The 69,096-nt window shown below is 42.4% G+C and overlaps 6 protein-coding genes and 1 pseudogene across 13 annotated transcripts; 6 read left to right on the top strand and 1 right to left on the bottom strand.

The window, feature by feature from the left end:
• Window positions 1–1,653: 1,653 nt before the first annotated feature.
• Window positions 1,654–3,662, top strand: LOC137103920 (tripartite motif-containing protein 16-like). Its single transcript, XM_067484679.1, has one exon. It carries the CDS (start codon window positions 1,695–1,697, stop codon window positions 3,366–3,368), a length of 1,674 nt encoding a protein of 557 aa, XP_067340780.1. The 5' UTR covers window positions 1,654–1,694; the 3' UTR covers window positions 3,369–3,662.
• Window positions 3,663–11,615: 7,953 nt separating this feature from the next.
• LOC137103921 (tripartite motif-containing protein 16-like) lies at window positions 11,616–13,836 on the top strand (annotated as a pseudogene).
• A 2,741-nt stretch (window positions 13,837–16,577) lies between these two features.
• Window positions 16,578–24,536, bottom strand: actr1b (actin related protein 1B). The gene is made up of 11 exons (XM_067484682.1): window positions 24,326–24,536; window positions 22,127–22,191; window positions 21,363–21,438; window positions 20,858–20,983; window positions 20,619–20,743; window positions 19,995–20,211; window positions 19,827–19,919; window positions 19,562–19,736; window positions 19,317–19,378; window positions 19,183–19,223; window positions 16,578–18,562 (listed from the first exon to the last, which is right to left on the bottom strand). The coding sequence occupies exons 1-11, from the start codon at window positions 24,371–24,373 to the stop codon at window positions 18,460–18,462; spliced, it is 1,131 nt and encodes a 376-aa protein (XP_067340783.1). The 5' UTR covers window positions 24,374–24,536; the 3' UTR covers window positions 16,578–18,459.
• Window positions 24,537–25,395: 859 nt separating this feature from the next.
• Window positions 25,396–30,659, top strand: marchf5l (membrane-associated ring finger (C3HC4) 5, like). Its single transcript, XM_067484683.1, has 7 exons — window positions 25,396–25,532; window positions 26,126–26,213; window positions 27,339–27,541; window positions 27,905–28,035; window positions 28,130–28,301; window positions 28,534–28,700; window positions 28,968–30,659. Exons 2-7 carry the CDS (start codon window positions 26,185–26,187, stop codon window positions 29,127–29,129), a joined length of 864 nt encoding a protein of 287 aa, XP_067340784.1. The 5' UTR covers window positions 25,396–25,532; window positions 26,126–26,184; the 3' UTR covers window positions 29,130–30,659.
• A 1,022-nt stretch (window positions 30,660–31,681) lies between these two features.
• Window positions 31,682–37,886, top strand: kctd9b (potassium channel tetramerization domain containing 9b). Of its 3 annotated transcripts, none has more exons than XR_010911620.1 (12): window positions 31,682–31,847; window positions 32,023–32,144; window positions 32,242–32,285; window positions 32,613–32,745; window positions 33,290–33,348; window positions 33,456–33,584; window positions 33,662–33,729; window positions 33,849–33,944; window positions 34,283–34,432; window positions 34,963–35,076; window positions 35,153–35,286; window positions 36,543–37,886. XR_010911620.1 is itself a non-coding variant. In XM_067484680.1 (12 exons), exons 1-12 carry the CDS (start codon window positions 31,800–31,802, stop codon window positions 36,657–36,659), a joined length of 1,206 nt encoding a protein of 401 aa, XP_067340781.1. In that variant the 5' UTR covers window positions 31,683–31,799; the 3' UTR covers window positions 36,660–37,886. The 3 variants fall into 3 exon arrangements, 2 of the variants coding, with proteins under 2 accessions (XP_067340781.1, XP_067340782.1); XM_067484680.1 differs by having other exon boundaries at window positions 31,683–31,847; window positions 34,963–35,068; XM_067484681.1 differs by having other exon boundaries at window positions 31,684–31,847; window positions 32,652–32,745; window positions 34,963–35,068.
• Window positions 37,887–41,056: 3,170 nt separating this feature from the next.
• LOC137103675 (fibroblast growth factor receptor 1-A-like) lies at window positions 41,057–46,317 on the top strand. The gene is made up of 4 exons (XM_067484223.1): window positions 41,057–41,275; window positions 44,527–44,664; window positions 45,135–45,325; window positions 45,741–46,317. The coding sequence occupies exons 2-4, from the start codon at window positions 44,553–44,555 to the stop codon at window positions 45,921–45,923; spliced, it is 486 nt and encodes a 161-aa protein (XP_067340324.1). The 5' UTR covers window positions 41,057–41,275; window positions 44,527–44,552; the 3' UTR covers window positions 45,924–46,317.
• Window positions 46,318–52,278: 5,961 nt separating this feature from the next.
• On the top strand, window positions 52,279–67,005 carry LOC137103672 (fibroblast growth factor receptor 1-A-like). Of its 6 annotated transcripts, XM_067484217.1 has the most exons (19): window positions 52,280–52,599; window positions 53,014–53,375; window positions 54,851–54,955; window positions 57,440–57,577; window positions 59,648–59,749; window positions 59,860–60,032; window positions 60,118–60,241; window positions 60,730–60,920; window positions 61,314–61,458; window positions 61,555–61,745; window positions 61,825–61,970; window positions 63,236–63,357; window positions 63,527–63,637; window positions 63,726–63,916; window positions 64,279–64,401; window positions 64,504–64,574; window positions 65,345–65,482; window positions 65,600–65,705; window positions 66,257–67,005. In XM_067484217.1, the coding sequence occupies exons 4-19, from the start codon at window positions 57,466–57,468 to the stop codon at window positions 66,329–66,331; spliced, it is 2,121 nt and encodes a 706-aa protein (XP_067340318.1). In that variant the 5' UTR covers window positions 52,280–52,599; window positions 53,014–53,375; window positions 54,851–54,955; window positions 57,440–57,465; the 3' UTR covers window positions 66,332–67,005. The 6 variants fall into 6 exon arrangements, with proteins under 6 accessions (XP_067340322.1, XP_067340318.1, XP_067340319.1 ...); XM_067484221.1 differs by lacking the exon at window positions 54,851–54,955 and having other exon boundaries at window positions 52,279–52,599; XM_067484218.1 differs by lacking the exon at window positions 53,014–53,375 and having other exon boundaries at window positions 52,280–52,525.
• The last annotated feature ends 2,091 nt before the right edge of the window (window positions 67,006–69,096 follow it).

The following is a 69,096-nucleotide window of genomic DNA, read 5'->3' as shown; positions in this document are numbered from 1 at the left end:
GTAATTTCACATATCATTTGATGACTTTGTTTTTGATGTTAGTAGTTTTTAATGTCTGTTCAACTGCTCCTCAATGTAAAAGTCTAATGAGCCAATCACAGGCCAGAAACTCAAAGCATTAACACTAAAGTTCAAAGTCAGGATCACAATGGGAGGAAAGGTGATTTAATGACTTTGAATGTGGCTCTGTGGTTGGTGCTGGACACAGTATTTCAGAAACTGTGGATTCAGGGGGATTTTCACACACAACCATCACTGGTCCCTGTCCTCCTCTGTCTGCTGCTGATGGGGACTTTCTGCTGACACAGCATCACACATCAGCTAAGACACAATGAGAGAAATACTTTAATCTGAACGTCTGCAAACGTTGTCTGTCATTGTTTTCACACACTCAGTCCTCAGACTCTGACTCTGCAAAGACAAAGGTCTCAACACGTCCAGGTCACAGGAACCTGCCTGAAAATGGAACCAAACCCAGTTTGGAGACTGAACAGACTGAAAGCAGCTTCATTCATCACACAGTCAGACAATAAAAACCCAGGATGAGAGAAATTCTAGGCGAGCTGCAGAAGCTGGATTTCACACTGAAACACATGACACAGATTGATAGATTTGTCACTGCAGGATCAATAGCTGCTGTATCGTTGGTAGCTGGTGCTCCATTTAGTTTGTTGCAGGTTTGCAGATAAAAATATTTGCAGATGTATTTTTTACTGTTCTGTAATATCAGGATCCTGGATGAACAAAACTGAGCAACTAAACTGGTAGTTAATCAGTATAATAAGATGCTTGGTGAGTTTGAAGCCATGAAAAAACGTCTCCAAACTCCAAATGATCCCAGTTTCAGACAAGGTAGTGACACAGAGATGACGCTGTTTAACATATTTAAACTGTTCATGAAAAAAACAGCGTAAGTTAAATGTACATATATGATACTAAGAAATAATCTGGTGTTTGCAGGAAACACAGTGAGAATTTACACTGTAGGTGTTTTGTACTATGAGGTAACTATTGTGTAATTACAGGATCCTGGATGAACTAAACTGAGCAACTAAACTGGAAAATGACACATGATCGTTCTCCAGACAGACTCATCTGTCTCTTCACCAGTAAACTCTGATGGTGGATGGTTGGTTTATAACTCTTAACGTGTCCCCATGTCCACTGTCCAACCACGAAACAATCTCACTTCTGAGTCCTTGTTTCTAATCTTCACTGCCTGCTCTAAATCCACTCCACTCCCCCTTTAGGTGAACACAGAGAATAAACCAGCAATAAGAAGCAGACCTCAAGTCAGATTCCTTAAAGGCAGAATGAGCACGATTTGACCGTTGCTGTCAGTAAACACACCACTCAAAGTTGGTCTGTCCTCCCAGAATGTCTTCAACTGGGAAATCACCTCTTTTGTAAATGAACAAACTAGTTAAACACACAGTATCTGAGTGAAACTGCTTCTCTTCCTGGAGTCAAAGCCTGATGACCCTCCCTCTTCTTTCTCCTCTCAAACACAGTGAGCTCCACTCTGTCCATATATGTCCTTGTTCCCTCCCCTTCAGATCTACAGTTTGAAGATGGGTGTAACCAACATGTGGTGAAGTGTCAGAGCTGACAGCTGCACAAACACGTTTAGATCAGAGCTCAAACTAGTTTCAGAGAAAGTGAAAGTCAGACAGTCATTGCTGCTGAGAGGTGAAATGGCGCAGAAAGGAGTTCAGCTGGACCGAGACACGATTTCTTGTTCGATCTGTCTGGATCTACTGAAGGATCCGGTGACTATTCCCTGTGGACACAGCTACTGCATGAAGTGTATTAAAAGGTTCTGGGATGAAGAGGATGGTATGAAACTCCACAGCTGCCCTCAGTGTAGACAGACCTTCACACCGAGACCTGTCCTGGTGAAAAACACCATGTTAGCAGTTTTAGTGGAGGAGCTGAAGAAGACTGGACTCCAAGCTGCTCCTGCTGATCACTGCTATGCTGGACCTGAAGATGTGTCCTGTGATGTCTGCACTGGGAGAAAACTGAAAGCTCTCAAGTCCTGTCTGGTGTGTCTGGCTTCTTACTGTGAGAATCACCTCCAGCCTCATTATGAATCGCCAACTTTTCAAAAGCACAAGCTGGTGGAGCCCTGCAAGAAACTGCAGGAGAATATCTGCTCTCGTCATGATGAGGTGATGAAGATTTTCTGCCGCACTGATCAGCAGTGTATCTGTTATCTCTGCTCCATGGATGAACATAGAGGCCACGACACAGTCTCAGCTGCAGCAGAGAGGACTGAGAGGCAGACAGAGCTCGAGGGGAGTCGACAAAAACTCCAGCAGAGAATCCAGGACAGAGAGAAAGACGTGAAGCTGCTTCAACAGGAGGTGGAGGCCATCAGTCTCTCTGCTGATAAAGCAGTGGAGGACAGTGAGAAGATCTTCACTGAGCTGATCCGTCTCATGGACAAAAGAAGGTCTGATGTGAAGCAACAGATCAGATCCCAGCAGGAAACTGAAGTGAGTCGAGTCAAAGAGCTTCAGGAGAAGCTGGAGCAGGAGATCAATGAGCTGAAGAGGAAAGACGCTTCACTGGAGCAGCTCTCACTCACAGAGGATCACATCCAGTTTGTCCACAGCTACCCCTCACTGTCAGCACTCAGTGAACCTACAGACTCATCCAGCATCAACATCCGTCCTCTGAGATACTTTGAGAATGTGACAGCAGCTGTGTCAGAGCTCAGAGATCAACTACAGGACGTCCTGAAAGAGACATGGAGAAACGTCTCACTGAGACTGACTGCAGTCTATGTTTCACTGTCACCAGCAGAACCCAAGACCAGAGCTGAGTTCTTAAAATATTCATGTGAAATCTCACTGGATCCGAACACAACAAACACACTGATGTTATTGTCTGAAGGAAACAGAAAAATAACAGTGATGAGTAAAAAATTATCTTATTCTCCTCATCCAGACAGATTCACTACATGTAATCAGGTCCTGAGTAGAGAGAGTCTGACTGGACGTTGTTACTGGGAGGTGGAGTGGACAGGGAGAGGAGTTTATGTAGCAATTGCATATAAGAATATCAGAAGAACAGGGAACTGGAATGAAATTGGATTTGGATACAATAACAAATCTTGGGCAATAGATTGTTATGATGATAAATATTATTATTATCACAACAACATCCAAACTCCCGTCTCAGGTCCTCAGTCCTCCAGAGTAGGACTGTACCTGGATCACAGAGCAGGTATTCTGTCCTTCTACAGCGTCTCTGAAACCATGACTCTCCTCCACAGAGTCCAGACCACATTCACTCAGCCTCTACATGCTGGACTTGGATTTTATTGGCCTGGAGTCACTGCTGAGTTGTGTGAACTCAAATAGAAAAAGTAATTTAAGATGCAGTGGATCAAAATGTGTATTTGAATTTGTCTCCATCATTTTTCCTGAGAGCTCATTGTTGTTGTTTCTTCACATGTTTCTGATCCACGTTCAGTCAAACTTTATTGATAGTACTCAGGTAGTTCATCTTCTCATTTCCTGTTAGTGTTGCACTTTCTGTAGGTGGGTATTTCCTGTGTGTGTTCACACATGAACATCACTGCTCAGGATTAGTTCTGTTTCCCGGAACTGACAATTGTCCAGATGAAAATAAAAACTCTGAATATTTGTGTTGGTGTCATTTTCATGTGTTGTTTCTTTCCCTCTGCACTGACTTTACCAGAGAAACAGAGGAGGTGTTTTATTCATTATGGCCACTGTACAGCAGTGAGGTAGGTGGAGAACAGAAAAAGGCCGAGATAGTTTCACTTTGATTAGTCTACACTTAACTGAGTCACAGAAAAACCAGCAGATGGTCAACAAGTTGTTTTTGTTAACACGTCTTCAGCTCCTTCAGTACCTGCATCATTTGGTGACGTGTTTGTAGCCTGTATGAACAGGATCCCAGCAGGTAAAAATACACTGACTTTAACTTTAAGGATGTTCAGAGAAGTATCATTATGGCTTGAAGAAAGTGTTGTTTTTCTCATTTTTACACACAAGCATTGTCCTAAGTCCCAGAAGACGTCACTTACTGCTGCTTTGCCGACTTCCAGCTGCTGTAAACGTGATCTTCCTCAGCGTTGGCCGACGTTCCTCCTCTCTAATCCCTACAGCTGTGCTCTCTATGTTCCTTATCCCTGCACAAGCTCCCTGTGTTTTATCTAAGTAAATTAGCTCCTGACAGTATCTGTGATGTTCCTGAAGCCTTCCCTCAGGACTCCAGTGTCCAGTGTGATGCTGAAGAACTGTGAGAACGTCTCTGGGACGATCTGCAGGACAAGGACACAAACATGGTAACTACCAGTGGTGGGAAGTAACAAAGTAAAAAGATTCTCATCTGAGAAACAGCAGCTAATGAAGTTTTTGACACTCGAGCTTTAAAAGTTCAGATGATCATTAGTAGAAATATTTATTGTGCATCCAGAGGCTCCTCACTTTTCTCTAAGAGGATTTTAAACAGCTACAGAGTGAACTGCTACAGCAACCTGATGCATGTTGGGGAATTGTTGGGTTCTCTTTATACATCTTTATAATATTCACTTTATTCTGTAAAGTGCCCTGAGATGACTTTGTTGTGAATTGGCGCTATATAAATAAAGTTGAATTGAATTGAATTGAAATTGAATTAAAAACACTGTGTTTGCCCCAATGGAGAACAGCTACAGCAACCTGATGCATGATGATGAAGAGGGCGTCCTGAGTCTCATCCTGTCCCTCATTGGATTAAATGTAAATCCACCTGCTGCTGTTTTTTTCTTCTCCTCTCCTTTAACCAGACGTGTTAAACTGTGCAGCTGTTTTGTTGCAGATCACCACCTCCCTGCATCAGATGAAGGAGTTTCTGAGCAAGACGCTGCTGTACGTCCAGCAGCAGCAGCTGTGTGTGGAGAAGAGTCTGTGGGAGGTGGTGCAGCAGAGTGTGGAGCTCCTGAGGGAGAAGGATCTCATCACTGGGACTTCAGACGGCCAAACTCTGCAGGTCACCAAGCTGGACACAGCTGCTTCTAAAGGTCAGCAACTATAAATCACTCTGGGGACTTTGAATCAAAGGTCAAACAGGGTTGGAAGTACTCTGATCTTTACTTTACTGTACAAGTAAAAGTCCTACATTCAAAAAATTACTAAAGAAAAAGTACAAAAGTACCATCAGAAAAATACATTTATCATCATGCAGTATAGCTACTTTTCAGTATAATATATTATTGGAGTAACTAGTGATGAGAACCATCATATAAATCACAAAGTGTGATGCTGATCCACAGTCAGTGGTCACATCATTAGTTACTCCAATGTTCACTTTTTGTTAACATTTTCTCTTCAAATTGCTGCTTCGTGTGTCCTTTGCCGTATTATATTGGACGCTGCAGGAGCGACACCTTTTCACGTGACAGGAACAGCTTCATATGCACAAAAAACTACGTTAGGGTCGAGAAAACAGCTTAATGGTAACTTTACGGCACAAAACCACGTTGTACAATCATCAATAGAGCGAACAACATCTCGCACTAGAGTCGAACCCCCGGTCCCGTCCACCTCCCTATGAGACTTTTTCTCTTCTTATATTACGTCACTAATTTTGGCCTCAAATATTGAAGCGCTGGAGTTTCTAATGACCTACACTGAAAGCTCAGAGGGTCAATCACCGCTGCAAACAGGTACCTTCAGCGTCAGCATGTAACACACAAAGCAGCACTTTTTAACGGCTCTGGAATGAGAAGGGGCTGCACATGCAGTAACTTCCAGCTCACAGACAATAAGACAGGAGACATCTGGTTTTTGAGCATTTTGTTAAATGTATTTTATATATCATGAGAGAACCTTCAACATTTAGCTGAATCCTGTAGCTGCAGGAGAAGCAAACGTCACTTTAAGTAATTGTTTCTAAATGTGCAGCAGATGTTTGAGAGCAGCTCTGTGTCCACCTGTCGTCCTCAAGCTCAGTTGATCTGACCTATACTCATGTTCTGTACAAAGACCTGTCGAGAGGTCTGGAGGGTCTGCTGCTCAACAGTTACCTCCACCTGCTCTACCTGGTCACATCCTACGACCTGATTTCACAGTGTGAGTCTGACTGGATGGTACAGAGTCACTGGACAACGCAGAAGAATTGTGAAAAATAAAATTAAAGAATGATTGAAATAAAACTTACTAATGCAACTGCAAGGGGGCACAAGCCAGTGTCTTCTTGTGTCAGTCCCAAGTCTGGATAAATGCAGAGGGTTGTGGCAGGAAGGGCATCCGACTTAAAACACATGCCAAATCAAACATGCGAATCGTGACAATGACTTCCATACCGGATCGGTCGGGGCCCGGGTTAACAACGACCGCCACCGGTGCTGTTGACCTACAGGGTGCTGTTGACCTACAGGGAAATTGGACTACTGTTGGTCGAAGAAGAAGAGGAGGAAGGTGTGTTCGTAGGCAGAGAGAGAAGAGGAAAGCTAAGAATGTAGGACTGACAGTAGGGACTTTGAATGTTGGTACTATGACAGGGAAGACTAGAGAGTTTACATTACATTTCCATGTAGTCATTTAGCAGACGCTTTTATCCAAAGCGACTTACAAGTGAGGTACAAGGCAGCAAAAATCTAAGTCAAGGAGAAAACATCAAAGCAAAGTCCTATCAGAAAAGTGTTCACAGTTCACGAGATAAAAGTGCAAGAGAGCAAAAAGTTTTTTTTTTTTTTTAAAGATTTAAGTGCATAGGAAGATGCGGAAGAGTTCAGTCTTCAGCAGTTTTTTGAATATTGGGAGAGAATCGGCTGAGCGTGCAGTGTTTGGTAGCTCGTTCCACCATCGTGGGTTCATTGCGCTGAACAGTTTTGCTTGGTGTCTTCTATGCGGTGCTGGGACCACCAGACGTCGTTCGTTGGCAGACCGCAGCGGGCGAGAAGGATTGTAGACTTGAATGAGTGAGTTGAGGTAAGCGGGAGCTGTCGAGTTAACAACCCTGTAAGCAAGAGACAGAGCTTTGAACCTGATGCGAGCAGCTACAGGAAGCCAGTGTAGAGATGTAAAGAGTGGTGTGACATGGGTCTTTTTTGGCTGATTAAAAATTAGACGAGCTGACGCATTTTGGATCATCTGCAAGGGTTTCATTGTGGATACCGGTAACACCATCAACAAAGCGTTGCAGTAATCAAGACGAGATGTGGTAATCAAGACGAGAGGAGGGAGGTAGAAGCACTCAGGTGGACGACATCTTGTGTAGACGTTGTAATCTGAAAGAGATCAGTGACTGTAAAGCATTGGTAGGGGAGAGTGTAGTCAGACAACACAGGATGGTGGTGTGTAAAATGATGCTGGTGTTGACGAAGATGAAGAGGACAAAGGCAGAGCAGAGGACGAAGTGGTGGAAGTTGAAAAAGGAAGAATGTTGTGTAGTTTTCAGGGAGGAGCTGAGACAGACTCTGGGTGGTTTGGAGGTGCTTCCAGATGACTGGACCACTACAGCTATTGTGATCAGGGAGACAGGTAGGAGGGTACTCGGTGTGTCATCTGGAAAGAGGAAAGTGGACAAGGAGACTTGGTGGTGGAACGAGGAAGTTCAGGAGTGTATACAGAGAAAGAGGTTAGCTAAGAAGAAGTGGGACACAGAGGACTGAAGAGAGTAGACAGGAGCACAGGGAGATACAGCGTAAGGTGAAGGTAGAGGTGGCAAAGGCCAAACAAAGAGCATATGAGGACTTGTATGTTAGGTTGGACACTAAAGAGGGAGAGGTGGATTTGTACAGGTTGGCCAGACAAAGAGACAGAGATGGGAAGGATGTGCAGCAGGTTAGTGTGATTAAAGATAAGGATGGAAATGTATTGACAGGTGCCAGGAGTGTAATGGGAAGATGGAAGGAGAACTTTGAAGAGTTGATGAATGAGGAAAATGAAAGGGAGCAAAGAGTAGAAGAGGTGACTGGTGTGGAGCAGGAAGTAGCAAAGATTAGTAAGAGTGAAGTGAGGAGGACGTTGAAGAGGATGAAGAGTGGAAAGGCAGTTGGTCCTGATGACAAACCTGTGGAGGTATGGAAGTGTCTAGGAGAGGTGGCAGTAGAGTTTCTGACTAGTTTGTTTAACAAGATCTTGGAGAGTGAGAGGATGCTGAGGACTGGAGGAGAAGTGTACTGGTGCCAATTTTTAAGAACAAGGGAGATGTGCAGAGCTGTGTCAACTACAGAGGAATAAAGCTGATGAGCCAAACAATGAAGTTGTGGGAAAGAGTAGTGGAAGCTCTGCTAAGGACAGAGGTGAACATTTGTGAGCAGCAATATGGTTTCATGCCTAGAAAGAGAACAACAGATGCAGTATTTGCTTTGAGGATGCTGATGGAGAAGTACAGAGAAGGTCAGAGGGAGTTGCATTGTGTCTTCGTAGATTTAGAGAAAGCGTATGACAGGGTGCCGAGAGAGGAGCTGTGGTATTGTATGAGGACGTCTGGAGCGGCAGAGAAGTATGTTAGAGTGGTGCAGGACATGTATGAGAGCTGTAAGACAGTGGTGAGGGGTGACAGAGGAGTTCAAGGTGGAGGTGGGTCTGCATCAAGGATCAGCTCTGAGCCCCTTCTTGTTTGCTCTGGTGATGGACAGGCTGACAGATGAGGTTAGACAGGAATCTCCATGGACTATGATGTCTGCAGATGACATTGTGATTTGTAGTGAGAGCAGGGAGCTGGTGGAGGAAAATCTAGAGAGGTGGAGGTCTGCTCTGGAAAATAGAGGAATGAAGCTTAGCCGCAGTAAGACAGAATACATGTGTGTCAATGAGAGGGACCCAGGGGGAACAGTGAGGTTACAGGAAGCAGAGGTGAAGAAGGTGCAGGACTTTAAGTACTTAGGGTCAACGGCTCAGAGCAACGGAGAGTGTGGAAAAGAGGTGAAGAGGTGAGTGCAGGCAGGTTGGAACAGGTGGAGAAAAGTGTCAGGTGTGATAAAAGATTATCAGTGAGAATGAAAGGAAAGATGTTCAAGATGCTGGTGAGACCAGAGATGTTGTTCGGCTTAGAGACAGTGGCACTGAAGAATAGACAGGAGGCAGAGTTGGAGGTAGCAGAGCTTAAGATGTTGAGGTTCTCTTTGAGAGTGACGAGGATGGACAGGATCAGGAATGAGGACATCAGAGGGACAGCTCATGTTAGATGTTTTGGAGATAAAGTCAGAGAAGCCAGATTGAGGTGGTTTGGACATGTTCAGAGGAGAAACTGTGAATATATCGGTAGAAGGATGCTGAGGTTGGAGCTGCCAGGCAGGAGGTCTAGAGGAAGAGCAAAGAGGAGATTTATGGATGTAGTGAGAGAGGACATGAAGTTAGTTGGTGATGATGCAGAGGGTTAAGATGGAGGCACATGATTCGCTGTGGCGACACCTGAGAGGTAACAGCCCAAAGGAAAAGAAGATTGAAATAAAACTGACTAGTGGACAGAAAGTGAAGCAGGCCTGAAACCCTGAAGGACAAATGGACAGAAATGTCAAAGACACAACTATTCTAATACTAAAATGATATTGAGATCTACCAGAAATTCCTATTTGAACTGTGATGAACTAATTGAGCATCATTTTAACAAACACTATATAAAGACTCATATTATCATAGTAATTTCACATATCATTTGATGACTTTGTTTTTGATGTTAGTAGTTTTTAATGTCTGTTCAACTGCTCCTCAATGTAAAAGTCTAATGAGCCAATCACAGGCCAGAAACTCAAAGCATTAACACTAAAGTTCAAAGTCAGGATCACAATGGGAGGAAAGGTGATTTAATGACTTTGAATGTGGCTCTGTGGTTGGTGCTGGACACAGTATTTCAGAAACTGTGGATTCAGGGGGATTTTCACACACAACCATCACTGGTCCCTGTCCTCCTCTGTCTGCTGCTGATGGGGACTTTCTGCTGACACAGCATCACACATCAGCTAAGACACAATGAGAGAAATACTTTAATCTGAACGTCTGCAAACGTTGTCTGTCATTGTTTTCACACACTCAGTCCTCAGACTCTGACTCTGCAAAGACAAAGGTCTCAACACGTCCAGGTCACAGGAACCTGCCTGAAAATGGAACCAAACCCAGTTTGGAGACTGAACAGACTGAAAGCAGCTTCATTCATCACACAGTCAGACAATAAAAACCCAGGATGAGAGAAATTCTAGACGAGCTGCAGAAGCTGGATTTCACACTGAAACACATTCGGCACATGACACAGATTGATAGATTTGTCACTGCAGGATCAATAGCTGCTGTACTGTTGGTAGTTGATGCTCCATTTGAGTTTGTTGCAGGTTTGCAGATAAAAATATTTGCAGGTGTATTGATGATTTTAGTAGTTTTTGCTGCTATCGCTTTGTGTGGAAACCAGAAACAAAAAGAGAGAGAATGTTCACAAGAAATGGAGGAATTCAGGACGATTGTTGCATCACTGAACAGTGAACTGGAAGATGTTCACAGAGGAACAACTGGAGCTGAGGCTTTAAAGTTTATCAGACTGGAAATCAACATACTGGAGCTGTTTGCCATCAGTGCAGATCTCAGGACGTCTGGAACTGCACGATGTAGGACCGAGGTAGTTAATCAGTATAATAAGATGCTTGGTGAGTTTGAAGCCATGAAAAAACGTCTCCAAACTCCAAATGATCCCAGTTTCAGAGAAGGTAGTGACACAGAGATGACGCTGTTTAACATATTCAAACTGTTCATGAAAATAACAGCGTAAGTTAAATGTACATATATGATACTAAGAAATAATCTGGTGTTTGCAGGAAACACAGTGAGAATTTACACTGTAGGTGTTTTTTACTTTTTCACTCTAAAACACATTCAGCACATGACACAGATTGATACATTAGTCACTGCAGGATCAATGGCTGCTGTATCGTTGGTAGCTGATGCTCCATTTAGTTTGTTGGGGGTTTGCAGATAAAAATATTTGCAGATGTATTTTTTACTATTCTGTAATATCAGGATCCTGGATGAACAAAACTGAGCAACTAAACTGGAAAATGACACATGATCGTTCTCCAGACAGACTCATCTGTCTCTTCACCAGTAAACTCTGATGGTGGATGATTGGTTTATAACTCTTAACGTGTCCCCATGTCCACTGTCCAAACACGAAACAATCTCACTTCTGAGTCCTTGTTTCTAATCTTCACTGCCTGCTCTAAATCCACTCCACTCCCCCTTTAGGTGAACACAGAGAATAAACCAGCAATAAGAAGCAGACCTCAAGTCAGATTCCTTAAAGGCAGAATGAGCACGATTTGACCGTTGCTGTCAGTAAACACACCACTCAAAGTTGGTCTGTCCTCCCAGAATGTCTTCAACTGGGAAATCACCTCTTTGTAAATGAACAAACTAGTTAAACACACAGTATCTGAGTGAAACTGCTCCTCTTCCTGGAGTCAAACCCTGATGACCCTCCCTCTTCTTCCTGCTCTCAAACACAGTGAGCTCCACTCTGTCCATATATGTCCTTGTTCCCTCCCCTTCAGATCTACAGTTTGAAGATGGGTGTAACCAACATGTGTTGAAGTGTCAGAGCTGATGACGTTTAGATCAGAGCTCAAACTAGTTTCAGAGAAAGTGAAAGTCAGACAGTCGTTTCTGCTGAGAGGTGAAATGGCTCAGAAAGGAGTTCAGCTGGACCGAGAAACCTTCTCTTGTTCCATCTGTCAGGATCTACTGAAGGATCCGGTGACTATTCCCTGTGGACACAGCTACTGCATGAAGTGTATTAAAAGGTTCTGGGATGAAGAGGATGGTAAGAAACTCCACAGCTGCCCTCAGTGTAGACAGACCTTCACACCGAGACCTGTCCTGGTGAAAAACAGCATGTTAGCAGTTTTAGTGGAGGAGCTGAAGAAGACTGGACTCCAAGCTGCTCCTGCTGATCACTGCTATGCTGGACCTGAAGATGTGTCCTGTGATGTCTGCACTGGGAGAAAACTGAAAGCTCTCAAGTCCTGTCTGGTGTGTTTTGTGTCTTACTGTGAGAATCACCTCCAGTTTCATTATGAATCTCCAGCTTTTCAAAAGCACAAGCTGGTGGAGCCCTGCAAGAAGCTGCAGGAGAACATCTGCTCTCGTCATGATGAGGTGATGAAGATTTTCTGCCGTACTGATCAGCAGTGTATCTGTTATCTCTGCTCCATGGATGAACATAGAGGCCACGACACAGTCTCAGCTGCAGCAGAGAGGACTGAGAGGCAGAGAGAGCTCGAGGGGAGTCGACAAAAACTCCAGCAGAGAATCCAGGACAGAGAGAAAGACGTGAAGCTGCTTCAACAGGAGGTGGAGGCCATCAGTCTCTCTGCTGATAAAGCAGTGGAGGACAGTGAGAAGATCTTCACTGAGCTGATCCGTCTCATGGACAAAAGAAGGTCTGATGTGAAGCAGCAGATCAGATCCCAGCAGGAAACTGAAGTGAGTCGAGTCAAAGAGCTTCAGGAGAAGCTGGAGCAGGACATCACTGAGCTGAAGAGGAAAGACGCTTCACTGGAGCAGCTCTCACTCACAGAGGATCACATCCAGTTTGTCCACAGCTACCCCTCACTGTCAGCACTCAGTGAACCTACAGACTCATCCAGCATCAACATCCGTCCTCTGAGATACTTTGAGGATGTGACAGCAGCTGTGTCAGAGCTCAGAGGTCAACTACAGGACGTCCTGAGAGAGACATGGACAAACGTCTCACTGAGACTGACTGAAGTCCATGTTTCACTGTCACCAGCAGAACCCAAGACCAGAGCTGAGTTCTTAAAATATTCATGTGAAATCTCACTGGATCCAAACACAGCAAACACACGTCTGTTATTGTCTGAAGGAAACAGAAAAGTAACAATGATGAGTGAAGAACAGTCTTATTCTCCTCATCCAGACAGATTCACTACATATTATCAGGTCCTGAGTAGAGAGAGTCTGACTGGACGTTGTTACTAGGAGGTGAAGTGGACAGGGACAAGAGTTTATGTAGCAGTTGCATATAAGAATATTAGCAGAACAGGAAACAGGAAGGAAAGTGGATTTGGATACAATAACAAATCTTGGGCATTAGATTGTTTCCAAAACAATTATGTTTATTATCACAACAACATCCAAACTCCCGTCTCAGGTCCTCAGTCCTCCAGAGTAGGACTGTACCTGGATCACAGAGCAGGTATTCTGTCCTTCTACAGCGTCTCTGAAACCATGACTCTCCTCCACAGAGTCCAGACCACATTCACTCAGCCTCTACATGCTGGACTTGGATTTTATTGTCCTGGAGCCACTGCTGAGTTGTGTAAACTCAAATAGAAACAAGTAATTTAAGGTGCAGTGGATCAAAATGTGTATTTGAATTTGTCTCCATCATTTTTCCTGAGAGCTCATTGTTGTTGTTTCTTCACATGTTTCTGATCCACGTTCAGTCAAACTTTATTGATAGTACTCAGGTGGTTCATCTTCTCATTTCCTGTTAGTGTTGCACTTTCTGTAGGTGGGTATTTCCTGTGTGTGTTCACACATGAACATCACTGCTCAGGATTAGTTCTGTTTCCCGGAACTGACAATTGTCGAGATGAAAATAAAAACTCTGAATATTTGTGTTGGTGTCATTTTCATGTGTTGTTTCTTTCCCTCTGCACTGACTTTACCAGAGAAACAGAGGAGGTGTTTTATTCATTATGGCCACTGTACAGCAGTGAGGTAGGTGGAGAACAGAAAAAGGCCGAGATAGTTTCACTTTGATTAGTCTACACTTAACTGAGTCACAGAAAAACCAGCAGATGGTCAACAAGTTGTTTTTGTTAACACGTCTTCAGCTCCTTCAGTACCTGCATCATTTGGTGACGTGTTTGTAGCCTGTATGAACAGGATCCCAGCAGGTAAAAATACACTGACTTTAACTTTAAGGATGTTCAGAGAAGTATCATTATGGCTTGAAGAAAGTGTTGGTTTTCTCATTTTTACACAAAAGCATTGTCCTAAGTCCAGAGAAACTGTTTTTGTAACATGAGGTCCTGGTCCTAATGGACCTGGATGCTCAAACAGTTTGTGTCTTTCCTGAAATCCACCATCACCTCCACTGTCTTGAGAGCGTTGAGCTCCAGGTTGTTCATGCTGCACCTTGACACCAGACGCTCCATCTCACTCCTGTAGGTTATAGACAGTAACCTGTAGTTGTTGCCTTCAGCTCTTTCCAAACAGAGGCAGAGTTGGTGGCTGAGAACTGCTGTTCCATCCTCTCACCATGCGCTGTTTTAGCTCTGTCCACCTCTTTGCTACTTGTGTCTCTGAGCTCAGCTGCGAACCAGGGTTTGTCGTTGTTCTAACTCACCCGGTGCCTGATGGACGGACGTCCCAGTTCGTACAGTCCCAACACTCCTGAAGTTCCCCCACAGCCTCACTGCTCCACTTCTTTGATGATTTTACAGGAGGTTTAATTTCTGCCTGTATGCTGGAATCAGGTGAACCATGACGTGGCCGGACTGGCCCAGTGCAGCGCGAGGAACGGCACGATAAGCACCGCTGATGCTGGTGTAGCAGGGGTCTAGTACAGGCGCCTTTGTTCGTGGGAGAGGTGACCTCTCTTAAAGTCTCCTAGGACAAAAACCAAGGCGTCCGGGTTTGTCTCAGCCACACACAGTATCTCCTCAGCCAGCGCGCGCTGCGCCTCATGCACATCGCCTGGTGGCGGAATGTAAACACCAACGAGGAAGAAGGAGGAGAACTCACGGGGCAGTAAAGAGGCTGCAGTTAATGATGAAGATGTTACGGAAACATGGTTAAAAACAGATTCCTCCTCCCTCAAAAAGCCCCGCGCGTCTGTTCGCTCTGTAAATTTGAAATTCACTCAGCTCGAGCGCAGAGTCCAGATCACACAGCCACAAAACACAGGACGTAGAAAAGTCTCTTGTTTAGCTCAGCAGCAGGGTCAGTTCGTCCATTTTGTTTGAAAGTGAGCGCACGTTAGAGAGGAATAGACCCGGGAGCGCGAGACGCACAAGCCCACCTGAGCGTTTACCTCCTGCAGGGCCTCACTTTGTTGCGCGCCTCCTTGATCCAAACAGCAAGTAAATCTGCGGTAGAAGTCAGAAAGGTCGGAAACAAATCCACAGGGGTTGTGGAATCACATTGCAACAGAAAGCGATGGTATTTGGAATAAACGAATACTGATAATTACATTTGTCTAGTGGCTCAGTGCAGGATCTGCTAATTCACTAGCTGCCAGTCCTCTACTGGACTGATGCGGCAGCAGCCCGGACCTACTGTGGCAATGCTCTTACTCCAAGTCACCAACACAAAGGCAGAGCAAAGAACACAAGGTGGTGCCCACGTCCCTGACATGGAGATCTGAGATCTGGAAATCCTCAGTTCACCATTCTGTTCCAGTAATTGTGTAGCTTCTGTGTTAGTGGACAGGGTACATGAGGGTTACAAACTGGGGTCCTCTGTTTTGTGACAGTCAAGATTTTGCAAGCAGGTATGATGTAGGTAAACGCTGTGTCCACAAATGTAGACGGAGCAAGAAATGATGGTTAAGATGATTGAACTTTTGCTACAGTTGCTATACTGAACAAAACTATCTGTAGTGCAAATATTATATAGTTAGACAATGTATTGATATGCTGTTTAGTTTTTATACACGTCAGAGACCAGGACGTAAAGGAGCACACACAAATTCCAATATGTCAGCAAAAAGTCACACAGCATTGCACAAAGGTGTCTGGTCTGCAAAGATCTGCATGATCACATATTGTAGATCTGCAGCTGATAGTATACTGAGCGTATACTGTGTGTTGTGTCACCTTTTAAAGCTTTCAGCTTAATGCTGAACATGGTTCCAGTTGTGGTGTTCATACACTAATATTCACTGGTGCACTGTGTGGAAATCACGTTCGAAACGCTCAGAGGATTGATGTGGATTTGCTTCCTCTTACTGTGAAACTGATCCTGGATTATTGCTGTACAGTGTCAAACAAAAAGACAGACAGAGGCTCGTATGAGGAAGAGCACTCACATTTATAGTCACACTTCACTGACATGCAGCTTTGTGAGACAAAGGTATTATGATTACTTATTTAGTTTTTATTGCAAAAAGTAACTTCTCACTATCTTCTTAGTCTTGATAGTAGTAGTGTTGCTGCTGAAATGTTTTAAGGTCCATCTAACTGCTGCAGTAAATGCTCAAATATACTGCACAACTGCAACATGTTCACAATGTGGACCTGGAAATGTCCCATAACTCTGATCCCACTGGACGAGTCTAATGCCTGAGGAAAAAAACGGATTGCTGGAGATTCCAACTTCATCTCGTGTACGTGGAAAACAAGAATTATTTAAACAGACAGGACTTAGGAGGAAATATATCTTTCAGAAGAACATATCAAGTGTGTTGTTGCATTCTCAACTTTTTCTGTAAAACACTGTCGAGTTTCCTGCAGAAGTGAGAGAAAGGAATCTTTTTATTTTTCTTTTGTACATTTGACATTAAATCTCTAACGAGGATTAAGATGTGCAACATACACATCAGATCTACCAACTCGTGAGTGAAACTACAGCTGATAAATCAATGACGGGACATTCGAGCAGCAGCCATTAACTTATTTATTATATTGAATTTACGAAAAGTAAAAGCAAAACACTTGAATAAACATTGTATTGTACATTTTTAGTTTTGTCCTATGGTTTTTGGGGGGTTGTTGTTTGAAAAGCAGTCCACTGTACACAAGGCTGATGACATTGTACCTTTGTTTTTTTTGGATTCCTCATTTTTAAAAACACCCAAAAGCAGAGGACGTGGACGCCCCGGCACTGACGCAGGTCGGGGTAAGGCGGACAAAGCTGTGGACACGACCCCTTCACTGCAACTAAGATGCAGGGAAATCATAAGACCCAAACTTTGACTACTACATAGAGAGGGAAGGGGAGACTGGAGGGAGGGAGAGAATCCGAAAACCGTTCATCAGCCGTGTTGGCCTGTCCATGTTTTTCCATCCAGGATCCAGAACCTGGCTGAGATCTTTAAATGTGCACGACTAACTAACATGCGACTGAGTAAAGCAAAGAGCTCCAAACAGATGAGTGGGAGAATTTACACAGAGAATTTGATCACATCAGCTGAATGTTACATATTACTTACTCAGAAGAAAGAAAAAAAAATCTGTTTTTAACCCAGGTCTCCATTCTGAGTTTGACTCATGCTAACTTTGCCTCTGTTGTACTTTGAAGGAGCCTCCATCACATCACAATTCATTTCAGTTTTAGACAAACTAGTTCAAATCCGGGCAAAAATTCTCATAACGGGGGAAAAAACAAAATCACTTTGCCTTTTCACATAAAAATACCAAACATTCCATGGTTAAAAATGAGAGGAATCATTAAACTAATATTTATTTTAGTCACCCAACAAAAGTAGGACGGTGGAATCAGTATTTGCATGGAAAGAAATCGCTATACAGATAGTTAAACTAGCTAATCCACGACGTAAGGTTCACGTTTATGTGGAAAACTACAGCAGCTTTATCTGTATGTTACTGTGATGCATTTATCAAATTTCTTGAACAGAGCTGTTCAGTGCAAAGTTAGCAGGACAAACTCATGACCGACCACCAGTTAAAACTAAGAGTAAAACCAACACCACCAGATTTTTGCTTTGAGTGTGAACCATCAATCTCATCAGCGGACAAACCATTGTGTTTACGTGGATTTTTTTAATAATGACATGAATGAAAGTGTTGACAGATAATAAGACCTTAGGTCCATCAGTTGGATGATAAATTAACGGCTTTAAGTTTAAGGGTGGAACAGTGGTTCTCTTTACCTTACTAGCACTAGATGGAGCTATAGTACTTCACATCTTTGTTCTGTATGAGCTAATCAGTGTCAGGAACTTAAAAAAAAAAAAACCTACAAAATGGACGTAAAATAAAAAATCCTAAGTCTTCAGTTTGGAATGAAAGTTTTAACAGTAGCAAAAAAGAAAAAGAAAAACATTCAGTTTATTGACATGTCATGATATTCTACACCTTGCAGGGTTTTGTAGGCAAGAGAGCAACACCAATACTTCAATGTGGACTAAATAATAGCACAGCAGGGCCTGTAGCTGAGTCCACAGTGCTATTCATTGCCCTCCGAGATACCCTGACGGCCCTGTGAATGTTTGGATGGTGGTGGGTGCTGTCACCGTCACCCAACAGGAAGAAAAGGGGAAAGCTTGCAAATTTATAATTTAAAACAAAAGAGAGAGAGAGAAGTAAACATGGAAACGATCACACGCAAATGTGTGTTGTTCTGGAGGGGAGATAAAGCAGTAGGTGGACAGTAGTTTAGAAGCAGGTGATTTGATAAAGTATGATGCAGAGGTACCCGGAGATGAGAGGTGCAGGAGAATGGTCTCCAACAGTATGGTGGGAGGGGGGAGGGGGATTTGAGGGCAGTTCTGGGGGCATTGGCAGGATGCCGGCCCCTATTAGAAGGTCTTCCTGTGGATGGCACGTGCTCTGTCTTCTTCATATTCCCGCTTCGACACCCACATCTTTTTAAACGTGTCCAGCGATGCCAGAATGGAGCCACTGTTACGAGACAAGGTCAGAGATTACAGCGCTTTTTACAGGCCACACATCTGCAGCAAGTGCATCTTTCATTATACAACGTATCTGGATAAAATGCAATGTTCCCAAATTAAACAAACACATAAATACTTGGATATACTTTATTCTTTATTCTTATGGGAACAACTGAAGTGCTGAGTGACGCACGAGTTTAAATCTTGTTTTTACTTGTGGATTACGAACACATTTGTCACTAGTACTGACATAAAAAACTGCTAAAACCGATGTAGGATTTTTGACTGATAGGACTTTATAGACATAGGAAGCCGCAGACACGATTCCTTATCGTCTCTCGGCCTGTGATGTGTGTCTCTGCTCTCTGTCAAACACATGGGAAGCAGACTGTCCCAGATGGGACAATTCAGAACTGTTGCTTCTTAGGAGAATTAAAATACAAAGGAAACAGGTGTGTAGCACTTGGACACAAACTGCTTGTGTGTCCTAAAAATAACTACAACTAGTGGGCTTAAAGCTAAAGTGTCCATTCTGTGACTTAGTTCAACAACAGCACCTTTTCAAGAGACAGCAACTAAAATCTAAACGTTTGCAAACCAGGCTGACTTGTAAAACTGAATTCTTACCCGATCCATGTGGAATAGAGCCTCTCCTGGGGAGCAGAGATCTGAATAGGTACAAAAGACAACCACAGGTTACAAACATCTTTTCAGAACAGCGGCCAGAAGACACCCAGGTGCAGCTCTCAGCTTAGACCGACCTTAATCTTAACATCTTTGGGTGCAAGCTTCTTCACTTCAGTTAGTAGTCTCTCCCCAAAACCTAAAAAGAAAAAGACAAGTGTTTCAGTGAGTATGTGTAAAGGTCAGAGAGTCATTTTTAGACCTTTCAGAGACCGAAATACATCAAATCCTTCCCACACTACATGTGGCTGTTCCCCACCATCACGCCTATGGACATGTCCACAACAATACAGCTTCCATGCATTTCGGATGTAACACCAACCTTTAATCAGTGTAGATCCTCCGCACAATACGATGGTGGAGAATAGAGTGCGTCGGAGGTCCATGTCAGACTTCTGGATAGCGTAGGCCAGGACCTCGTGGATGCCTGAGCTTTCGTCTCCGATGAGGTCAGGTCTGAAGAGCAGCTCTGGAGCACGGAATCTGGCTGGACCGATCTGAAAAGAAGATTCAGTGTGTGGTCAGGCAGGAAGGGCTTCCATGTGGAATATGTGGACAAATGTCTGTGGTCTGTGTGTTCAACTCACATTTAAGGTGCTTCCATCAGGGAGGACATACTGAGCCTTCTCTGTTTCTAGAGTCTCGTCTTTTTGGGGGTTGAGGGATAGATAACAGGCTCTCTGAAAGGAGACACATTTGATTAGACAACAGAACATATTTCTTATTTGAAAATGCCTTTCCACTTGATTCCTCACCTCTTTGATGGTGCGAACCACCTCAAACTCTGCTGAGGTGTTAAAGTTGTAGCCTTCCTTGCGCAGCAGCAGGTGGAGGTATCTGGAGACGTCTCTTCCAGCAATGTCCACACGCATGATGGAGTGCGGGATGGCAAAGCCCTCGTAGATGGGCACAACGTGGGTCACGCCATCCCCGGAATCCAACACCACGCCGGTGGTACGGCCAGTGGCGTACCTGCACGAAACACCTGCGTCACATTTACAACGTACTAAATTCAGCATCCATCCATCCATCATCCTAACCACCCAACGTGTACAGGGTGACGGGGGCTGAAGCCCATCCCAGCTGTCAATGGGCGAAAGGCGGAGCCTGTCTCAGGACCAACCCAACCATTCACACTCACATCATCAATTAACCCAACGTGCGTGGACATTCATTGTGAGCTGCTTTAACAGCTGCCATTCTTTTCTCACCCAGCAGCCGGAGCCTAACTTCACTGGTGAAGCAGCAGTAAAGCTGCAGCAGTAAATGTTGCACAATTTGAAATAACTGAGGGAAAGCACCTCATGGGAGAGTGAATACAGTAACAGCAATGCATTAAACAGGTCTTTGCTAGTGCAGACAGAGCAGGGCCTTCTTACAAGCTCAGCACAGCCTGCATGGAGATGAAGAGAGCAGGGACGTTGAAGGTCTCAAAGAAAACCTCTGCTGCCTTCTCCCGGTTCTTACTGGGGTTGAGAGGAGCCTCAGTCAACAGCACAGGATGCTGCAAAAGACACCAGACACAAAGATGCACACAGAGCATGATAACTAATGCTGCATTGTTCCATCGGTGAAATGAGTGACCTTTTAGCTGCGTCGCAGGAGAAGAGGAGCTCACCTCCTCAGAGAAAGTCTGCAGCTGCTCCTTGGAGTAAACGTACTGCCAGATTCTCTCCATGTCATTCCAGTCTTTCACTATCCCGTGCTCCATTGGATACCTCACCGACAACAAGCCCCTGTGTTCCTGATCAACAAAGGCGAGACAAGAGACACTAAAACAGATTTGTAAAGTGGAAACCAAAAAGAAAAGCAAACAAACACAATCAAAAGCTGGATGTGGTTCTTCTGCTGTGTGGATAAATTGCTTGGGTCTCATGCATCAGAAAGTGCAGAGGAAATGCAGGAAACTGTACATACAGCAGCTGTTGCTGGTGTGTGTCACTGGTTCATTGTCGGAGTGAGAGAAGAAAAAGCTCACATTACATCTAGATCAGCGTTTCCCCAAAGGCTCCTGGGAAACAATTTGTCTGAGTTTTTAGGAAATGCTCCTAAATTCTACGTTTGGTGTAATGCAAACTCTGCAGCCTAATAGATTACAGCAGGGTAAGTGAGATGTTCCGTACCTCCGCCTTGGGTCCGATGAAAAGGTCTCCTTCCAGGGCTCCAGCCATCACTCGTACATGTTTGGGGCGCCCCACACTGGGCCGCACACAGAAACACACAGTCACAACATGTACAGCAAAATATAGTGGCTGAAAGTTGGAGCTTTCTTTCCTCAGCACACTGTAACTGTGACTTACGTCTCGCGCTATATGTGAAATTCTGCGATATGACTGTGAGTTTTGACAAAACCTCAGTGCATTAGTTGGTTTTTAGAGACACGTAGTGGAGCATCCAATATTTCATTGTATTATACAGGGACAATACAGACTATCATTCAAAATGAATTTATTCATTACTCCAATATATTTGTTCCTTGTATTTATGTAAAAATATTTACTCTTAAACAAAAATGTGTTTGCAGTAACAAAAACCTTAACTGTTAGATGTTCGTTATATCGTGAAGTTGTAACTTTTCTGGTTTTTACTCTTTTACATGATTGTGTTGTTCCTTGTGTTCTGCATTGTTTTAACACCTCTGTGAAAACTAGACGCTGTATCTCAAGATGTTCATCCTGGTACAATTAATCGATTAATATATATTTGTAATTTAACAATACATGATGGCAACATATCAAGTTGCAACTTCTTCAAACTTTCTGGCATTTTCTAACAAAAATTCCGAAAATAATCCCATTTGCCAAACATAATAATTGCTTTATCTTAAAACTACATATGACACAACACATTCTGCAAACGTTATTGGAATAATTTGAGGAACACTTACTAGTTAGGGAAACAGTATTTCGGGATCTGGTCACCTGCAAAACCAGCCTTAATAACCCCTGAACCCTGAAAAATCAAAAATAAAAAATGGCATTAGAGCCCCTGACATCCTAGGGTTAAACAAACCCACAGTGCTCTTCTCTCTGAGCACGACAGACATCATAAGACACAGCTGGAGGCCACCAGCAGTCACACACTCACACCCAGCAGAAAGCAGCAACACTGCAACCCTACATCCCTTCTGTCTCAACAGCTACTTTGTCCTGGACTGTCAAGACTAGTAAAACTAGGACAATACAAAGTCTTTCATTTGCATTTGTTTGTGTGTGTCGTTAGTCTAACTCTGAGTTACTGCTACAATGCCTAAGCAGAACCGAAGCTAAGCAATGACACCGAATGTAGCAAGCAGAGCAAATGCTTTATTCACACACGGTTGGCAAAAAAGGAAGAACCGGGGAAAAAAGGTGACTAGCCCTGGTGGTATATTTGTAGCAGCAGCAGATGAACAACTTTAACACCAAGTGAAAGCAGTTGCAGGCCGTGTTTAACTTCTCCTAATTACCTGAATAAACTGTGCTGTTAATATTTGACTCTACGTGGATGTAAATATAGGCAGTGGAGCATTTGCAGCTATTCTGCCAACAGCGTCTTAATGCAGTGGAGCATTTTTTTAAAAAGATTCTACATTTTACTGCACTTATCTCACGTTCTGTGACTAGTTACTTTGCAGATTCATACTATACATTAGCAGATAAACCATAATAATAAGTATAATTATGGATTATCACAAGACTTACAAGCTGCATCTGGTCATTTTACAGATCAATAATTCTAATCCCATAGTGTAAGTGACAACTCCGCTTAAATACTTTTATTAATACATTATTGTAATTTTAGTTGAACTACTCTCTCTGTACTCAAATACTGATACTGGCTTAATGGTTTAGTTCCCACTTTAAAGAAACATGCCAAACACTTGATGGTTTGATTTTCTGCAAAGTGAAAATTTGTTTCCATTTGTCTTTCATATAATACAAATAATATTTCCAGACTATTGTTCAGAGAAAAAGCTGAAGCTGTATGAATTAACGTCCCCCTCCACTCCAAAAAATGTATTCAATTAAACTTAATTTATATAGCGCCAATTCCCAACAAAGTCATGTCAAGACACTTTACAGAATAATGTCAAGCCTCTAAAAGTGTATAGAGAAGGAGGAAACCTCCAGCAGAACCAGGCTCAGGGTGGGCAGCCATCTGCCTTGACTGGTTGGGAGGAGTGGAAAGAGAAAACAACAGAGCAACAAAAAGCAACAACAAAACATATGTGACTTGAATTGTACCTGACTGTGCTGATATATCAGATTGCAAAAGGATTTGTGTGCACTCTGATGTCTCTGAGCTCAGCTTAAGGCTTGAGGACATACAAGAAGAATGGAATCATACCGAGTTAGGCCACGTCTTGTTTTGAGCAGTTAAAATAGAATTTGCCAAAGAATGGAAAAAATGTCAGTGTTCTTTTAAGAACACAATGTCTCGCTTGTTAAAGATTCTTTTGAGGAAAATCGCTTAAGGATATTTTAGTGTTACAGCTCATTGTCTTAATGCTTGGACTGGGACGGACCCTTAATGTACTGACAAATGACCTAGTGGATTCGTTTAAAACAATGACAGCCCGCAAACACAGAGGTAAACACCGCTGAAAAGGAAAACGCGTTCACATTCACTTGGGAACGTGTCTGTGTTGCTTCCTTTAGTGCCATGCTAACGTAGCGCCGGTGCTCACCGCAACGCAACTGTTCGTGCCGCACAGAACCCTCAGTGTCTCCAACATGTCCATCTAATATCCATGAACAACCGTCTCGTCCTCGATGACATGCTCACGCACGCCATTCTGTCCATCTACCCGTGCGAACACATCACAGCACACAGCTAACATTCAGGATCTGACGAACAGGGGCTCAGCTAGCCGGTTTGACCAGCGCCTGCTTGCTACAAGCACTAGCAATTAGAGCCTTTGGCATTTTGGCTGGAACCCTGTGGAGTAGTGCCAATAACAAATGCACATTTAAAGAAGGCGGCTGAGGTTAAGAGCAGCGACATTGTTAGCTTAAACACAACAGCTACTGGGGCTAACAGTTAGCCAACGGTCCCAGCCAGCGGCCTCGGTTTGGGTGTGGATGAATGACATCATCATACTTACATTATCAATCACAACCGGCTGGTTAGCTAAAATGTCATAGGACTCCATGACGGACTGTATATTTAGGATATGTTTTTATCGATCCGTGCGTGTATTCGGTCCCGTTTAGTGTTTTAATCATGTAAAAAAAAAATAACGCCCTGTCACTCTGCACTGTGCCGATGCGACGCCGCCGCTCCTCTCTGTTGCTGGCCGCTCAGGATCGGACTGCCTCTCTACCGCATCACCACGGCGTCCGTTTGACTGACAGAGAAATCAGCCAATCATGTTTACTTATATTTTGACTGATAGGTCTATTGGCCAATCATGGCGTTTAACCGAATAGCCACGCGTTTCATACTTTTTTCCCCTCTAATCGAGCAGTAGCAAAACCTTTGTCAGTCATGACCACGAATGCAACAGCGTATAATTTGTATTATCTTTAAAAAGAAATTACTATTAAAACATTTTTTCGAAAACGTGAAAGTTATCTATCGTAGTTTCTCTGAGTATTATGAATAATAAGACTTCCTGTCACTAAAATGGCAGTAGCTAAAATGCTTTTAAGCATATACTCTGCTGTTCAAAGTTATAAATCAGTAATAAAAAGTTTCAATCATCAAGTCTGCAGGCACAAATGTAATAAGTTATTAGTAAAGAATATTCAGCACCAAGCCCGCAGCTGACAATTACTCTCAAAACACATATTTCATGTCATTGCATTGTGGAAAATACACAAGTGTTGCAGTTCAGCATACAAAACAGACATTATTCTGGTTAACACACACACATAGTTTCTTTTTACACTCTGATTTGTATGTGTATTAACATTTATACTGTGTATTTTGAATTTCATACTTCATGATAGTAAAAGTGCACAAATTATTTTCCACTACATGGGCCCTTTCTTATTTACTAAGGTCTTTTGACACTGTGCTGATTTTTATAACGGGCTTGTTGTTGAATATCACATTTCCCACGCTTCGCACACTATTTGAATGCAGCGGGCACTGTCAAAAGCCACCGACCAATCAGAAAACTGTCAAAAGCCGCTAACCAATCACAAAGCTCTTTTAAGCCGCCGACCAATCACAAAAGCTGCTATAGCAAAACCAGACGCGTCTCTGGTTCCCCAGCAGGCTATGAGCTAAAGATAGCGTAAAGGGGTTGAACAACACTGCTTAAATAGTGCAAATCTAATAAAATGGAAGTTCTGTTTGTGGAACAGGTAGGTGCTTATTTTACATTTCTACGACAATACTGTTTTCTAAGTTGACAAGGATTCAGGGCTGGTATATTATTGGATAACGTAGCTTTGTTTGCGTCTTGTAGCTAGCGTTAGCTCAATATTGAAGTTCACTAGCTAACTCCGCTTCGCCTCCTTCTGAGGTTAGTTCAGGTGATGTGAGTTTAAAGTGGGTTTGTGTTGCTGATAGACTAGGATGCAAACAGTGACTTTAGTTCTATATGGAGCAAGAATCATTTCACTTTTGTTTTCAATTAATGGAAAACACTGGTGGCAAGTAACTAACTATTTTCACTATGACCTTTGGGGCAGTTTTGTTGTACCTGTTCTTTATTTTTTTACCCAAACTTGGCAAGTTCGAAAACAGCCCTACAAGACGGGGACTTTTAGTTACTTTCGTCATCACCAAAGATGGTGACGTGTGTGTGTGTGTGTCATGTTTACAGCTTGTCAGCCAAATGGTCAAACAATCAATGCATCCGGGTTTAAGTTCAGTTCTTGAATAAATGTATATAATTACATTCTACAAATATAAATATTTTATCCAGCTTTTGCATTTGTGAATTATTTCACAGGTTGTTCCCCTTAGAGTTCATGAAAACATCTAAGAGGGCAAAGCGTGTCAAGTACGGTCATGGCTCTTGCTGAGGAGCAGCCTGAGAAGTAAGTGTGTGTGTGTGAGAAGTGTAAGTGAGAAGTGTTGTTCATAGCAAAGAGAACATTCTAGTGCTGAAGTAAAGGAAACCAAGGGGTCTCTATTACATATAAAACCCCTCTCTCTGTCCCAGTGATTCTTGTTGTTCTGTGGAATAAAGGCAATACAAAGTTTTTTTAAAAAGTATGTATATAAACTGATCAAAATGACTAAATTATGCCACTTAACATTTTAGGGGGGAAATAATTTCTTTATTTATACACGTTTGTCTCATTAAAACGCAAGGTCTCATTTTCAACTCTTGTTTTTACACTGAAAAAAACATTACAACCAATACAAGGTCATAAATATTCAATATAAATATTCATGAACATTCTACCATATCAAAGAGTAAATATAATATAATATAAATATATAACAGAAAATATGAAACCTTAGCACATAAATGATTAGAAACAGGAGCAAGAAATTAGGATTTGCTCACCATTTGATCCTATTGGTGGCTTTTGCATGAGGTCTGACATGTTTGCAAAGTCATTTTTCTGGTAATTTATGTTTAAAGAAACACTACAGACAAAAGTCTCCGAACTTTAATTGTATGGTACAGTACCACCAGAGATAAAGCCCCTGACAGGTTAACACTGCAGCTCTACATTGATTGCACACTGTAAACACTAAAAATGAAATGACGGTGATTGATTTTTCTGCTAAAAGCTCACTACACTGAACGCTACAGTTTTTAGTGTGCGGAATTCTCAGCTGCTGCACTGATATTCTTTTTAAGGCCTAACATTAAAACCGAATTCATACGTTACAACATGTTGACAGTAATAAAAAGAACAAAATGTAATAATTTGGTTATGTTCTCAGTGGAAAAACATGCTTGGAAACACGTGTTGCTTGGATTCACTGACCTGAATGTTAAGTGATAAGGATAAGACACATTTGTGTTTTGAGGGCTCAACATGTGATTTAGTGTTGTGAGGACTTGTATGTACTGTAAGGACGTGATGATTTAGTGTTTAAAGGCAAACAAATTGAATTTATGGGGTGAAATAATCGGACTTTAGCAGCAGCTCACTCCAACTACAGTATTAAGTATTGGTAACACTGATCGTGTGTGTGCTGTCCAGACACTGCTGGGTGTGTTTTGCCACTGAGAAAGATGACCACAGTGCAGAGTGGGTGAGTCCCTGCAGGTGTAAAGGCTGCACTAAATGGATCCACCAATCGTGTCTGCAGCGCTGGCTCGATGAGAAGCAGAAAGGAAACAGCGGAGGAGCAGTCAGCTGTCCACAATGTGGCACTGAGTACCACATTATCTTCCCCAAGATGGGTATGTGAAACTTTTTAAGTGAACATGTGGAGATTAAAGGTATCGAGGTTACTTTTGTAGTCCTGTTGAGTATGACTCTTTACTATTTTTGGCTTTACTGTTTACATACATTCAGAATGTTAACAAGTCTGGATTGCATTTACTGGTACAAGTGTACATGATAAAGTGTATTATGGGTGTAATATACCTTGAATGAAGATTTTTAATATGTGTCTTGGCCTCTTGCCATTTGAGCTGTAATTAAACATGCAAATCAAGGCTATTTATAAATCCCAGTTTCAGAAATTACAAATTTGCCTCCTTTGTCCTTAGCTTCATGAAGAAAAAGTAAATAGGACTGTGTGGATTCTTCTCTTTCCTTAGGTCCGTTGGTGTACTTCCTGCAGCAGGTAGACAAAGCTCTGTCACGGGCCAGTCCCTTCGCTGCTGTCGGGGTGGTGATTGGAACCATGTACTGGTCAGCTGTCACATACGGAGCTGTGACTGTCATGCAGGTCCACAGAGACAACTTCATATTTCAAAGAAAGCATGTAGAACCGTAGCGTTGTATCCTGTCAGATCGTCACCTCCTCACATGTTTATACGCAGGTTGTGGGACATAAGAAGGGGTTGTATGTGATGGAGCGAGCTGACCCCTTGTTCCTATTGATGGGTCTGCCCACCATCCCTGTAGTGTTGGTCCTGGGGAAGATGATCCGCTGGGAGGATTACATCGTGAGGCTGTGGCAGAGATACTCCTACAAACACAGTCTTCGCCCGGGTAAATAGGCGCACACACAGATTATGCATCTTCTGTTGTACTTTGTTTGGTTTGCTCACTTTTTTCACCATCATTTTCATGGGTGTGTTCAGTATAAACATGTCAAATATCATCAAAATTGAAAACAAACAAACAAAAAAACTTGTTGTAACAGTGTTTATTTATTATTGTGCAAACTAGTTTATGAGGAAATTAAAAACAAGTCATAACCAAGCAGCCTGTTTTACTCCAGGTACCCATCGTCATATACCCCGTGTCCCCATTGATGGACACAGCGCAGGAGATCACCTCTCTGTATCCAGGACTCTGTGTGGAGCTCTCATCTTTCCCTCCATCGCCAATCTGATGGGAAGGTTGCTGTTTCAACGGGTGCCCTCAAATCTGCAGCGCACGATACTGGTGAATACAACTAATGAAGTATACTGTATACTTGGCCTTTGAAACATGGCGTACATTTCTTGATGAAGATTGTATTTTCATTGTAAATATAAATATGATTGAAACCTGTGACACACTCATTCAAAGTGGGTTTATTGCACCAAACTGCACCACTCCATCCTGTGTAAACTGGACACTACCAGCATGGGGGTGGTGCTGTGATTTTTCTAACAGTGGTAATCACCACAGCCTGCCTGACACTGTTCTGTCTTCTTCGTTTTCCCACAGGGTGGCATTGCATTTGTGCTAATCAAAGGGGTGTTGAAGGTGTATTTCAAACAGCAGCAGTACCTCATGCAGGCCAACAGACAAATCCTTAACTACCCAGAGAGAAATGGAGACCGACACAGTGAAGGTGGAGACGACACGGAGGACAGTGGAAATTACTAGTTTTTGTAACTTAGACAGAGGCCAGACAAAAAGTCACAAAGGATGACGCACAATGTGTAGATTTTACTATAAAACTCCAAAGAAAGGTGAGTCCTGCTGTAGATGTGAAGTGTTAGGTCTGGTAATGTCTGTTATGTGTGGCCAGAACATTATCAATGATACAATTCCAACCAACAAACCTATCACTTTGTAATTTCAGAGAAGAGTTCCACATCTCTAAGTGGCCCAAACCTAGACTGTGTAAAGAGTCACTGATATTATAAAATTATTATTATTTTTTTTTAAATTCTCAGTCACAAAGATCTGTGAAGATGTTTATTAAAAAAATATAACCTTTAAATGTCATGTCCAAATAAAGAAATATAAATCTTCCCCTTAAGTAAACATGTTACAGTTAACTTTTTGCAATCATCTCATTTTGTTTCTTTTGAATGTCTTGCAATTAAGACGCCCCATCTACTAACTGGAGCAAGGAATTAGAGAAACGGGATTTCAGAGTAAATTTTTTCTTTTTTTTTTCCTCAGGGTTTTTACATGCGAGCGTGTCGATGCACATGGAAACAAAATCTAACGACGTGCTCTCTATTAGCGAAGGTCTAAATAAGTTTCCACCTTCACTTTTAAACCGAATTCTAATTGGCTAATTCTCCTGTACATATAGATGGCTTCCTTTTCATGTGCCTTAACTGAAGCATTTTGCTGTAACAAAACGTTTTCCAAAAAGCAAAGCAGCTATTCTCACTGGATTCATTTTGAACATCACCTTAACCCTGGCACAATATGTAAGAGACAAAGCATTCAGCATTTCTAAAAGTCTTCCTAGACAGAATAAACGTAATGTAAAACTTGCTCCACCGCTACTACAGTTGTAAATCCAGCTTGAATGGGGCTAAAGTAGAGGACTGGACTCTAATATAAAGATCCTATCACAGTCGGCCTGCAACAGTGTACATCCTGACATCTGGCACCATTTTAATCATGCTTGGACGTTCAGCAGAGTACTTCCTGTTTAATAAGAGGGCAGTGCTGCTATTTGCAGTCAGTTGACTTGCAGTACTTTATGAGCTTGTCTCCCTGTTATTTGACCAGAGTAAATGATTTACATTGCCATACACACCTGGCAGTGCTGCCATATCTTTGTTTTAACAAATGATCCGAATCAAAATTGTTTGCAGGCTAAAGTATAGAGTATAATATTACAGCCAGTAAACTTGACTCAAACCAGTTAAAGTATATTGTTGTTTTACTGCACTTAATAATGTGGCTATTGCACAAATGTTTATGTATTTCATTTTGCAGCACAATAGAAGAAGAGTTGCTCATCCTCAGGGTATCAACATGTGCTCAATTTATATCCAGACGAGAGTCATGAGAGATTTAAAGAGATGATGTGTTAAAGTTGTTCTTTAAAAATAAAGTTTTATTACAAAAAAAAAATTCAGCTTATAATGATCCTGAAAATAAAGCCAAACGAAGCAAATGTTACATTCATTTGTAATCAGGGTTAAAAAAATAAAAACTATTAATTTATGTCGTGACAATTTGTTTAATAAATCTCATTATAAAACAAAGTTGTCTGTTTTATTATGTCATCACAATCTGATCACATATTGAGGAAACTAACACTTTAAGCTCATTGTGTGTTTCTCAGTGATAACTCAGTGTAAACTGTACTTGTACAGTACATGTGCTCATATACTGTACAACTGTGAAGACCTTGTACTTTGAGTATTACTTTATGCTTTTACTCCATTACATTTTGGAGGCAAACATAGTTTATATTTCGTAACATATATCTGAGAATTTGTACTAATTATTTGTTATTAATTTTGAAATTATTACAACTTAGAATTGTTCTTTTAACTTCTTATATCAATCTTAAATAAATAAAATGCAGTTATAATCAGATAATTATTCTAAAGTACACAATTCATAATGACAACATACAGATTTTAATGTTTCTGTGAATGCACCTTTCCACGTCAGTACTTCTATCGTGAGTGTCAGTACATTGGCACTGTTTGTTAATTAGGGGCAATTTCGAATTTATTGCTAGAACTTTCTATATAGAAATAAGGCAAATGAGGAAACTGAATAAAACCAAAATGACAGTTGTGATCTTTTTTTCTATATCATGTTACATATAGCTTTATACAGCGGTCATTCTGCAGACACGCTTAACTTAATGTGGTGAGATGTGGTGAAACCATCACTGGAAGGAGTGCAGAGATGTTTCCTATTAAAAGGGTTTTGAGTGAGGCTCGCCCAAGTGACCAATCAGAGTAGAGCAACAACTTCCTGCTTCACTGCAATGTTTATTGGCTTCTTATTTATTATATCTTTATAACTAAAACTACCTAAAGGGTTCAAAAGCGAACCAGAGCAGGAATTTATTCTTAGTCTCACGTTCCATAATGTACGTTTAACAGCTAAATAAAAACGACTATAACGAGTTATTTGCAGATTTGTCACAGACTAAAACGTCCCGCCCACTGTGTTTACTGATTGGCTGTCGCGTGTCACGTAAAGAGCTGATTGGTTGATTCTGCTGCACTGGGCGTTTGAGTGGAGTCAGGAAAGAGGAAGGGGAAAGAAGTGCTTGTTGCACGAAAAATGATGTATCGCGGAAAAACTCTCGCCATTTGATAGTTTAGTTGAGAGTATTCTGCCATGAGAAGAGTCACGCTGTTTGTTAACGGAACCTCCACAAACGGGAAGGTAAGCTGTGGAATACAAAACAAAGCAAATAGGTGTGTCGGAGAGCCGTTATAGACTTTGTTCATGCGCAACAAAATGGCTAATTGACCACACGTTAGCCGCTGTCGCCAGTCATCTTGTGTAATACGCGGGACCGTAGGCCGAGTAGACGTGTGTAATTGTTGTTATCACACAGGTGGTGGCCGTGTACGGTTCTCTGGAGGATTTACTGTCCGTGGCCAGTTCAAAACTGGGAATAAGAGCCTCTAGTGTTTATAACGGGAACGGCGGCCTCATAGACGACATAGCGTTAATCAGGTGAGACCCAGCTAACGCTGGAGCAGGTAAACAGCAGCATCCTGTGTGAGATGTGCACTTTATTAAATAATGTGTGTGTGTGTGTGCGCGCTTGTAGAGACGATGATGTGCTGTACATATCAGAGGGAGATTCATTTGAAGGTAGGAAGAATATTTGGTCTTTTTTTAAAGCGAGATTTCACCAGTTTTCAACATGCTTCCTCTTGCTCTAGTTTGAGGAAAATACACATGTACATAATTGGTATTAAGCGTTTCGCTTTTCCTACCGTATATTAAAATATCTCTGTGCCTCTAGCTAAAAAAAAAAACTGATCGTCACATGGCTTCATGGCAAGTACCAGCGCTTTGTAAGGTGGTGATGTCACTTTTCACTTCTCCTTTGCCTTCGAGCAAATGAAAACATCAGTTATTGCAGGTGTAACTTCACTCAGGAGCCAAAGCCTTTTCATCGCATTTGTTGTTCTTAAGATAGAAAGCGAGTTACCTACATTAACAAGCTGTGTGTAGATCCTCAGGAGGACTTCAGAGGCCCTGCAAAGGTTCAGACACACACCGACTGGCTGACACTCAACGTCGGTGGACGCTGCTTCACCACTACGAGGTAATTAAAACTGCCATGTTCCTGTTCAATACTATAGAACATGGTTGGCTCTTTGAACTGTAGGGTTTTGAAATAAAGCCTCTTCCTTAGTCTCTAGGACAAAGAGCCATCATTAATGGAGTGTTGCACATTCTCAGATTTAATAAAAACTAAGAAATGACAGCAGTAATAATAATAACATAGTCTCCCCCATTTAAAGAGACACAATAATGTTATATAAACCAAAGTAACCACGTTTTGCACTTATTTGCTTACTTCATCCCCATTGCATAAGATTTCTGCTTAAAGTCTGAGATTCTAAGACATTTCCTGTTGCTGGGGATTTTCACGTTTTCTCACATATAATAAATTGCCACTTATCTGACAGTGGCATCTGACAAACCTTTGAATTCTCCCCTGTCCAGCTGCATCAGCGTTGAGCATGTCGTTCTTCCTTTGCAGAGTCACAGAGAGAATGACATAAATTTCATATTGAGTTACGTTTAAAAAATAATCCAGCCTCAGTGCGAATGCTCAACTCTGCTGTGCTTGTGTATGTCCTCAGGAGCACGCTGGTCAGTAAAGAGCCTGAGAGCATGTTGGCCCACATGTTCAGAGAAAAAGGTTATTATTTCAATGGATCCAATTAGTAGAAATAAATTATCATTTTATTTGACATTTTTATATACTGTCATATTGTGTCTCACACTTTCTTTGTGTGTTGGATTCAGCTGTTTGGGGCAACAAGCAGGATTCTCAGGGGGCGTACCTGATCGATCGCAGTCCAGACTACTTTGAACCCATTCTGAATTATCTAAGACACGGACAGCTCATCATCAATGAAGGCATCAATCCTCTGGGTATATCTGACACTCTCACACATGCACCACAAGCCCTAGATTGCACAGTTTACTAATCTCTATTCATTCCGCTGTAGGTGTGCTGGAAGAAGCTCGATTCTTTGGCATTGAACAACTTGCTGAACAGTTGGAGACCCTCATAAAGGTGTGTGTGTGTGTGTGTGTGTGTGTGTGTGTGTGTGTGTGTGTGTGTGTGTGTGTGTAAATAATGAGTGTACATTCAGTGCCAGTGCTTTGACTTCCACTTTTGTCTCTCCCTTCCAGTCCTCTCAGCCTCCGGGTGACCATTCACCTCTCACCCGCAAGGAGTTTATTAGATTCCTGTTGGCCACAACCACCAAGTCAGAGCTGCGATGTCAGGTAGACAGAAGTAAACACGCTTACATCCTTGCATTAAAAGATACAAATCCTTTAAAAAAAATAAAGTTTAACATAAAAATAAGCTCAAACTGAATTAAACCTATTACTTGCAGGACATGAATAAATGCTACCAAATAAAAGTTATTAAAATGCGACAACAAACAGAAATCTTGATATAGATAACTGAGGGTCTTCCGAAATCTGTGATGCAAAGAAACTAAATAGTCTTGTTTCCCTAAGTAAAAGCTCTTAATGCTAAAATCTATACCGGATAAAGAATCTCAAAATGGAACCTATGCACAGTCCCTGAAACACTTTGTGTGTTTGTCTTCTGTCAGGGTCTGAACTTTGCAGGTGCAGACCTGTCTCGTCTAGATCTGCGTTACATCAACTTTAAGATGGCCAACCTGAGGGAGGCCAACCTGACCCACACCAACCTTAGTGGGGCAAACTTGGAGAGGGCGGACCTCTCCATGGCATGTCTCGATGTGAGTTGTGTGACAAACAGGACATTCACCGGAATTTAATCCCAGATGTGAACAATTTAACATCAGAGAGCGTGGAGACCTTGTTAGTGTGAAGGACAGTAAAGCTTGTCCTCTTGCAACATAAAACTTACATGGAGTAACGTGCACCAGTTTACGCACTAAAAGTAAAGTGAGTGAATGTGTTTTACAGTATTTATCACAGAACCGTAGACAAATTGCAGTAAAGAGGAAAAATAAGATACAAAAATTTGCAGAGACCACGTTTTACCACGTTTTGAGTAGTTTCAGTAATGGAGCATTTAGGCTTCCTAACACTTATCCTACATTGTAAATTAACAGTTCATACAGAAAGTGTAAATATTTCATCAACATTAACGTAAAGAGATTAAAAATAGCTGAACTGAATATTAATTATCTGTAGTATCAGTTTGAAACAACCTCAACAACAAATTTGGTTTGATGGCGTTTTAACTTACTGTGGCTTGAACTTTTCCCATATTTCTGATGTTTGTGGTGTGTGTCCACTCTAGGGAGCCAATCTGCAGGGTGTGAAGATGCTGTGCACAAATGCTGAAGGAGCTTCACTGAGAGGCTGTAATTTTGAAGATCCTGCTGGAATCAAAGCCAGTCTGGAGGGTGAAGCAGTCAGTCACACAGGTTCTTCACATAAACCCACGTCTAAGTTAAGTTCATATTTAACTTGCGTGTCTCTGTTGTCAGGTGCCAACCTGAAGGGTGTAGACATGGAGGGGAGTCAGATGACTGGGATCAATCTGAGGGTCGCCACACTGAAAAACGCCAAACTGAAAAACTGCAATCTGAGAGGAGCTACACTGGCTGGGACGGACCTAGAGGTGAGCACACACACAATACATACTCAACTTTCAAAAGCTAAAATTGTAACCTGAGGGTAAATGGCGGCTTACATGGGGCTTTTGTCCAAAGCGCTTTACAGTGCTGCTTCTCATACACCCATTCTTGGTGTCTTGCCCAAGGACACTTTGACATGTAGCCGGTACCACTGTGGTCCGTGGACGAATACCTTACCAACTGGGCCCCAGCCTGCAGGTCTTAAAAAACCATCAATTCAGTTAAAGGGCTTCACTTTGATGGACAGTATACAGTAACTTCAGCCATATCAGGGCTTACAGTGTGTTCTTTCTTAATCTCTAGACTTGTTTTGGTCTTGAAATGTCTTGCTGCTGTGTGATGTCTTAAGGCCGTAGTAGCACAGTGACTGGGTTATTCCGTCGAGGCAGCATAGAATTAACAAAGTGAAAAAGGCTTAAATTGACTAACTGGCTTAAATTCACTACTCCAACAACCTAAACTACACAAATTGTGGCTTTAATGCTCTCAGTAATGCTTATGGACCGATCTTAAGATGGAATGTGGAAGTAAAAGCCCGACATTCAGAAGTTGTGCTGTTTGCTCAAGCTGTTGACCTAATGGCAACGTTATATTTTCATGAAGTAGCGACTTTGTTCAAGCTGCAGGAGACCAGGAGGCAGGGGTTTGAGTCGCTGTGTGATCCCAAAAGCGACAGGAAATAAGACCTGCATGGTTAAGTAGTTAAAGAGCGTTTTACATTCTCTCTCAGTGAAACCGCTCAGGCTTTGTAAAACTACATCTCAAAATGGCGTTTTGTTTGCTTAATGATATAAGGCAGGGTCTCACCCGTCACCGTCAGGTCTTTAATCTGTCAACACTTGGCATGTCAGTGATCAGTCTATAATTAATTACCAATCGCTAATAATTGAATTGGTTAAAGTAGGGCCGTCAATCTTTTAAAAATAATTTAGTCCATCAATTTTAATCACATACAGATGTAGTTAATCAGCATTAATTTCAATGTAAAGCACTGGTTAAGGTTTACAATGACTTGAAGAAATCAGTCACTGTCACCATCTGGTTTAGCTTTAGCTAAGTAGCTGTTGGTTAGTGCTTTATTGTGTCACGTGCAAATAAACCTCTCAGTTCAGAAAAGTGGAAAATAAGTAGGTGAGACTTTGAGGTTTTCATTGTGTCTTGCACTATTTCCTAAGAGCTTCTGTAAACCTCCAAGATCCAGGTCTGTCATACATTCACTTGTATGTATTTTTCCTTTTAGAACTGTGACTTATCGGGATGTGATCTCCAGGAGGCTAATCTGAGAGGCTCCAATGTGAAGGGAGCCATCTTTGAGGAGATGCTGACTCCACTTCACATGTCTCAGAGTGTTCGGTAAAACACCAGTCTTCCATACACAGCCCTTCAAATCGCAGCATAATCGCAGAGAAAGAAAAGTCCACATTTTACGTTGGTATGTCCTGATGCCGATACCAATATCGGCCATCGGGCCTGTTCCTGCCTTTGTGTACTGCAGGTAGGTGGAGGTGGAACAAAATCTGTGGTTTAGAGCTGTTTTAAGGTGACAGCAGAAGTAGATCCAAATACAATCTCTGGCACGAGCAACAACGAGGGTTTTATAAAGTAACTAGAATGTTTCCTGTAGTTTGCTTTGTTTTCAAAAGTTATTTTCCCTTCATATTCCTGTGCAGACTCTACCGTCCATGTCGTTCGTGCCACGTGCTGCCGCGTTTATTCAATTATTGGTTTTGGCAGAAAAGTGCGTGAGAATGGAAATTTGCTTTACTGCCATTGATCGTTTAGGATTTTACTGTCCAGCAACTCGTACTAGAAGCAAAACTGTTTATTACTTGTATCAGTACTTGGTAATAGCATGTACTCAAGTGTAAGTAATTGTACTTGTAAAAGTGATATATCAGGACTTTCCTAATTTTACGAAATGCAATGGGAATTGAAAGTTCTAAGATATTCACTTAAACTTACATTTTCTTCATCAGAATCATTTCAGCGATTAAAACCACAAGCAGAGAAGAAGCTGTTAGGTTGCAGGACGGTTTTTCAACCAGGAATTATTCGGAAAATTGTGCTTTTTTTTTTTTCTCAGAGTATGAATGTAACAGTTTGTGAAGCTAGTACAGTATATTGTCTACTGTCTAATCACGTTGTGTCTTTGACGGAGCTCCGCTTTCATCAATTACCTCTGATAAAGAACAAAAGGTTTATTAAAAACTAACTGTAATAAAATCTCTTAAGCTGAATAAAACATGTTAAATGTATGTTACAAAAATGTTAGAAATGTTGATAAGGGAAAAGTATTTTTGGTGTCGGGAAATCCTGCTGATCAAACAGCTGTTCAGAGCCACATGATGGTTGGTTATTACAGTGCTAATATGAAATGTATATTTTAGCAAATTTGAAAGCCAACTGAATGGTGGTGAATGTATCATGACCTATATTTCTTTAATTCAGCAGCTGCAGAAGTTATTGGTGTCAAATGTGAAACCACAGAGGTGCTAAACTTGAACTGTCTCAGTCGTCTCTGCTGTGCTGTGGTTATTTTATGGCCATAAATGTTATCCACAAATAATAAATGTTTTTCATAGAACGTCGTGTCCTTTTGCATGTTTTGAAGTTTACCAGGACACATGGCAACGAATTACAAAGTTCGTTGACATGTATTTTCATCTTATAAGAGTCTTATATTATATGGTCAATCCCATAACTATTATTATACAGATATGGATAAAGTCTGTGTTTTGATTTAATAATCTGTTGACTCAAGGGTCAAAAGAGATTTATTTTTTTCTTGAATTTGTTTTATTACTTTTGTCAATTTCAAATTATTTCAGAGAAAATGTTAGTTGTCGTCTTTTTTATGGATGGGTACCAACAATATCTATTAAAAAGTCATTATATACTGACTCTGAGCTGTAATTGCTGTAGTTATTGTCTAACATTTGGATATAAACAGTACAGATGATAACGTCCCCAGCAGAGGACACTGTTGTCCTAATGTGTGTTGTGGGTTCGGTTGAGACATTTGTGATGTTGTCCCTTCATGGGTAGAAGTACAATATACTTTACACATGGCAATAGTGCTCATATCGCAGAATTATTACATTTCGGAATATTGTATAATTTATTAGAATTATATTATTAGAATTGTTTAGGTGTTTATCACATTAATATTTCATGGTGGGGCCAATTTAAAATATATACTGCAGAGTAGTTTGCGACTTTCTCCACTTTGCTCATAACTGTGATCCTGCAATAATACATATCAATTTAGGAGTTATTCATTCCAATGATTGAAGTGATTATTACCAGGTGTGGGATAAATATAGTAGGTTAAAAAAGTTATATTTTCCTCTGAAAGTTAATGTAGTAAAATTATCATAAAATGGGAGTAGATACAAGGAAAGTAGAAGTATCTTGAATATTCACTGAAGTACAGTACTTAAGTAAATGTGCTTGGCTATATTCCAGTACTGGCCACTGTTGTACATGCCCATTGAGACTAATTTGTAATAATACAAATTAAGTTTACATATCCTCGCTCGCCGGGCAGCACTGTGGGGGTCACTGCCACCTCACCACTTGAAGGTCGCTGCTTCAAATCTACCTGGCGACTCAGGCGTTTCTGTGTGGAGTTTGCATGTTACTGTAGCTCCGTGGCTGCGTTGGTCCCCCCCCCCCCCCCCCCCGGGAGTCCGGTCCAGTCCAGTCCAAAGACGTCCATGTTGGGTTAATTGGTGACTCTAAAGTGCCCGTACGACCCGTCCAGGGTGGACCCTGCCTCTCACCTAATGACAGCTGGGGTCGGCTCCCAGCCCCCTGTGACCCTGAACAGGAGAAGCGGTTACAGATAATGATGGATGGATGAATCCTCTCTAGCCGACGTAATAAAACACTAGTTACTGCCCCATTTCACAGATTCAAGGAACACGTCACCCAAAGCTGCAGCTTGACTCACTTGTGTTTTTATCAGGATTTGGTCAATTGAGCTCAGCGGCACTGATGAAAACTGAAAACGATGTTTCAGTAGATATTCATTCATTGTCTGCACCTGGGATTTGTTGACGTGGAGAAGTACAGAATGTGAGCAGACGTATCCCGCAGGTAACAGCATTTTCTTCTCTTTGTGCCGATAGAAAACAGGGGACCTCAGGCCAAACCTCCAGATCCGGGCTCTAATGAGGCCTGACCAGAACCCAGTTTGAATTTGTACAGACCCTCCCAGCTTCTTTTATTTCATTTCTTGTTTGCACTAAACTGCAGATGGTTGTGTTTACAGCTTAGATTGATGGTTTATTCATCTCCGTTGAGTGTAAACACAGGAACATATAAACAGGTTGCACCCCCTGAAATAATCACTTGGAATAAACAGTTAATCTGAGCGCTGGATTGCAAGAACAAGATTTGTTCCGTCTGCTTTGCCATAAGTCTTGTCTTTCATGCAACCACGGCAGCACATTGTGATGCTGTGTTGACATGTGGAAATGAGACTGGGGGGTGGAACAGCTTGATTGGTGGTTTGTGGTGGGGAGACAACAGCAGCGGGCAACTGCTCCAATCGTGGCCTGGTACACATGTAAACAACGGTTTCAAAATATGTTGGGAATTTCGAACCTTATTAAAGCTGCAGTGATGACATGCAGTCAAAGTTAGATTGTCCTCATTGCTCCTCACTGATTAGATGTTTATCTCTTCACTGGAAACCAAAGTGACATTTGAGTCACATGTATACGAACTTGCCTAAAATGTATTCAAGTCGTAAGAACATGCTTTTAAAGTACATTAGTACCAGCTCTTCACTGAGAAAGTGATTTCCAGATAATTTAAACACTAGTGGACTCGGTGCTGCTGAGATCAAAGGTTTGTTCGACATGTGACCCATAAATGAAGTTTCTGCAGAAATCTCAAATGTTCAAATGTTCGGTTTAATTATTGGACAGATTCAAGGCTGTTTACAAATGTTTGAAATGAGTTATTAACTCGTTTCACATTTGTGCTGTAACCTCCAACAGCGACTTAAAGGTGAAAGGTTTTAACTTTGCACCATATGCTCAGATTTAGCGCCTTCTTGTTTTGCAGCTTGTGAACATGCATGTTTCTTTCTCCACACGTTCCTGTGCAACGTATGACCAAATAATTCCACTATAGCATCATTAGATCAAATGACCTTGTTCCAAAACTCATTGGATTTGTTAACTTGCTCCTAAACAAATGCCAAGCGTCTGGAAGCACGTAACGACTTCCAGCGGGCTTTTTTTCTCAAACAATCCAAACCTGTGCCGACTGTGATGTGGACTTTTATTTCAGGTCCCCTGCTGTTTGGATTTTTCTTCAGCTTTTGAGGAAGTTTTCTAGGACTTTTCGGTCATTGTTCTACGAAGCATCTTAACGTGTCCATGTTTCTTCAATCTCTGGATTATTATCTCTAAACTCTGAAATATTTAGATCCCTCTCCAGCCTTCTGTGGTTTTACTCATTTCAATGTGACGTCTTCTGAAAGCTGTTGTTTGGGGGTTTTTTGCTCTCAGCAAACACTTGAAACAGGGGAACTGTACAAACCTGATGCAGCTCATCAAACATTACGTGTGGACAGTCTTTTTAAAAGTTATGTTGCTGGTTTCACTCTTCTTTATTTTGCCATTTCAGCACAAGGGGATGCAAACTTTTTCATTCACCTGTATCTAATCTGACACTTTAGCCTTGCTCTTCCTTTTTTTGACTATTTCAACTTTTCCATGTTTCTTTTCATACACGTGATGAAATGTTTTCTGTGTATTTGTCAGGTGCACCAGCACTGAGCAGCGGTTCAGTGCACAGTGAGGTTTATGCTCCTTACTGACCATCTGACCCTAAAAAATAAGTGTAACTATGTGCTGGGACAGAGAGGATTTACTGGAAACCAAAAACAGGATCCTCCATTAGCTTAAGAAGAAGGAAACGAGGCTACAAGATCTTCAAAGACACTTAACAGAATATTTGGTGAGCAGTTACTTGGAATTTTAAAGCTGATGGATCACCCAAATTATGGGGAAATATATTTCTCACTTATCTCGCTTTACTCCTCTGCTTGTACCTTACTGCGCCGAGAAATATAATATATTTCCAACAGAGTGACGCAGACACTGTTCCTGGAAACTGATGCTGCATGATGTTTTTAGACCGATTAAGGGTTTTTTACTGTTTTTCTGCGTTTCCTTTTTTTCCTTTTAAGTGATAAGATTAGATGATAAGCATCTGGAAGTAGAATTTGATAGTTGTGGTATGTGACTTTAAGAAATAAACATTGTTTGACTTTGCCAAAGTTTTACAAGCTGGAGTTGAAGTCGTTGGCTATTACACTACATGCAGATAGATTTGAATCTTGTCCGCACAGAAAACTCTAATTGACAGCTGGTGCTCACTGAACATTTGTGTTCTTTGTATTGATCCATGGCGTTAAAGTTTTTTATTACACTCACTGGCCACTTTATTAGGTACACCTGTACAGTTCGATCCAGTACAGTCGCTCTGCCCTGCGTTCTATTTTTACAGAACACCACTTTTTAATTTAGTGCCAAATCCCAATCAAACTGCAGCACATTTTAAAACCCCTGCATTTGAGTGTAAGGAGCAAGAAACACGTGTGAAACTGGTGCCACTTTGGCTCCATTGTAAAGGAAAGTATCTGACATTCTGGTTTCAAAAGGCGTACGTCAGCCGACGGCTCATTGATCTGTATCAGAGCGTAGGTACAGGAAATGTCTCTGGGCACTATATTTGTTGGACACTGTGTGTGTGCGTTCATCTAACAGGAACAAAATAAAGGTTATCTTTTTTCCTAGTTAATCATTATGATTCAGGTTTGTTACAGGAGCTGCTGAGACAGTGGTGGGGAGTGAAACACACACTGAATGCAAAACAGATTACAGTCTGCAAAGTTTAGTTTATTTTCCTATGTGGGTGTGTAATGGTACTGGGGACTGAGAATCGTCAGGGAGGTGGAAGAAAGTCAAGGACAGACATCTAAAGACAGAGGGAAAGTAAAAAAAAAGAGATACCGAGAGGGTTGATTCACTTAGTGGGAGACTTGTTCTGTGTCCTTGTCAAATACTGCAAACACTGCAAAAACATTTTGTCTGAATCCTCTTCATTAAGAAAATTATTTCATAAAGTTACTAGTAATTAACTGACCACCAAGTGTTTCCACCACGCTGTGTTACTGCTGAACGTTCTGGAAGGTGAAAGGTCGCCTTCAGGACCATAATTATTAGCAGACTAGAACTAATAAAAATAATTATAATTGGGACTGGCACCAGGGCCATGGTGGCTGGGTGGGGCGTCACCTGGTGGGGTGGGATTCAAACCTGCTGCCTTCTACATACCAGCCACTGAGCCAGCAGCCTGGATTAAACTAATAATGTGCAGATGGAGCATGAAAGATTTCAGTTGTTGATTATAAGTCTTCTTTATAAGTGTTTTCAGGAGGCATGATTCACATCAGCAGATCTTGTCAATGACAAACATAAAATGTTTGGTTTCTGTGAGTCAGCGTGACTCTGATCTGGTTTCACTGATTGAACTCCATGTTTGCTGGAACCTGGAAGCTGCTGGAAGCTCACACACTTTTCCACCCTGCACTGTGAAAGTCAGTACTTTATAATATGGAAGTTATGAAGATGTGATCACATAAATGCAGGTCATTTTAAAGCCTCTTTCATGCCACTGTATGATAATAACTTCTGTCAGTTTCTCTATATCTGCAAGTTACAAATAGCTGGTGAGTTCAAAGAGCTACAGGAATCTTCCGGCAGTTTCCACCTTCTTGTCTGAATCTTGAACCTGCAACCACTGATGATACTTATAAAGAAATATTCAATATTTTAATAACACATTGAGCTTTATTTTGGAATTTTGCTTTTTGGGTGGGTGTTTTAAAGCTGTGTGATTTATGTGTGTGTGTGGGTAGAGCTAATATTAAGTGCCAGGTCCTGGCTTGGTGGAAACACAAACCAGAACTGAGCCTCTACAAATTTTGTTTTCACGTCATTGAGCTTGTGGAACATGTTAAAAGGAAATTCGTTCTCTGCAGACCCCCTGAGGGGAGCAGTGGGGGTGGGAGCCCCAGGGAGCCAACACCGAGTGTCTGACACCTGGTGTGTTGGCTGGGATTTTTAAACCTGCAGACTTCTGCATCCCAGCCTGACGCTGGTCTGACGGAGCCACCGGTGTTGAAAAATGTCCAGCGTGCTGAGGTCACATTAGCTTGTAGGAGATTCACACTGCCACCATCTCTCACCTTGCTAGAAGCCCTGATCTATTTCTCAGGATGTTTCTGACTTACTGCTTTCTCGTGTTGAGGGATGAATGAATGGAATATCTTTGGGATTTTTACTATTTTCAAGAGGTGACCTTGGACTCTGTGATGGACATTACAGCCTCATATTGAACTGAGTAAATAATCAGAGGGGGGGTCGTTTCACACCTTGATGTCGACGTGACGAATGCACCAAATGGGTTCAGCCTGCGTTGGCTTAAGGCAACGTGAATGTGTGGTTTACTGCCACACTGTTGTTTTTGACACTTGAAAGACAATTAATAGTCACAGGTGAACTAAATATGGGGGGTGGGGGGATTTTCTCTATTCTTCACAGTCAGGTTTCCTTCCAAATCTAGTTCAAATGGGAAGTAATTCACTTTACCTTTCACAACTCTTATGTGAGTATGGAGTGTTGAACAGTTGGTGGTGACCCAAGATGTTCTTTCCTTTTTTTGGAAATAAAGTCTTTGTTTAGTTTAATAGCCATCAAATGCTTGAGCTTTTGGAGAAGAGCTGCAGCTAATGGTCATTATCAGTGCTGATTGCTGTGGGGACCATGTCTCAGATTATTTGATCAGTAATTTAGTCTTTAAAGTAGCAGAAAATAGGAAACATGTCCATCAGAAGCCAGTTTGCTGTCTTCAAATAGCTAATTCTGTGAAAAGTGATATTAAGTGTTTTCAATGTATATTTAAATGATTTGCGCTGTGGCTTCCCCTGAAGGGACAAGCTGAGAGCTGCTGATCTTTTTGAATCAAAGTATCACCAGATTATACCAGTGATGAATGTTCAAGTGAGAGAATGAGCCTTATCTTCCTCCACCAGCTCTGGAAAAACAACCTTGTTTCTGTTATTGGACACAAAAAAAAGCTGAAATCTGAGCATCTTCTCTTATTGTGGTTGGTCTAATTGTGTCTGTTTTCTGTGTTTGCAGGCTGAAAGTGGACGTGTTAGGACACTATGTCTTCCCCCTGCTGCTTCCAGCTGCTTCTGCTGTCCTGCGTCCTGCTGGTTCTGCTGGTCCAGTTTCCTCAGGCTCAGTCCAGACCAGCCACAGAGGACAGAGACACAGGTAACACACTGCACAGATGTTGGACTGTTTACTACTTGCAAACACACTTGCTGCTGCTGTGTGACGAACTAAAAGTGTTTAATTAACTTCACAAAGAAGATCCAGCATTTTATCACATGAACAAGCATCCCATCATTTTAGCAGAACTCTGGGTCACTCTGGCCCGAGTCTTGGCTCTCAGGGTGCTGGTTTGTCTGTATATCCTGTCCAGACAGGGTCAGGGTCTGTGGTTAATCAGAGCTGCAGCAACTTAAGAAACTTCTTTCAGTGCTTTCATTCACACTCCTTCCTCTGTGTTCACATGCATGTCTCTTTCATCTGTGTGTGTGTGTGTGTGTGTTTGTAATCTTTGCTTCATCTTTTGGTTCGTTTGTAGGTAGAAAAACGTGTGTTCGTGAGGACAAAAAGTCTTTATTCCAATGTCCACGTGTGAATCTGCCCGTTTCTAACATGTTACCTCTCTGCTGCAGAGCGTTCTCCTCACAGACCGATCCTGCAGGCCGGTCTGCCGGCGAACCAAACTGCAGTTGTTGGTAGTGATGTGGAGTTTGTGTGTCGAGTGTTCAGTGACCCGCAGCCTCACATCCAGTGGCTCAAACACATCATCGTCAACGGCAGCAGACAGGCGCCAGACGGACACCCGTACGTCCGCGTTCTCAAGGTGCATGTTCCCCTGCTGTTCCCGAATTTCAACTAGTGTTTGTAGAAGTGTTTGCTAAACGAAAGGAAGCTGTGCACTGTGACAATGAGGAGTTTTCCACCTTCTTTATGTCCATTGTTGAACTCATGATGGAAAAATAACCATTACCACAGCAGAAGTGGAAAGATCATCAAACCTGGCACCTACTGCATGTTCCCCACAGTGCAGCTCTGACAGGGTGAAGCAGAGATCATAACGTGAAACATTTCCACACACACTTCAGCTTAAATATAAACCAACACAGTCCTAGTGGCTGTTAAAACGAGTCTCATATACTCATCTCCTGAACCCTCTCTACCATCCTCAGGTACAAACATGATTATTTATTCCAGTCACGTTTCATTTTTATTTCATGCCACGTGTGACTCTCTCTCAGACTGCAGGTGTGAACACAACCGATAAAGAAATGCAGGTTCTGACTCTGAGCAACGTGAACCTGGACGATGCTGGAGAGTACACCTGTCTCGCAGGCAACACAATCGGAATCTCACACCACTCTGCGTCAGTTGAGGAACCTGCTTGGCTGAATCTTGAACCTGCAACCATTGATGATACTTAAAAAGAAATATAAAATAAAAAAAACACATGGAGCTTTATTTTGGACTCTTGTTTTTGGGTAGGTGTTTTAAAGCTGTGTGTGTGTGTGTGTGTGTGTGTGTGTGTGTGAGAGAGAGAGACAGGCATGTGGCTTCCTGAGCTCAGTGAAGGAAACATTTTCTTTGGGCCAAATTCAGCTGCCCATGTAAACTCCACATTCCACAGTTTGTGGTGTGTCCGTCTCAGACTCTCTCTTTCTTTCTTTTATGGTGGGAGGAGGTTGCGTGTGTGTGTGTTTCCCAAGAAACTGACTTTTGAACAGCTGAACAAGACTGATGTTGAGTTTTGCACAATTTCTGCTTACTGAGGCAAGATTTTAAAAAAGAAGAGTTTCATTGTCTCATCTTTCCTTCATCCAGGTGTATTCAAACATTATTCACATTATCTTTGTAAAAATGTTTTTAAAATTATATGACAATAAAAAAAACATCATTAAAAAAAACATTTATCACATGTTTTCATGAGCACGGCCCTGTTTTCTTAGTTTTTCTCTCAGCACGATGATGGAAACTCCCTTAACATCATTGTAAGACCTGGTGAGGAACAGTGAATGTAACCTGGAAGTTTTTCACTCGTTCTTTAGAACAAATATATGACTGTGGAAAACTGGACTCCACTTCACTTTCAGCGAGAAGCATCTCCAAACCTCACCTCTTCCAACAGAGATACCTTTTGTGTTCGGATGATTCATTTCCGTAACACGTGCTCCGTCCTCTTGATGTTTTCCCTTTTCCTTGTCCGTCCCACGGGGACATATTAGCATGTGCAGTAAATCCCACAGTACACCATTAGTCTCAACAGCTGTACTCTGAATCAAAACCACACGTCAGCTCTGCAGAAAATACAGACGAACCTTTATTTGGAAAGTACTGTAACAAAGTACATTTACTCTGGATGTTTCTGAAGCAGCCTGTGCTTGAGAACAGATTTGAGGCACTTGACATTGTACTTTTTCTCTTTTGACATTATACATACCTCATTTAATACTTGTGCATTTCCCCTGCACACTACACACCACACAAAGTTGCTTCAATAGTGATACTTTTACATTTACTTGAGAATAACCTTGTGTAATTAGTAGAAGAGGTGAGTACTCCTTCCATCCCTGGCTGTAAGTCTGACATTAAGAGGTGGGGGGGGGACCTTTGGAGGAGGTCTGTGTCCCACCCAGGCACCACCAAAACCTCCAAGCAGCTCCACAACAATCTCGCTGAGGTTACAGCGTCACTGACCTCACGGAGGACTTGCTCATCCAGACTCCTAGAAAGAACCGTGTGCATGTGTGCACACACGTTGACAACTGAATTACAGGCAGTAAAAGACCACTCAGGGCGTTAGCACGCTCAAGGGTTTGAAACTCTCTGTACTTGATTGAAGGAAGTTGTGTAGTCACCATCGCTTACTCACATGCAGCAGTACTGAGCATTATCATGGCAGCCTGAATGTGAACTCTGTCATTAGAGAGAAGCTCGATGCAGTTAAGCATCTTGTTCGAATTACACACTTTCATCACTGAACCTCAGAAAACCTTAAGGATGTGGCTGAAATTGACAACTCTGACAAAGACACAGAGAGGACGAGCTGGCCAGACGTGGCTTCAACTCTTATTAGCATAAATGTTGTTGTTTCTTGGGTTTTCCACAGCTGAATTGGATGTGGAAAAAACCCCAATGCTGCGGTGCAACATCCTGCAGCATTTCCAGCATTTGGAAGTAAGTGAGGCAGAGAGATAAACAAGACCAGGCAGACGTCTCATGGACTAAAACAGAAAGAAATTCAACTGGACCAGATGCTGCTCTGCATAAATACTTAATTCAAGTTTCTTTACTCAGAATGTATAATAATATAATAATAATATAATAATAATTTATTGTAAAACTGATGCACTAAGTCATAGTTATTGAAGTTGTCTTCAAATGTGTGTCTCAAACTGCAGAGATATTCACTGCTAAATGTCTTTGCTCTTCCAACCAATGTGACAATTTCAGAGGTTTGTGCTTCGTTAGTAGGTGCAGTGTGCAGTGTTCTCTTTTTTTGGGGGACTTTCAGAACGACAACTACCTATAGAGCTGAGTGTGTCGGTGCAGCAGAGCAGAGCTGAGTGGAGCCGAGAGGATTGATTTGGAGTCTCGTGCTAAAGGAGTTGTGGTGGTGACCTCTGACCTCTGGCAGGATCCTCTGGTTTTCTGGACTTCTGACTGAAATCTAAAAGAAAACATCAGTATCGGATTTTAAAAGCATCTGGGCCCCACGTGTATTCTTGTCCTTCAACTGATTTTAAAGCTTTCACTTTGTGGTTTGTGACCTTGTTTCTCCTTGTCGTTCTCTTCTTCTCTGCCTGAATCTGATGGGAACGGCACCTGTTTTTGCAGCAGAAAGCTGTGGACTTAGTTAAAAGTCCTAAGGTTGGGTTTGGTGACTAGGAATGTGCTTTTTATTGGCCTGGCATGTCCTGGCTCTGGTCAGTCCAGAGTTTAGGGGTTTGGCTCTGACTCCAGGTCTGGGTGGAACCAGACTGGTCTGACTATGTGGTTCAACAGGGTGAATAGCTAGTGCTGGGCTGGGGCTGGGGCTGCTGTGGTTTTAGCTCGCTAGCTCACAGAGACAGCTGCTCTCATGTCCAAAATAATGACTGGACATAACTGTCCTCTGCTGGGAGAAAAAACTGATCATGGGCTTAAAGTCATGAACATATCACACAACCAGCTGCAACGTTGTTTTGAGTGTAGTCAGGCTGCTCTCTTTTAATTATTTTTCTGAAGTAAAGTAAATGGGATTAAGATACAAATAGCTTTTTACTATAAACACATGTGAAAAATCCAAAAAATGAAACATCCATCCATTATCTGCATCCACCTATCCACTGTGTAGGGTCTCTGAGGAACTGGAGCATATCCCAGCTGTCACAGGGGGAGAGGTGGGGTCCTCCAGTCTGTCACAAACATACAAACAATCATTCACACTCACACCTATGGGCACCAATAGCCTGACGGCGGCTGGTGGCTGCCCGCTGGTTTGGTGCATCACAGTCCTGAAGCTCAAACTGCAGCTGAGGCTGATGTAAAAAAAAAAAAAAAAAGTTGCTTCTGTCTTATGTCTTTATGTATTTGTAGTTACTGCATCCTGTAGCAGTAGCAAGAAGAGACTTTACTGAACACGAGTGTTTAGTTTATTACAGCTGGTTAATGAAAAGCTACCAATAAAGGAAGCGGGATGAAACGGATGCTGTGCACAGATGTTTAGGCGACGATGACGATGCCTGGTTCCATCGCAAAGTAGTAAAACGTAACTGAGGACATTTGCTTAAATATTGTCCTTTAATACCAATAGTATCTATATGTTCTTTTCTTTTCACGTCACTTCGCTCTTTTTCCTCTTCGTAATTTATCTGACAACTTTAGATACAAGTTACTTTACATTTCGCCAATAAAACTGCATCAGGGTCGCAGGGCCACGTCCGGTCTTTGGACGACACTGACCCAGTTTCCAGTAAGTGGCTCAGAACTGCCCCCTCAGAAACCTTTAGTTCAGCCATGGTGTGAAAGCTCCTCTTTGTTCAGATCAACCGACACTTTGACTTAGTTCTGATGCCTTGTTTCCCACGCTCACAGTGCTACTTAGCCAAGTTCGGCTGGAAACTTGAGGCGCAGCCATGTTTCTAACAGCTGAACCAGCGGAAAAAGTCTGTGATGAGTCCATCAAATCCACCTGAGTGACGTTTGAACGTGAGCTTCAGATTGATTTCTGACCTAGAAATAGTTGAAAAGCCGATGGGCTCCGTCTGCATTTTACATGACAGGACTTTTGTTTGCTTCTAAATGGTCAAACTTGCTGATTTCCATACGAATGATCAGACTCTTTTGATGTGCTCCCACACTTTTGGATCCTGCTGTGTATCACATTATATTCTCAGTAAAGCGAAGCCTAAAATGAAAAGAGGCCCATTTCCCCCACTGAGCTCCACCTTTTGTCTGGATTTAATTATGGCTCCAAATCCACCAAATGCACCATTCTGTACAAACTGCATCTCTCTGGCTCATGTTTCCCATTCGCCATACAAGAGCAGACAGCTCCACTCCAGTGTGATGGATGAACTGTGAGAGATGGTGCGGCCACCTTACTTCCTGCTGGCTTTTCAAACAGCTGCTTCTAATCCACCAAGTCATTTCCACATATCCTCACTGTTTCTCCACAGTGAAGGAAATGAGCAAGTGATCAGTTTAATGAATCAGAGGCTTTGCCTTAAACCGTGATTTTGCTTTTATTCTAACTCGACTGAAAAATGATTTGACTGAAAACATGTTTATTGTGAGGTTTGTGTCATGTTTGCGTCTCGTTTCCCTGAATCTCCACATTGGCGGCAGTGAGAAGACGTTAGCACCAGCTATCGTCACCACACTCAATTATAAGGGAGAAGTGCAGATTCAATTTTGTATTTGAATATGTTTAGTATTATATAAAACATTTGTATTAAGATATAACCTACTCATACTATACGTGACATGCTCATCCTTCTACATTTGCTGTATTATAGTTAATTGATTTGTCGCTCTGTTTTGAAGACATCTTGCAGGGGGGGCCCCCATCTGGAAGCTCATGCTGTCAGAGGGGCCATGGCATGGAAAAGTCTGAGGAAGCCCCCAGACCAGGCCATAATTAGGCCTATGTGTGATCAACTGTAACACGTGTCTGGTCCTGAGGTTGAGAAAAACTCAACTGTAGCCGGATAATGAGGCTGTGAACATCCAACTTCCTGCTTTGTCAATAAAGTGACCAATCCCCGATGACTACGCCGGGTTCTGGTGTCTGTCCCGAAGATCCCTTCAGTTGACATAAGTATTAAAGTTACAACGTTCATATGACTGTGCTAATGTGTATTATTACACGTTACATGCAGGTCAGGGTTTTCAGAAAGGGACAAACCCACGAAGATCTTTCCGATTGTGCCCTTCAGCCCGGCTGGGTTCACATACTGTCTGTGGGAGCCACTGCAGCCATGTCAGTCAAGAATACGTAATGTTGAGGAAAGCAATGAAAGAAATTCAGGGAATTGTCAGCCAAGTGTCTGTTTGGTAGAAAGTAACGCACAATACTCGGCCTGTGCTCTGCTGTGCAGCCAGAGAAAAACACTCAGATGCATTGTTCACAGCCTGACACTCTCAAACACACATTATGCCAATCTGCCAATGAATCCACAAAGGAATTGGACTGTGTGTGTGTGTGTGTGTGTGTGTGTGTGCGTGCAGGGTGGGGATATAAGTCCAGTCTAAACAGCTGATTATTTGTTTCACAAGCAAACAATGTTTTACATCAAGTTCAGTTAGAAGAACTTTGATCCAGGCTGAAATATCCCAGCAGCTACTGGGTTTTGCCCGCAGGTTTATTTCGCCTGCAGGCGATGAATCGTAACGTTACTTTTTATTTGGAGCCACCATGCAGGTCAAAGTTGTCTCAAAGCTGCTGGAAGATCTCAGCTTATATTTGACGAATTGGTGCAACACATCTATCAGACATTTGTGGATCTGCTGACTTTGTTGATCCCCTGAGATACCTGGAGCTCTACCACGAGTCGGTGATGATTCGCGTTCTCCTTAGGTGTTTTTCTGTAGTTTCACTTTTATTTCTGACTCTCGTTGTCATCTGACTGATCTCTGATATCTTACAAAACGTCCCAGGTTCATGTTAACAAAGTATTGGAGGCTTTAAAAGACACAAAATGATCAAAAAAACAGACACAGCCTGATCCAAAATGGATGGAGATGATAAAACACTTTTTACAGCAAAGAAGCTCAAAAACAATAATGCTGTTAACATGAGTCGCTTGACTTTTAGTTTTTTAAACTAATGTAGGTTTTCACCTGGGCTTTGGGGGCCACGGTGGGCTTTCATGTGTTTTCTCTGCCTTTAGTAAGTTAAACAGTTACTTCTCTAATCCTTCACTGAGGCCGAGTCACCAACTGAAACACATCAGCAGTTCAGCTGCTCTTCAGACCGTGGCCGCATAGAACTGAAAGGAGAGAAGCTCCTTTCTCCTCCTGCTCCTGCCATAAAAAGAAGGAGGAGGGGGCACACACGCACACAAACACACACACACACACACACACACAGACGCAATGTTTTTTGGGGGGAGGTTCATGCATGACACAGGATTGCGCCATGGAGTGAATGAGTTTCTGTCAGTGGGGCATTAATTTGTGTGTGTGTGTGTGTGTGTGTGTGTGTGTGTGTGTGTGTGTGTGTGTTGGGGGGGGGGAGGGGGGGCGTTGCAGGGAACTCCCACTGTGGGCGTTTCTTCTCGCTGAGTATGAATCCAAAAAAGCCAAGGATCTGCACTTTTCCCACGTCTTAGTTGCAGTTTTGTAGCGGAGATGTTCCAGGTGTGTGCTCGCAGGTGACGCGCGTGCGAGTCCTATAAAGGCGGCGACGCTCGTGCACGTCCGGTACGAACGTGAGTCGGTTTAAAGAGGCCGCGGCTGCCGGAGGATTAGGGATCTTTTTTTTTTCTTTTCCAACTTCACGTCCTCGGATTTAATTCAGCAGCCGAGTCTGGAGCAGTTCACACAGGTTCGGCTCCAGTTTTCCTCCGGGTTTCGACCCATTCAGATCTATTGTGCTGGTTTCAAGTCCGTGTTCGCATTGTAAGTACCGTGATTTCTGTGCAAAGGTAAAAGTAGCAACACTACACAGCGAGAGAAAAGGGAGTAAACCACGGAGTTTTCCAGTAGTACTTGGTGCAGTCGGAGCTACTTGTACCTATTGTACATACTGTGTAGTACTTTGACGTATCACACTGCAGCGGATGATTTAGGTTCCCTGTGCTACTCAGTAATACAGCTATACAATTAAAAACCCTGCAGTGTAAAGATTATTGTAATTGCTAGTTAACACAAATGCACATAAAAAAGTTTTATCTACTGCTGCTAGTGGATAGTGGTACTTCAAAAAACAGTTTTCCATTACTCTGTGTACTGTTGTGTGGGAATGAATGTCAGATCGTGACGTTCGTTTTACTTCGTCCTAGTCAATGATGTGAATAATGTCCTCAAACTCAGGATAACTGGTGATTTGATGGGAATCTGTCTGTGCTGACTGCCGTGTTCAATCGGAACCATTTGTGGTGTCACTGAAGGCCTGTGTGCATCACCAGGAGTCTGACTCACTTTTCCACTCAGCTTGTATCCTGCAGTATACAAACACCTCCAAGTCACTAAAACCCCCTCTGGAGATCAAAACTGGGAGAGTCTCCTTTAAATTTAGCCTCCAATCCGCCTCTTTCTGCGTGTTGTTGTCCAGCTTGGGTGGATGGGTGGCATCAGAAGTCAGTGTCCAAGTATGACAACTATTCGGAGCTGCCAGCTCAGTGCAGAATCTGGAGTGTAGGTGATGGCTTCAGCACAGGACGTTTAACAGAGAGGTGAGTTGGTGAAACCTGCAGGATTAGATAAGAGGGCGTTCAGGAGGATTTGCAGCATGTATTGAATTCATCTTGCATCAGAGCATTTGTTCAAACAGCGACTGTATGTGCAGAAAAGGTCCAGTTCGAGCTGAAGGACTTTCATAAAACCGAATAATAGTCTGGACTAAAACATCTCTGTATCAGAAAATACTAGCAGTAATGCTCGGCTCTAGAATGGGAACACAACATGGTGAAGACGGTTACCATGGTAAGGACGTTTTTGTATGTATATAAAGTCCGTCCAAATAGTGGTATCAGTCAAACAAAGGCCAAAGGAGGTAAAGCAGCGGCTGAATTTGATGCCCTAGCAAGACGCTGTGGGATGAGAACGTGTTGCAAACACGTTAACGTTTCTTGTGCTGCCTGTGTTCACTGTCTGTCAAAGTATCCACTGATGTTACTGATGATCTGCTGCATCAGTGGATTCACTGTGACACATTTAAATTGTCCAAGTGGATCAAAAATCAACTTCACCACTTTTGACCTTGCTACCTATGGTGCTAGTGTAGAGAGTACATGTACCTCAACGGCTTGAAATGGCCGTCTGTCTTCCTTCTATGAAAATAACTAAAGAAGTCCAGTTGACATGAGTCAATCTTCAGATCACCAAAGCTGGATGATGAGAGTCTTCCCCTCCAGATGACATCATTTGGAGGTTTTCTTTATCATCAAGTGTTCAGCTAATGTCCTCTGGGCGAGCTCTGGAAGAGCAAGTTGATCAAGACGACGTCCTTTGTAGAGAGAGAGGACATTATTGGAATTGAAAATCTGCTGTGTGTAGGGAAGATGGATGAATGTTTTATGCCGTTTATTTACGTTTTTCCCAAACTAGAGCATTAGGAAGTGAAGTTGCCCTTTAAGCATTGCACTCACACCAGTTGTAGTTGTCTAACTGTGTCTAGCATCTGGATAAAACGCAGGACGTATTTGGTCCTTCTGCAGTGCAAAAAGAGGAGGTGATGCTTCTGCATCTGTTTTGACAACTTAAAGACATCAGACACAGAACGTAACCATTCAGATAGAAGGGAACGATGAAAAGTATTGAGTTAAACAACCAGACTCGGATCAGAGCTGAGCTCAACGATACAGCAGCTCAGTTAAACAGATCGTTGCCATGTCACATTAATGAAGAGATTTTATCCCCAGGTTTCTTCCTGATGAAGGCTGCAGAGAAGATTGAGAGGATTGTGAATTTGTCTTGGAGAAACATCTCTAGCCTCCCCGAGTTCTGGTTTAAACATTAGAATGTTTCTTACATTTTGTATGTAGCTGTAATGACCGTGAACATACAACTTTTCTGTTCTGCAATTACGCTGACACATATGTCGATAGTGTGTGTATCAGCCCATCAGCTTCTCCCTCTGAACAACCACAGCTTTCACTTTGATGCAGGATGTGATTGCTCAATCTGTTTGTGTGTGTGCATTTTCCAGACAGAAAAAACACGTTTGAGCCAGTCTGCAAACGAGAACAAGTTGCCTGCATTAAGGTTTTTGTGATGATCCCTCGCGTTTAACAGCCTGACGCACATAAAACTCGTAAGTACTCACAAACAATCTGATTAATTTAAAAGACCCCCGCAGTGCATAGGTGTGTAATGCATTAATGAGGTCTTCATGTGCTGTTATGCTCATCACGTTCAAGGGCTCCACATGTTCTGCACACACACACACACACACACACACTCAGTGCAGCGTGAAGCTGAAGGACAGACTCGGTAATGAGGCAATAGTAGCTTCTTGTCCTGTGTTGTGTCTTTACTACCAAAGATGGAGATTACAGGCTCAGTGATGGCAGCCCACTGCTGTTCCTTTTGTTTATGAGCCTCGTAAGATGATGAGTGTCCCTCTGTGCTTCGTTACTCCTTCAACTCATTTTCTAACTGAAGGAAACATCGTCCCTGGAGTTAGACCAACATTTCAGGCCTTATTTGCTTTTTTCTATAGGAATATACACATATTCTGAGATGTCACAGTAGATGGTTTTGAAAATGAAGGACAGATAGTTTCCTATAGTTTTGTCACGTCACGGGGGGAGATTTTGTATTTTACGAAGATCCCCCTCAAAAACCCAAACTGTTAATAATTATAATAATTATCAACTAACTCTTCCTCTTAGATATTTGTATTTAGACGTCTGGAGGATCGAATCCCAGCCTACGCACGAGTCCTTGAGCGAGCGATGCTCAGCACCCGCTGTGGAGGGTCACCGCTCCCCCCAGGGGAATGGGGGTAAACGCAGTGATGGAATTTCACTGAGCAATAACAGATTCTAGATCAGAAGCTTGTTTTAAAATGAGGTGCATCAAATTTAAAGACACAGCTGGGATTTAAATGTGTCAGATAAGCACACGTTCGGACTTTGTGCTGACACATGAGCAGTGTTAGAGGACTCGCACATCCCTAATGCAGCCGAGACCAAATCAGACTCGGATGTTGTTTGCAAAGTCAATATGTGTGAGTTGTAAATGCAGATATTCACGGAGTGTGTGTAAAAGTAGGAAAGTCATTCAGAGCAGCTCTGCTACCACCATGAATCGGGTCCAGTGTGTGCTGCTGCTCTCTGATCTGAAGCATCTCAGGTTTTGCAGCCTGAACAGACAGAGAGCTGTTGCACCACAGAAACTAAGTCAGACCTCAACTTTGTGCCTGAGGTTCAGATTCTGCTTCCTTCGCCCTCATCCTGCTTGGGAGACGACTGCTGGGAGCTAAATTTAGTACCAACTCAGCAGGTACAGTAGAGCTAATAAGTGCCAGGTCCTGGCTTGGTGGAAACACAAACCAGAACTGAGCCTCTACAAATTTTGTTTTCACGTCATTGAGCTTGTGGAACATGTTAAAAGGAAATTCGTTCTCTGCAGACCCCCTGAGGGGAGCAGTGGGGGTGGGAGCCCCAGGGAGCCAACACCGAGTGTCTGACACCTGGTGTGTTGGCTGGGATTTTTAAACCTGCAGACTTCTGCATCCCAGCCTGACGCTGGTCTGACGGAGCCACCGGTGTTGAAAAATGTCCCGCGTGCTGAGGTCACATTAGGTTGTAGGAGATTCACACTGCCACCATCTCTCACCTTGCTAGAAGCCCTGATCTATTTCTCAGGATGTTTCTGACTTACTGCTTTCTCGTGTTGAGGGATGAATGAATGGAATATCTTTGGGATTTTTACTATTTTCAAGAGGTGACCTTGGACTCTGTGATGGACATTACAGCCTCATATTGAACTGAGTAAATAATCAGAGGGGGGGTCGTTTCACACCTTGATGTCGACGTGACGAATGCACCAAATGGGTTCAGCCTGCGTTGGCTTAAGGCAACGTGAATGTGTGGTTTACTGCCACACTGTTGTTTTTGACACTTGAAAGACAATTAATAGTCACAGGTGAACTAAATATGGGGGGTGGGGGGATTTTCTCTATTCTTCACAGTCAGGTTTCCTTCCAAATCTAGTTCAAATGGGAAGTAATTCACTTTACCTTTCACAACTCTTATGTGAGTATGGAGTGTTGAACAGTTGGTGGTGACCCAAGATGTTCTTTCCTTTTTTTGGAAATAAAGTCTTTGTTTAGTTTAATAGCCATCAAATGCTTGAGCTTTTGGAGAAGAGCTGCAGCTAATGGTCATTATCAGTGCTGATTGCTGTGGGGACCATGTCTCAGATTATTTGATCAGTAATTTAGTCTTTAAAGTAGCAGAAAATAGGAAACATGTCCATCAGAAGCCAGTTTGCTGTCTTCAAATAGCTAATTCTGTGAAAAGTGATATTAAGTGTTTTCAATGTATATTCAAATGATTTGCGCTGTGGCTTCCCCTGAAGGGACAAGCTGAGAGCTGCTGATCTTTTTGAATCAAAGTATCACCAGATTATACCAGTGATGAATGTTCAAGTGAGAGAATGAGCCTTATCTTCCTCCACCAGCTCTGGAAAAACAACCTTGTTTCTGTTATTGGACACAAAAAAAAGCTGAAATCTGAGCATCTTCTCTTATTGTGGTTGGTCTAATTGTGTCTGTTTTCTGTGTTTGCAGGCTGAAAGTGGACGTGTTAGGACACTATGTCTTCCCCCTGCTGCTTCCAGCTGCTTCTGCTGTCCTGCGTCCTGCTGGTTCTGCTGGTCCAGTTTCCTCAGGCTCAGTCCAGACCAGCCACAGAGGACAGAGACACAGGTAACACACTGCACAGATGTCAGTGTTTGGAGTGTGTAACCTAACTGCATGTGTTCGAGCTTTGGGAGGAAACTCAAACCCATGCAAACTACCGCCCACGGGTTTAAACTCGCTACCTTCTTGCTGTTAGTTGATAATAAAAAATGTCAGTAGAACAACAAAACTGTGTTTGTGTGTGATAAGAGCAGGTTGTCCACCCACACTGACACTAGCAGGTTCAAACAGATATGGGCAGAGTGATAAAATCCAGTTTCGCTTATTCATAATTCAAAGCCGTAAAGATGTTTAATTGAGTTTATATAAAACAAAGGAAAGCACAAGAGGCCAAGACTTTGCAATCTTCACATCAACTGGTGTTTTTAGGCCTCTTTTCAACTGCTGTGTCTCTTGTTTGGGGCTTTTCCTCGACTCCTCTCTTCAAGGGCTCTTTCAAGTCTGATCCGAGCTCTGTGCTCATGGCGGTTTGTACAAAAGGTTATAAAACTTTCCAATGAGCGAATTTCTTTAATGGAAGTGCCTTTTTTTTAAGGTTCGGCTCTTTTTGGCCCTTGGACCATCTGAAACTGGTTAGGGTGATTTTTCGTAGTGTGACCGAGTCTTGGCTCTCAGGGTGCTGGTTATGGTCTGTATATCCTGTCCAGACACAGTAACAGATGCACACAGTCTGAGCTTGTCAGTGCCACTCAGGGTCTGTGGTTAATCAGAGCTGCAGCAACTTAAGAAACTTCTTTCAGAAAACATTCACACTCCTTCCTCTGGATGTCTGTGTGCACATGCATGTGTCTTTCTTCTGTGTGTGTGTGTGTGTGTGTGTGTTTGTGTTCTTTGTTTCAACCATCTGGGCTCCAGCTGAGTCTATGTGATACTTTTGTTTTTGAGCCCAATAAATTCTTGGTTTTCTCTCAGTCAAGAACGCATCAACTTTGGTCTTTGTGCTGCAGTCGTCTTTCATAAACGAAGCCTGCTTTTAATTCCCCACCTCCCTCAGTTCAGCTTTGTGAAATCAAACCTCTTTCCTCCCTAAACTCATTTTAGGGCTTTTTGAGCCTTTGGAGACTGTGGATGAGGACAGAAAACCTTCCTGTAAGTGCAGTGAACCCGGCTCAGCCCCGTCTCTCCAGGCATGCTGGTCTTTTTATAAACTCTTTGATGTGTTTAACAGTAGCTGCACATTTACCAGAATCTCTATTCTCAGTGCCACGACACATGGGTTTATAGAGATTCACAGCTTCACATGGGTCTCGCTGGCTTGTTTATGTGCCTGTTCATCTTCACTTTAGGCTGAGTGTATGCAGATTATTAGTGGGGGAAAGTTGTGCATTTGTACCCTTGATGTTGTTGGCCGGTGAACTTGGAGCTGATTTTAAGCAATTTCTGTACTGAAAACTGCTTCCACCATTATAAGACCTCATCATTTATTAAGAATCTGCCGCTGCAAAGTTACTAAAGCAGTCAGATAAATCTAATGAAGTAAAAGTACAATATTTTCTATCAAATTGTGGTGCAGTAAAAGTGAAACTTATAGCATTATAAAAAGGAAACACACAAAGTACGAGTAGTTCCACTCGAGTACAGTGGTTGTGTAAATGTATATTTTTACTTTCCACTACTGCCTTTGATTAATAAAGTTATTTTTCTTTGTTGTACTAGTTTTATTACCCTGAGCTATGTGCTGCAGTATTAATAAAAGTGAGAAAAAGTCAAATTCAAAGTTCAGCTATCCACTCTGCTAATTTACATACAGTCCCTGAGCTGACACACTGGAAGGATGTGTGTGTTGTTTGCTTGCTGTTAATGGCTGGGGGGAGGTTGGGAGGAGGTTTCTGAACTTTCGGAAGTAGCTGGGTGTAGCACTGTGCTGCGGCGACAGTTCCTGTCTGCCCCGGTGGAGAGCAGGGAGGCTTAAAGCCTCCTTCTCAGTGACCCTTGTCAGTGGGCCGGGGGGGGGGGGGGGTAGCTCAGAGGCCAATATGCACTCAGTTTTCATTGTCTGTAGGGGGGAACATCTGAGACTCCCATTAAAACCCTGTTTGCACACAGTTTTTTAAAAATGTGTACTTTCTTCTTTAGCCGACTCAGTAAAATCCTCAGAAGATGAAGAAGACGATGAGTCATCCTCCGAGGAAAATAAACCTTCTAATGAACTGTCAACAAGCAACGAAAAGCTCCAGCGTAAGCTTCCAACTTTTCTCTTTCTGCTCCCTTTGTGCATAAAAACATAAATCAGAGAAAAGTCAAACCATCATAGTCATTACGTTTAACTCGTTGTGTCTGCTTGTTAGCGCTGATGCCTCAGTGGGTAACGCCAGACAAGATGACGAAGAAAGTCCACGCCGTCCCTGCCAGTAAGACTGTAAAGTTCAGATGCCAAGCGACCGGAAACCCTGTTCCCACCCTGCGCTGGTACAAGAACGGGAAAGAGTTCAGGAAGGACCAAAGGATCGGAGGCTACAAGGTGTGATTCTGACTGAAAACCAGGTCCAACCGGGTGTTTGAATTTGTTTTATTTGACTATTGTTCCTCTGTACTCAATCCTTCAGATCAGAGACCACATGTGGACTCTGATAATGGAGTCAGTGGTTCCATCTGATAAAGGGAACTACACCTGTGTGGTGGAGAATGAGCACGGGAGCCTCAAACACACCTACCTGCTGGATGTAGTTGGTAAGAAAACGTGCTTCTCATAAAGCTACTACAACACCTGAACAACAAGACTATGCCCACGTGTCCAACACAGCTATGTGCATATCACAGATATGTATGTCGACGACCACAACAGATGAAACAATTCACTGTTTTATAGCCTGTTTTCAGTGTTTGTCTATGGGAAAATGCAGCGTGGGCCTTTTATATTTTCTGAAAGTCTTGTTGTATGCAGCAGAAACAAACATAATAAGCTAAATAATAAGTTTTTCCTGTGACCGGTTTGCAAATAAAGGCAGACGATAATAATATAGCACAAAATAAAATGGAATAAAGTACCAAATAAGAACAGGACACTAAAGGATTCATAATAAACAGTTGTGAGAATTGATCCAGGTTATTTATACTAGTGGTCACATTAAACGTATGTTCGTGAGGACAAAAAAGTCTTTATTCCAATGTCCACGTGTGAATCTGCCCGTTTCTAACATGTTACCTCTCTGCTGCAGAGCGTTCTCCTCACAGACCGATCCTGCAGGCCGGTCTGCCGGCGAACCAAACTGCAGTTGTTGGTAGTGATGTGGAGTTTGTGTGTCGAGTGTTCAGTGACCCGCAGCCTCACATCCAGTGGCTCAAACACATCATCGTCAACGGCAGCAGACAGGCGCCAGACGGACACCCGTACGTCCGCGTTCTCAAGGTGCATGTTCCCCTGCTGTTCCCGAATTTCAACTAGTGTTTGTAGAAGTGTTCGCTAAACGAAAGGAAGCTGTGCACTGTGACAATGAGGAGTTTTCCAAGCTCAAGTTGTATCTTTTGGGGAGAGTGACTTGTAATCAGGGCCGGAAATTAGAGAAACCTGATTTCCAAAGGTGTTTTCCTGGAGAACATGTATTTCTCTGCCACACGTAACCAGGTCTCTAATCTGCTCTTTACAAGTTCATATGTGCAGACAGGGAAACTAGCAGAGTGGAGCAGAGGTCTTAACGTGAAGCTGTTCCTAAAGCCTCTTTACCCTCCTGAAGTACAAACATGATGATTTATTCCAGTCACGTTTCATTTTTATTTCATGCCATGTGTGACTCTTTCTCAGACTGCAGGTGTGAACACAACCGATAAAGAAATGCAGGTTCTGACTCTGAGCAACGTGAATCTGGACGATGCTGGAGAGTACACCTGTCTCGCAGGCAACACGATCGGAATCTCACACCACTCTGCGTGGCTCACTGTGGTTGAGGGTATGTAAAGATAATCTGAAACCTCAGCAGCTAGAGCAGATTCCAAAGGTCTCACTGCGACTGGAAAGGTGATTCCTCCGCCTCTTTCTACTGCAGAAATGCCCCCGTCCGTGGTTCCCTCTCAGGCGTACTTGGAGATCTTCATCTACTGCCTTGGGTTTTTCATCGTCGTCGTCCTCATTGCCACAGCGCTCGTCTGCAGACTGTGCTGTGCCCCAAAGAAAAGTGACTTCAACAGCCAGTTAGCTGTCCAGAAATTAGCCAAGAGCATTCCTCTGAAGAGACAGGTAACGTGTCCGTTTATGTCCTTCCTCTGTCTCACTTTGGTTGCCAGAGGCCCTCAACTCGTCTGTGCTGCGTGTGCAGGTGTCTGTTGAGTCCTCGTCAACCCTCCAGTCAGGGACGTGCTTCATGCGTCAGTCTCGACTCTCTGGAGCAGCCACCACCATCTTGGCCGGAGTGTCAGACTATGAACTTCCCAGTGATCCTGTCTGGGAGCTGCCTCGCGATCAGTAAGATCATTAAAACGATCTGTCTCACTGCTCTACACACACTGTTCTTCATGGTTCAGGTTCAACCCAGGGAAGCTAATTAGCCCATAGCAACACGGGGATCACAAATTAAAGCCTTAGCAACAATTAGTTATTTCCTGCTTTCTGTCTACAAAGTGCTGCTGATAGATTCTCAGAAACTCTCCTAAAATACATGAAAAAGTATTGTGTTGTTCAGACTTATAGACCCATTTAAATAGTGGTGGAAGTAACAAAGTTCATTGAAATGCTGTATTCTGCAGTACAGTCTTAAGTAGACTGTCGCCCATGAATTTGGAATAAAATATTTTTCGCCTTTTATCATGAAATTATTGTGACAATTGTCACATATTGTCAGACTTATGTGTCTGAAAACAAAATTATTCCAACTCATTCCAACCAAATGTGCCAACAGAGGTAAAGGAAAAAAGTACAAAAGAATTCAACATTTAATTTTTGTTTCATCTCATAACTCCTCACATTTATCTTTAATCTTCAGGGAGTCTGGGATTTTACTTTCCAATGGTTTATTCTACAGTGTTGTTTTAATACTTTTATTTAAGTCCTGGTGTTTTTTACCTGTTTTTTTAACTTTAACCAGGGACTAAACTTAGTCCACTCACTTGTTTTAAGCACAGTGGTGAATTCGACTTAGATTTCACTTTTTGCAATGCAGCACAGACCAAATATGTATTAATCTGCTGATGAAGTGCAAAATTTCCTCGAGGCATCAACTGCTGGTATCGGTAATTTTTGAGCCTTTCCTAAATTGAAATCTCAAACAGGATTATACAAAAAGGACCTTTACTTACTGAGTTTAGCTCGTCTTTTCATCCAGTTTCTCCACCTTTGGGTTGAATAGAGTTAATTTCATTCCAAACTTAAGGATTTTTTTTCCTTCCCTTTATTTAAACACTTGCACCTTTAACTCAAAATTACTTCTGGAAGCTAAAATTTTGTTTTCACCTTGATGTCTGCTAAACCACTTTGGATTAATTGTAACATCAGGCGTGTGTTGCTGTCAGACGGGCACAGAGTAGAAATCTGTTATATTTGGTGGAAACTGTGTGTGTGAACTGTTCAGTCTTTGCCAGTCTTCAGGTGTGTCCCCAGCTTTTCCCCAAACCACCAAATCTCCAATTCACATCATAAATAAATGTAAAAAAATGTATCCATTCCATGTTTTGATGGCCTGTTCCTTCCCCGTGAATCTCGCACTAATACTGGCGTGTGGTTGGTGTCCTCAGGCTGACCCTGGGGAAACCTCTGGGAGAAGGCTGTTTTGGTCAGGTGGTTCTGGCTGAGGCCGTTGGGATTGACAAAAATAAACCAACACGTATCACCAAAGTGGCTGTGAAGATGCTCAAAGGTGAGAGAACGGTCCCGTCCCAACTCTTCCCTAACTCTTCCATTTCATGGGGGGAAATTTGAACCCTTTGTTAATATCCTTTAAGAGACCACTCAATGAAGACAGGTAAAGGTCAAAAAGGACATTGGATTGATTGATTGATTGGATTGTGTGAACTTGTTATGTCCAGCGGACGCCACCGAGAAGGATCTGTCTGACCTGATCTCGGAAATGGAGATGATGAAGATGATTGGAAAGCACAAGAACATCATCAACCTGGTGGGAGCCTGCACTCAGGACGGTGAGTCTGCGGATCATCACGTCACTCAGTAGCAATGTGCAGTAAGTCGTACAAAAGCTTAACGCTTCGCCTCCCGTGCGATTCTCAGGCCCTTTGTATGTGGTGGTGGAGTACGCCTCACAGGGGAATCTGAGGGAGTATCTCCGTACTCGGCGGCCGGTCGGCCTGGAGTACTGGAGCGGCTCGAGGCAGGCTACCCTGGGCAGCTTGGAGATCAGGGAGCTGGTCTCTGCTGCTTACCAGGTGGCCAGAGGAATGGCGTACCTTGCTTCAAAGAAGGTCAGTTTTTGCAGCCGTGGGCAATTTTCTGTCCAGAAGACTGTTTTGACTTGTCCTCAGTTGACTGGAATGTGAAGCAATGCAGCAGTTTAGCTTTGATGAATGACCAGGATCCTTATCTGGAGATATGTTGAAATTTTTGTTCAATGTGTATCTCCAAAAAAAGTATTTGAAGAGCATCTTTAATATGTTCTATCGTGGATTAACACATTTGAAGGGTCTCTTCTACACATTAATGTGTTATTAAATATGAAGCTACTCTGTTCATTTCAGTAAAAAATCAGTTTCCAATGTGTTTACAGTGACAGGAAGTTCATCATTTTGATTGTAATTAAAATAATTTTTACTCTGTTGTTGTCCAGTGTATCCACAGAGACCTGGCAGCCAGGAACGTGCTGGTCACAGAAGATAACGTGATGAAGATTGCGGACTTTGGTCTGGCCCGAGATATCCACCACATCGACTACTACAAGAAAACCACTAATGTAAGATGAACAAACTCTAACTTAAGTAAAATATCAGTAAAAGGTCGATTTAAAGAGACGTGTTCTGCAGAGTTGTCGGATGACGCCTTAATGTTTCTACAGGGTCGACTACCAGTGAAGTGGATGGCACCGGAAGCTTTGTTTGACCGCATCTATACACACCAAAGTGACGTGTGAGTCTCATTTTGAAGGGTAGCAATGAACGGTGCCAGCTCAAAGTACAGTTTTCATCATCTCCTGTGCTCAGAGAAAACACTGTTTTGTGCTGGTGCTTTAACATTGTTACCACTGTCATTTAAATGGTGCTTGATTGTCTATGCTAACTGTTGCTATACAGACTCTAGACCAATGTAGTCGTCATAATGAATGAGGCCGTAAGTTTACCCTCATCTTCTTGTTCTCTTGTACAAGTGTCCACCACTTGACTCCCTGCTCCAGTCCCTCGGCCACCTTCAGCGTTTTTTTTTTTTCGTTTTTTTTGTCAAGTTCATTGCATTTAACAGAAACTTACAAGTCATACCAAACCTCTTTTATTGGGGGAGGATCAAAGTTTGCCATTCCCCATTCAAAACACAAGAGAATCCTCTGTCCATCTCTTTGAATGACTCACCAAGAGACGGCATCACTCTGCAAATGACGCTCTCCAACCGCCATCGTGATAATTCTTAAAACACTGGCTCAAGGCGGCAACATGCTTCGCCATCGTGGTGCAGACCTACGCTTGGATATGTTTGCACGTTTCTTCTATACCAGCACAGTAGATAAAAGTGTCCACAATAGGGTCTGTAAAGTCTGTAAAGGTAAACCCAGATATCAGCAATGCAATGGACGCGATGAACTGTTTGGCATAGAATGGTTTTCCAAACACAACAATTGAGGACGATGCCAAAAATGTGACATATTCCATTTCTGGAAACATTTCTGTAATGTTTGTGTGTTCCAGGTGGTCATTTGGTGTTTTGCTGTGGGAGATTTTCACACTTGGGGGGTCTCCTTACCCTGGTGTCCCTGTGGAGGAGCTCTTCAAGCTGCTAAAGGAGGGACACCGCATGGAAAAACCTTCTGCATGCCCTCAGGAGCTGTGAGTCCTCACACAACACCGCATGCTGAAACTTCCCAAAGATCCTTCCAGTAAAGTGTGTGTGTGTTTGTGTGTACACAGTTTGTTTCCATCTGTAACAAAGTGTTTTTTTATCAGGTACCTGATGATGAGAGACTGCTGGCACGCCGTCCCGTCCCTCAGACCAACTTTCCAACAGCTGGTGGAAGATTTAGACCGAACACTTTCTCTCATTTCTAACCAGGTACTGTGCTGTTTATCGAGGCTTTCGCTCAGTAAAATATTTATGATATCACTAAAGTTTAGCTTTGGCCCTGCTGTGAAAATCAAAATGTTCCTGGACTCCAGTCCCTGGGAAAGAAAAGTACCAGCAACCTACTGGTGGAAATGAACATAAAATTCACATCAGGAATTTACTGAACCATAACTGTAAATCTGGAAGGACCTTTTTTATGATCGACAATAAGGAGCTGTAGTTGCTCCTGGTGGGTCAGGTGAGGACTTTGCATGGCAGCCACCAATGCAGACATCGCCGTGCATCCGATCCTGTGCAGTCTGGGTCCTGGAGCTTCAGCTTATGGGAAGCTCCAGGTTACAGGTCAAGTAGTTCCTGCTGCTGAAATGGCCAAATTTTTAGATGGATTGATTGGGTGTGTGTTGGTTTGGATGCTCATTGTTTTTGTCAAGACAACATCCAGACGTGTTCCCTGTAACACCACGCTCCTCAGCTACAAGTAATAACTGCATGTGTGTCCTCAGCCTTGTCAAATTGTCCCCGGTGTTGTGTCTTGACAGGAGTACCTAGATCTGACTGTTTCTCTGGTCCAGTATTCTCCAGTCAGCTCCTCTGATTCAGCACCTTCCACATAGGTGTCCTGGGACTTTTTCACGTCTTGAATCCCCTTTATCCTATTTCCTCTGCTGGGCAAAGTGGCGGCAGCAGAAGTCGCAGGCGAGGCCGAGCTGAGGATCTGGTCGGACAAACTGCTTCACTGTGGTCTATCGCAGTAGCCTGATGTGAAAACCAGCTGGACTGTGACTCCCCAACAAGGCCTCAGGAAGCGGCTCACACAGCATCTCATTTGGGTGTAAGGACTTGACTCTCCCCCTTTCAGAGGAACGTGAGAGCTGGACTTTATTTTTGTGTTGTCATGTTAAATATATATTTTATAATATTGTAAATAATAGTACAAAATGGAAGGTACATATGAAACGAATGACAAGTAGAGACTAGAAAATAAAAGTAACTAAAATGATCATTGCTTTTTGGATTTTGCAGCCTCTATAACATTGTAAAATAATTCATTAGTCATCTGTAGATTTCTTACTTGTACATTTGTTTTCATTAATTTATTTCTGTGCTTATTGTTCTGCATTTCATGTATGAGGTTTGATCCTCCGGAAATGAGATGTTGCCAAAGATGAAGTCAGTGTTAAAGTACAGAATTGCACTTGTCCTCCATATGATTACAGCCTGCAGTTATCTTTTAGATGAATGTATTAAATAACTGATTTGCAGTAATAAAATCCTTTATCATTTTTCAGCAGTTGAGATTTAATCGGATTAAATGTGGTAAATATATAAAATCTCGTGTTCAGAATATTGATACGAGTCTGGGAAACAGGCCGGCTGTGACCCGATACTTCACGTACTTTTTTGTTAGTTTTTTTCATGTATTTTTTCAGGTGGATCACATTAAAGTAAGCAGTTTCTTGGCAAAAATGGCAGCTTAACGTTTCCAACGGCACAATCTAACGTGAAACTATTAAATTACAGTGCTCACCAGTTGTCTTAATGTGGGGAGGTGCAGTGACTCATTCAGCATCACTCAGATTCTTAAATGTGTTTATGTCGCATTAAATGTCACTTTGATTTACAGCTTCAAAGTTGCAGTGGGCCTGTCACGGAGCGGGGGGGGGGGGGCCAGCTAGGGGGCAAACCATACAATAGGAGGCAGCACATGGCCTCCTTTGCACCTGTGTGGCCTCCCCAACATTCTTCCAGCAGCCAGGTTCTCTTGAAGGTCCATGTGGGGCAAAGGTCAGGACGGATGGACAGATCCAAAAACTGCGTGTCTCTGATTCTTTTTAGTGCAACATCAGCTTGTGAAACCTTTGACGGACCACCAGAGTAATGTGGGTCTGTAAACAAAAAAAAATATATTCCAAGAGAAAGAAGGAAATTAGTTCTGATTTAGTGAAAACTGCAGACATGGACCGAAAAACTGATGCATTAGGTAAAATGTTATATAAAAAATGTCATTTGTTGTTGTAAAAATAAAATCAAGGCAGGCGGTAAAATGTTTATCCATAAAATTTCTGCCCAGTTTTACAGTCAAAATCGAAGTGGTGGTAATGGATCTTTTGGAATCAGAAATCTTTTTTTTTTTAAGTGTCCTCACAAAGTACACATCCATATGATGGTAGAAACCATCCACTTGTTGAATTAGTGTGTTTCGGACAGCAAGAGATGAATTGTGGGAAGAAAGCTTTGGACAGGACGTCTGCATCATCTATCACACACAGTTGGACTATACATCATGTGGTTCAGTCTGTGACAGTTTAGCCTCTGGCTGACGTTACAAACTGATGTGCATCATTTTGCTACAGCCTCACACTAAATGGAATCGCTTTGAAGAGCCTCCTCATCCTCCTCCATGCTGTTTTCTGACAGCACCACCATCCAGTTTTCCCCCTCAGAGACTTGAATCACTTCCAGATTAAACTTTCCTTCGGATAAAAGATGCTCCTGCAGATCCTCAGTGAATCCTTTATACTAATTTCTGCATGAAGAGACGTTGGAGTATCACCAAAGACAAAGACTTTTTACTCCAATGTGCAGAAATACTGGTCAGTTTATGAGGGTGATGCTGCTGTTTCCCAATAAAAGAACCCAAATATAATCTAACATGGATATTAAGACTTATGTTAGACGAAAAGAGACATTTGTGTCAATTCCAGGTGAAGATTTCTAGATTAAATTGCGCCTAAAAAGAAAGTTATTTCTGTCACATTTGCTTCAAAATCTCTGTAGAAACATCTCGCTATAAGGAAAACACATAAATTGGCCAGTAGATGTGCGGATGTTATCTCTGCTGTTGCTTGGTCTGTGTTGGTGTAGAAAAAAATAAAACCTGAAATTAATGATTTAAAATGAATCTGAAAATAGTTATTTTCTGGAATTAGTCACATGGTTCATTGTTATGTGTTTGCCTGTGTGAATGTGGGTAAAGTTTTGTAAATGCACACTTTTAATTCCGTGGTTAAACACATGACATTGGATGTAACTGAAGACGCCTCTGATCACAGGTGGAACCACTGAGTGCACCTGTGTGTAATGAGCTGATTGACTCCTGCTGTGGCTGAGAAGTTAAAAAGACTGGAGCAGGAAACTGGAGAGTTTCTTGGACACTGTCTGAGTCTCCTCTGTCTCACACTGCCAACATGGCTCTTTAGCCTGTTATCTAAAATTTGAACCTGAATCATGATTCGACCTTCAGATGACCAAACCTGGAGGACTGAGAATCCTGCCCACATTTAGCGCTGTTACTTTGTGTTTGGCAACAATGAAATATCTTCACTTTAAAAACATTGTCATGAAGTTTAGTTCAGATATTTTGTTCCCCTCAGGATAC

The sequence above is a fragment of the Channa argus genome, chromosome 18 (assembly GCF_033026475.1).
Source record: "Channa argus isolate prfri chromosome 18, Channa argus male v1.0, whole genome shotgun sequence".
Taxonomy (NCBI): domain Eukaryota; kingdom Metazoa; phylum Chordata; class Actinopteri; order Anabantiformes; family Channidae; genus Channa; species Channa argus.
Note: the sequence above shows the minus strand (reverse complement) of the source record. Positions and strands in the feature narration are given on the sequence as shown.

Bases quoted from the DNA above. Each gene is read 5' to 3' on its own strand.
- actr1b (XM_067484682.1), bottom strand. From the start codon at position 24,373: ATGGAGTCCTATGACATTTTAGCTAACCAGCCGGTTGTGATTGATAAT. The intron at 20,984-21,362 runs GTACGGAACATC...TTTGTTGATCAG, and splicing joins TCATCGGACCCAAGGCGGAG to GAACACAGGGGCTTGTTGTC. The intron at 19,737-19,826 runs GTGAGTTGAACA...TCTTCTTTTCAG, and splicing joins CTGATGGAAGCACCTTAAAT to ATCGGTCCAGCCAGATTCCG.
- LOC137103675 (XM_067484223.1), top strand. From the start codon at position 44,553: ATGTCTTCCCCCTGCTGCTTCCAGCTGCTTCTGCTGTCCTGCGTCCTG. The intron at 44,665-45,134 runs GTAACACACTGC...TCTCTGCTGCAG, and splicing joins CACAGAGGACAGAGACACAG to AGCGTTCTCCTCACAGACCG. The intron at 45,326-45,740 runs GTGCATGTTCCC...ACTCTCTCTCAG, and splicing joins CGTACGTCCGCGTTCTCAAG to ACTGCAGGTGTGAACACAAC.
- LOC137103672 (XM_067484221.1), top strand. From the start codon at position 57,466: ATGTCTTCCCCCTGCTGCTTCCAGCTGCTTCTGCTGTCCTGCGTCCTG. The intron at 61,746-61,824 runs GTAACGTGTCCG...CTGCGTGTGCAG, and splicing joins GCATTCCTCTGAAGAGACAG to GTGTCTGTTGAGTCCTCGTC. The intron at 63,638-63,725 runs GTGAGTCTGCGG...TGCGATTCTCAG, and splicing joins GGGAGCCTGCACTCAGGACG to GCCCTTTGTATGTGGTGGTG.
- kctd9b (XM_067484680.1), top strand. From the start codon at position 31,800: ATGAGAAGAGTCACGCTGTTTGTTAACGGAACCTCCACAAACGGGAAG. The intron at 33,349-33,455 runs GTTATTATTTCA...TGTTGGATTCAG, and splicing joins CCACATGTTCAGAGAAAAAG to CTGTTTGGGGCAACAAGCAG. The intron at 33,730-33,848 runs GTGTGTGTGTGT...TCTCCCTTCCAG, and splicing joins AGTTGGAGACCCTCATAAAG to TCCTCTCAGCCTCCGGGTGA.
- LOC137103920 (XM_067484679.1), top strand. From the start codon at position 1,695: ATGGCGCAGAAAGGAGTTCAGCTGGACCGAGACACGATTTCTTGTTCG.
- marchf5l (XM_067484683.1), top strand. From the start codon at position 26,185: ATGGCTCTTGCTGAGGAGCAGCCTGAGAA. The intron at 28,302-28,533 runs GTAAATAGGCGC...GTTTTACTCCAG, and splicing joins CAAACACAGTCTTCGCCCGG to GTACCCATCGTCATATACCC. The intron at 28,701-28,967 runs GTGAATACAACT...GTTTTCCCACAG, and splicing joins ATCTGCAGCGCACGATACTG to GGTGGCATTGCATTTGTGCT.